The sequence below is a fragment of the Sceloporus undulatus genome, chromosome 3 (genome assembly GCF_019175285.1).
Source record: "Sceloporus undulatus isolate JIND9_A2432 ecotype Alabama chromosome 3, SceUnd_v1.1, whole genome shotgun sequence".
Taxonomy (NCBI): domain Eukaryota; kingdom Metazoa; phylum Chordata; class Lepidosauria; order Squamata; family Phrynosomatidae; genus Sceloporus; species Sceloporus undulatus.
In genome coordinates, this window is record NC_056524.1 from 144,827,470 (window position 1) to 144,899,558 (window position 72,089).

The 72,089-nt window shown below is 41.9% G+C and overlaps 1 protein-coding gene across 1 annotated transcript; it reads right to left on the minus strand.

Annotated features, from left to right (window-relative positions):
* Positions 1-4,440: 4,440 nt before the first annotated feature.
* On the minus strand, positions 4,441-42,359 carry RBP3 (retinol binding protein 3). Its single transcript, XM_042461156.1, has 4 exons — positions 39,315-42,359; positions 18,170-18,360; positions 6,257-6,399; positions 4,441-5,341 (listed from the first exon to the last, which is right to left on the minus strand). Exons 1-4 carry the CDS (start codon positions 42,357-42,359, stop codon positions 5,007-5,009), a joined length of 3,714 nt encoding a protein of 1,237 aa, XP_042317090.1. The 3' UTR covers positions 4,441-5,006.
* Positions 42,360-72,089: the final 29,730 nt, after the last annotated feature.

Genomic DNA, 72,089 nt, shown 5'->3' on the forward strand with positions numbered 1-72,089 from the left:
CTCTATGATTCTATGATTTTTCAGGAATTCAAAAAATGGGCCTCCTTGATGGTTGCTTGCAAACTCTGAACTAGACCTTTCTATTAACCCTGCAGCCAAAGACACTTAGGAAATTATCGCACTACCCTTTTCTCCTGTGCAGGATGTAAACTTCAATAGGTGTATTTTATCACACACCTCCATGTCCAGGAAGGAGGCATCCTGTACCCAATCTGAGCAACCCTGTACTTGATCCAGACTTCTCCCGCACTTTGCAAAGAACTGGATTTTCCCATTCATTGCAAGGGGCAGAAGATGCCCAGATTAACTGAATCAGGTACAGTGGTGCCTCGGGTTACGAAATTAATTCGTTCCGCCGCGGCGTTCGTAACCCGATTTTTTTCGTAACCCGAAAAAGCCATAGGCGCTAGCGCTGGAAAGCCGCGTTTCGTGCGAAAAAGCGCCGAAAAGCACCAAAAAAAATTTTCGTAAGCCGAAAAAAAAAAACGTAACCCGGAACAGTTTTTTCCTATGGGATTTTTTCGTATCCCGGAAATTTCGTAAGGCGGTGCTTTCGTATCCCGGGGTACCACTGTATAGTGTGCTTCCTGCTGGGGCATGGAAGTGTGTGATAAAATACACCTATTAAAGTTTGCATCCTTAAAGTAAATGAAGCACATAGATACTTAAATTACAACTAAAGATGTCTGGAAAATTACAAATATTGAGAAGCTATTTTTTAGTTATATAAGAAAGAATGTTTGATATAAATGGAGAATTATGCTGCTGATGATATGGGTCATCTGGATAAGTTATATTGTTGTATGTTTTTTGATGTATGTTTTTGTTGTATGTTTTGTTGTGTGTTATTGTTGCATTTGTTGTATGTTTTTAAAGGAACTTGTAATAAAATGTTTTTTAAAAGTTTATATCCCATGTTTACATCCTACCTCTAGTTTACATCCTGCCTCTAACGCAGGAAGAAAGGGTGGTGTGATAACCTCCTCAGAAACATAGAGTTGGAAGAGACCTCAAGGTCCATCCAGTCCAAACTCCTGCCATGCAGGAACACATAAAGCCCTCCTGGCAGATGGCCATCCAGACTCTGTTTAAAGGCCTCCAAAGAAGGAGACTCCACCACACTCCAAGGGAGTGTGTTCCACTGTTGAACAGTCCTTACTGTCAGGAAGTTCCTCCTAATGTTAAGGTGGAATCTCTTTTCCTGTAGTTTACATCCATTGCTCCATGTCTGTTTTTCAGACAATACTTTAGCTTTATAAAGTAATTTGTTAATGATATCATAAATAAGTTGCAGCTGGGGTAATTGATGGTTGTTTGAGCAAGTTTTTTTTAAATTTTTTATTAAGGTTTTTTCTTAAAAAAAAAACACATAAGACAAAACATAAACACACATCCATACCAAATATTCCACATCAATTCAAAAAACAATCAAAATTAAGGATAAAAGCATCTGACACTCTTGGACCAAGTGCATTTCCTAAAATAAGGTTAGAAAAGTAAAAGACTTCCTAGATGGAGTTAATACTTCTTTAACTTACACTTCATGGGTTTCTTATTTGTTAGTATTATTCCGCAAAAAGACACACACAAAAAAGGATCAAATATTAATAAACTTTCCACAGCCTATAAATATTTTTTTTCTGTATCAATTCTTTTACAAAGACAGAGAGTAGCTATAACAACTATATCTCTTTTTAAATTGTTGATACATTATAGTATATTTTCTCCTGGAGAGAAAAACATGCACTTTCTTTCTCTATAATCTTTAACACATTTCCAGTCCTTTTCTATTGATTCTATTTTTTTCAACACAGTTTATTTTCATACGGGCTGAGCAAGGTTGTGTTTTTTTTTATTTTGCTGATAAAGTTTTACTTGTTGAATTTTTATGTTTTTAATTATTTTCAATTTACATTGCATTTTGTTGCTTTTAACCTCCTTGACTGTCGTATAGACAGAATACAAATTAAGCAAATAAAATTAATCCTGGAAGCTTCTTCTGAGACAGATATCCTTGTTAGCACTGTGTGTGTTTATGTGCCCTCAAGTTACCTCTTGATTTATAGCAAGCCCATGAATTTTATAGGTTTTTCTTAAGCAAGAGGTGGTTTCACCAGTCTGAAATACAGCCTATAGCATGAAAATATTTATTTGAATTAATGACCTTGTTGGATATTTTTTGCATTTTCTTTGCAGTTTGATGCTGGAAAAAGATATAAAGGGGAGGGTTAACTTTTCTCTGTTGCTAACCTGTTGCACAGTTCTAATTTCTGCTGAAGAGGGTGATGCTTTCAGTGTTTGCTTCAGGCACTGTATACCCTTTCAGATTCCATCTTCCATTTGCTTCTGCACCCTGACCTAGGTATCCCATATTAATCCAATTATTTCATTGTTCGCTGGAGGAATAAGTCTGATAGAATTTGTTTGAGGGCTCAATTCTGCCTTTGGCTCCAGTGGTGCTGAACCGCATTGACAAAAAGGTTGGAATAGTTCTCTGCTTTGTAGCATCTGTGGCATTACTCACTATCATTAAAGCTTATGCTAGACCAGTAACATGTGCCAGTTACTGGCAATGAAAGAACCCAAAAGAGGCCTAATACTACACCCAGTTCCAAATCAAGTTGATTCCTTTAGGCAAATCTTTCACTATGTTCATTTTCATCCTCACCTCACATCCTCAAGACCTCTATTACAGTTTGGGGCTTAAACACATAGGCCTATTCTGTGGATAGTTGCAAAAAAGAAACCCAAATGTAACCTGAATTTCAGTAATTGACTCATATGCTGCTGAAGGATTTCTCTTTCATTGTTCCCCAAGAGGAATTGGCTTCCTCTTAGGAGCTGATTGTACACCTATCTGAGATCTTCTGATTTAAGGTGAATTAGAAGTATTTAATAAATTGTTGTTGTTGTTGCTCTTGCCTTCCTTTAAACCATTTCCGACTTGCGTTAATCCTAAAATAAACCTATGATGGGGTTTTCAGGAGGAGGCAAGTTTTGTTCAGAAGAGATTTGCCACTGCCTTCCCCTAAGGCTGAGAGGATATGACTTGCCCAAGATCACTCAGTGGGTTTCATGGCCAAACGGGACTCTCAGTTTAATAAATACAAAGAAATAATTGTACATTTTTTAAAAAGTGTGGGCTAGAATCCTGTTTATCCATTAATTACACCAACCTAGGCAGTGATGGCAAGAGGAAAAATGCTATGTGTGCAGCAGCCATAAAAATCTTGGAAAATTAGCTGATATATTTATCTGCCTTCCCTTGCTATTACTGGTCAACCCTAGGAAAAGTACAATCACCAGTATAGTGCACCAACTGAATTCCAGCCTGTTTATTAAATTATGTTTCTTATTTCAACATGATATTTACTTTTGCTGTTTTCCAGTCTTTTGTCTTTTTATTTCTATGCCTTGTTGTTGCTGTTGTTGTTGTATTGTTATTATTATTATATTTTATTTATAAAGCACGGTAAAATCTTGAATTAAATTTGATAGAGGTAGTAAAATTCAAATTCCAAATCATGGCTTTACTCCTATGGTTTATTTTTCTGTATTCAGTAAAGCCAGCCTCGGGTTACATAGGTCTTTAAATATTGTATTGCAGTCTCTGAAGGAATGTCATGTAGAAGATTAAGTGAGCTTGTTTACTACTGCTCTAGAGACTAAAACACAAACCATTGTACTGTATCCAAATTATGAGAAAAGAGATTCCACCTAAACATCAGAAAGAACTTATTGATGGTAAGAATCTGATGGGAAGAATTCAGTTGTGGAAGGGAGTGCCTGAAAGGGTGATAGACTCTCCTTTAAAGATCTTTAAACAGATATTGGAGATCTATCTCTCAGAACTGTTTTAGTTGGTGTATTACAGCATGGCAGGATGTTGGACTGGACGGCCCTTGTGTTTCATTATAACTAGCGGTATCACTAGAGGTGTGTGAGAGGTGCAGCTCACACTGATGATAGAAGAGGAGTGACACCAAGTGGACCCTCCTGCTGTACACCTCCCAGCTTCATGGTGGTGAAAAAGTGGCCCAAGTGCACCTCTCTCAGCTTTGCTGCAGCAGTGGAGGCCTCCTCATGAGGACATCTCCACTGCCACAGTGAAGAAGAGGGTCTAGTGTGCCTCTCCTGGCTTTGCCACAGCATGCCATGCTGCCATGGTGGAGAGAGCCAAGGGCACCCCTCCCAGCTTTGCGGACCTGAGCACCCCCTTTTGGCCATTGCCCCCCAGCAGCCCACCCACCAGGTGACAATAGGGGTGGAGGGCCATTGATACCAACTATGATCCTCTGATTTTATATAATACTGGAAATGGACAGCTTGACGTTCCTTCTCTGCATAATACTATATTAATTTATAGGTTGGAATATTTACAAAGATGTCTATAGATGTTCTGAGTCACATATATGGTACAATAAACTTCCCAAGTTTCTTAGACAAGACTGTTTATTACCACAAGTGTGTGCATGTGTGGATGGGGTGGTAGACTTGACTCTGACAAATTTCCAACTAGTTTGTACAGAACTTAATGGGCTGCAAATAGACACTATTTTAGTTACATACATAGGGATCATTCATCATACATGAATCAGGAAAGAATAAAGGGCACAAGCTAGCAAAACAAGATATATGTTGCTATATGCTACGTGTAAAAGTAAATATATACATAGAAAATTATATAAACAACCTGAAGCCTTCACTCTAACTGCCTGCATGAAATTAAACAGAGCTATCTCTAATTATACATCCTAGCTATGCATATGTGTAGGCAGTCAGACTCTGGGACTGTGAAGGAGAAAATGAAATCTGAGGAGTGGATCCTGAACTTTTTTCTTCTCTTTGTTTTCTACCTTTAGAGTTCTGCATCAAATTTGTTGGTGCTATAGAGGTCTCAGATTTTCAGAAACAAAACTCCTAATGAAACAAATGGATACTTATCTGACATCTTTTTTTCTTAATTATTTCTTGCTCAGTACTTCAATTGAGATTTTTTTCCTTTCTTACCCTAAACTACTGTGACCATGGAGATGCATCAGGAGCATTTCTTTCGCTTTGATGAGCGCCATCTCAGTGGGAGCTGCCATGTGTGGACTCACACCCACACCCTCCCAACTGTCATCAACAGAAAATACAGATCTAGATGTTGGGATAGTGATATAGAGGTTAGTGTCATCCACATGATATGTCTGAGGTGGGTAACAACCCCCACTGGTCTTCTGTCCAATTATGAAGGCTCTACCCAGTTTCTTCATGATATATACAAATTGCTCAGCAGCACCAGCAGTCACAGGGCTGGTGAGAATGATTAAGCCTTTATTGAAGCCATATCGTGTACCTTCAAGAGAAAAAAATAAAATGCAGCAAGTGAGATTTGTTTCATCCTGGAGTCAGTTTACATTCAGAGAGTAAGACTGAGATTTAGTCATACATGTGAGTAGATCTGCTGAATTCATCCCAGGGTGACACATAATACAACCAATTTAAAACATCTCCAGATTAAAACCATAAATAATTTTAACCAGATAGAAACATATTAAGAATAGTAACAGTTAAAACCACTTTAAAAACTATAACAATTTAAAACCATGTATATGTATACTTGAAATACACTGGTGCCCAAAATTTTTAATGAAAAGACAGAACTCAACATTTGTGCTAGTTGGACCTACAAAGGGATGGCATTCAACAATCAAGGTGCTCTCCTATATGTCCTCCCACTTCATACTGCCCCTGCTTTTGCAACACACTGATGAAGTATACAGTGCACCCGTGTTATACGCGGGTGTGCTATATGCGGACTTGAGCATATGTGCTCAAGCCGCGGAGAGCATGCGTGTTGGCGCATCCCATTCAAATGAATGGGTGTGCACCCATGGCGCCACATGCACAAGCCTCATTCACATGAACGGGGCTCAAGCATACATGGAATTAGCCTTATGCGGGGGGGTCCGGAAAGGATACCCACATAAGGCAAGGGTCCACTGTATACAGGAAGAGGGGCTCCTTCAAGTATTGAGGGCTCAATCCATTTAGTACTTTAAATGATATCATGAGCACATTGAATTCAAACTGAAAGTGAACTGGCAAATTCGTAACTCAGGTTGGATAAGATCATGTGCTTGAACATTGTGGTTATCATATGATTCTTGGTATAGTTGGCATTCTCTCTACCAAATGATGGGCTAATGCGTTATTGTAGCTATAGAAAAATATACTTATGGCCATAACCACACAATATAATTATTATTACCTGTAAGCTCTGAATGGGTCCAAATGTCACTGGTGGTATCATTTGGTCGGTTGTATACTTTGTCCAGAAGAACATGATGTCCTTCATCAAAGAAGTAGGAGCATAGAGCTGCTACAGAGGATGTAGGGCCTCCTATATTGTATCTATTCATAAGAAGGAGGGAATACACAGATCACATTATATTCAAACCAGGGGAAAGTCAAACATATTTTCTAAAATGTCCTGAGGATGCATTGGTCAACTGATTAGTTAGTAGGTTCATGTCCGGGAATGCTGCCAGCAGACACTTGACAGTAGCTGATAACAGAGCCTTAGCACAGTGGAAGTGAAAGTAAAGCAGACCTTGCAAGGAATCAGTCTGAGAGCAGTCCGAGTGTCAGAGTTAGCACCCAGAATCCCAGACAATCAACCAGTCAGCTTGATTGATATAATCAACAGCACTTTATTGATAGATCCAGAATCAGACATGTGCCTTACTCAGCTTCTTAGCTGAGACTAACCACACCCTCCCCAAGACAAAGTAACAGAATTCCCAAAAGCCAAAACCCCTCCCAAGCAGAAACCCGCCAAGCGAAGCCCCTCCTGATTCCCACAGAAGTGAAAGCACATTCCCAAGCTCTGAGCGCTCGGAGAGCCAGGCCTTCAAGGCCACTAGATAAGACACCTGGCCCTGCTATGCACTACTATCACTATCTACACTTCTACTGCAGCCAAAGCCCCATCATCCCCAACTACTATACTACACTACAAACACTATCTGGTAGAATACTAACAGGATTCTAACACCGAGAAAACAAGCCGAGTTCAGAATTCCAGAAGTCCAAACGTTCCGAGAGTCAAGCTGAAGTCAGGATACCGAGCAACAACGTTGGTCAAACAGTCCAAGGTCAAAACAGCCAAGAGATAACAAAGTCCGGTCCAAGGTCAAGGTAACAAAGAATCCAGATACTAAGAGCTAGTGCTAGCAGCAATCACGCCGAGAGATCATGCAATAAACTCTAGCAACCAGCATTAGTCTCTCTCCCACTTAAGTAAGGGAAACTCTCCCTCGTGCCACCTGAGGCTGGTTGGCTAATTGCCTCTCGGCAATTCTCTGTGATCTGCGCCTGCAAGCACTCTCAGCTCTTCTCTCTTTGAAAGAAGGCACCTGCATGCAAGCTTCGTCCCCAGAGTCCCCACTAGGCAGTGGTACCATAGAAGGTCTCTCTTCGGCACTAGGACCTGGTTGAACCTCCTCCTCTGGGGTTGGAGGATCACAGCTGGGACCTGGCAGGGCAGGAACAGCACCTGGTGTTGCCTCAATCAGCCCTTGCTCTGGAGGAGGCTCATCCTCCTCCTCATCCTCCGAGAGCTGATCTTGGCTGGCCATGACAGTTCAGTGAAAAAGACAAAGCTTAGTGAGAGAGGTGCCTTGGAAACATAGACGGGAAATACAGACTTTGAGAACCAGAATTGGTAGAGCGATTGGGAGTAAGAATAATGAATCTGATACAACTTTCTACAGGCTCACAGATTCTTTTATTCTATTAGTGTATGTGGAAAAGTGTATTCTCTGCCCTACAGTATACAGCTACAGCATTCCTGAAACCTCTGTTAAAGATCTCCAAAGAAGAAGCATTCACCATCTCCTGAGGCAATCTATTCCTATGATGAATATTTATTTCAATAAAGAAGTTCTTAATGTTTTGTTGGAATCCCTTTTCTTCTAATTTGAATCTATTGGTTCATGCTCTAATCTCTGGAAAAGCAGAAAACAAGCTCACTCCACCCACTACAGGACATCCCTTCAGCTATTTAAAGACAGGTATCATGTCATATCTCAGGTTTTTTCTTCTCCAGTTAAACATACCCAACTCCCTAACTGATTCACTGTAAGATTTGATTTCCAGAACTTTTAACATCTTGATTGCCTTTCTATGAAAATGTTCCAACAGCTGTTTTGCACACTCACCCACTTTCACACAATACAGTGAAATGGCAGGAGCATGGCAGTGTCCTGAAGATTATCAGTACCCTCACAGTAACAGCTTTACAGTTGTGAACCTATAGCACTGGGATGGGGAATGTCTAGCCTTACAGATGTTTAACAATAACTCTCATCACATCTAGCCTGTCTAGCCAATGGTAAGGGATGGTTTCCAGAGCCTTCTGGAAACATGGGCATTGAGGAGGAGGAGGAAATGACCAATATACCTACCTACAGCCAGAGGAGATCTGAAAAGGTGTGCCTCTTGTGGTCTCAGAGGCTTTATATGAAACGCTGAGCAATTAAATAACATCTGCACTCATGAGAGCCGATGATAAAAACCTGGGAAGGACACCAGAGCCTTTGTCAGAGGTGAACTGATTTCCCTGGTGAAAGCACCTTGTTCCTGGACTGTCTTCTTGATTTCTTGGCTTGGATCTTTGAATTTCAGATTGACCCTTCTGTTTTCCTGGAACCCTTGACCTTCTTGGACTGCTCAACTACGCTGTTTGTTTGATCCTTTCGGCTTGCACCCAGACTGACTATGGAACTTGCTTTTGCAGTTTTGCCTTTTGCTTTGTAAATCTACCATCCAAGACTTGCCTTAAATCCACAAACTCTGTGCGGTGTTCGTTTGTTTGTTTTGCAAATACATAGAATCATAGAATAATAGAGTTGGAAGAGACCGCAAGGGCCATCCAGTCCAACCCCTGCCACGCAGGAAATCCAAACCAAAGCATCCCCGACAGATGGCCATCCAGTCTCTGCTTAAAGACCTCCAAGGAGGGAGATTCCACTACAATCCAAGGGAGTGTGTTCCACTGTTGGACAACCCTTACTGTCAGGAGGTTCTTCCCAATGTTCAGGTGGAATCTCTTCCTGTAGCTTGCATCCATTGTTCTGCATCCTAGTCTCTACAGCAGAAGAAAACAAGCTAGCTCCCTCCTCAATATGACATCCCTTCAAATAAACAGGGCTATCATATCACCTCTTAACCCCCTCTTCTCCAGGCTAAACATCCCTAGCTCCCTAAGCTGTTCCTCAGAGGGCATGGTTTCCAGAAGCTTCACCATTTTAATCACCCCATCCTTTTTGAGTTGTGTTGTTCAGAACTGGACACAGTATTCTAGATGGGGCCTGACCAAAGCAGAATACAGTGGCACTATTACTTCCCTTGATCTAGACCAGGGGTAGGCAACCTGCGGCCCTGCAAGGCCTTGGGACCGGCCCCAGCCCGGTCCTGCCGCCGATTGCCACTGGGGCCTTTGGGGGGCAATTGTCTATAGAAGCCTCAGAAACATGCATTTATATTAACATTTTTTGAAAAAATCAACAAATTTTTTCACGTGTCCTCATTTTTTTAAAAAAAAGTGTCTTCCATTTGAAAATTTTGTCCTGGTTTATTTATATATTTAAATTTTTTTTAAAAAAAATTATTTAATTATTTATTTCTTGGCTTTGGCCCCCCAGTTGTCTGAGGGACAGCAACCCGGACCCTGGCTCAAAAAGATTGCCTACCCCTGATCTAGACACTATACTTCTATTGATACTTTAGCCAAATGTCCTTCATCCTATATCTGTGCATTTCATGTTTCCACCCTAAGTGTAGTACCCTACATTTCTGTTTAAATATTTGAAGGGTTGTCATATTGAGGAGGGAGCAAGTTTGTGGTCTCTTTGTGGTTGGACCTTGTGGTCTCTTCCACCTTTGTGATTCTATTATTCAATGAAATCATAAAATGAAAGAGATTAGAATGGAGAGAAAATAGGAGTTAAAATAAGAACTGAAAGATGTTAAGCAAACAGTGAAACCTGTAACAACACACCTGGAACAACTTAAGTCAAAAATTGGTAATGGGGGGGGGAGTGGAATGGAAAGCTGGAAGAAAACCTGAAAATGACAATGGAGAAAGTAGAAGGACTAGATGAAAGAACAACATGGAAGAAAAAGATGACAGAAAGAAGTCTAAAGACTAGAGGCCTACAAGAAAAAAAGGAGAAAATTTATATGAATACCTAAAACCAATTATACAAGGTTTTGTAGGAAGATTCAGATAAATTTTTAATTTTGAAATTGATGAAATGTACAGAATCAAATTGTGGATGGCCAGACAAAAGAACCTTCCTAGAGATATTGTGGGTTATTTTGTATGAACCCAAAGGGAAATTTTAATCATACAACAACATTTGCTACAAAATTGATTGTTAATGATACAGAATTATATAGATATAGATCCTTAAGATCCTGAAAAGAATATTGAAAAAGAAAAGAAAAGAATACAAATTCCTGACAGCATAACTAAGACAATATGGAATAATTTATTGATGAGAAAATTCAGAAGGAATACATTTCGATTTAGACAAAAAAATAATTAAAATAAATTCAATACAAATGCCTAAAAAATGGTCCTTAGGGAGGTAACCAACTTTAACCCATAGGACATAGTTTCTGAGAGAGACCTGAGAGACCAGTATGAGATCTAGTTGATAAGTGCAAGAGGAGAAAAAAATATGCTCAGTCATCATATCCAGCAAATAACATAGCAATCGCAATAGTAAGTACATTTCTATACCACATATCAATGTACTAAGTGGTTCCCAAGTGTAAGCTAATTGCCCTCAACAGGCTGGGTACTCATTTTAGTGACCTATAAGGATGCCTGGCTTGTGGTTTGTGTATATGCATTTAACCACTGTGCCATCAGAGTTCCACATCATCTCAGCATTCCACATGCATCTTGTTGCAAAAAAGGTCATGCTACAGATTGCAGTTCATAAGATCAGCCAAAGGCTCTGGAGCTCCCTGAAGGCTCTCACTTAGTGAGGCCATGAGAGATGATATATTTGCTATCAATATCACCAATGTAGACTAGCTCCCATATGCAAAAGATATTTCGTAGCCTTTCAAACTCCCTCTATCCCATTGATGTTATTTAAAATGAAAGACTTTCTTGCCTGTCTACAAATAATACAGTTAGGGTCTTTCATGATCTGGTGATATAGCCTCTTATTTCATGCAATAACGTGGGCCTTAACTTCACCACCTTTACAAAATTTTAGTCCTGCACTTTCCCCAGCTGATAGCATCTATCACTTAACATCTTTGGTAGGGGGAAAAGAAAGTAGCCATATTAACCATGTGAGATCCATATCAATGGGAAAAGAGGATCTTGCTGAAATGAAAGGATGCCTGAGAAATGTTTCCCAACAGTTAAATCTGGTGCAAACAGACATAAACAACAAGCTAAAAACTTTGAAAATTCTGGGTCAGTTTGCTGAGATCATTGCCAGATCACTATGTGATTTGTGCCAAACTTCAGGGGCTGTTAACTGCAGAAAGATCCTATATCTCTATCTACAGTTTATAACAGTGGAATGGATGGCAAGCATGAAAATCAACATGAGAATGAGATTTAAAAAGGTCTCTTCTGATAGACTTGGAGTCAAAGTGCAAGTTGGAATTATCTTCTTGCTCTGATGCCATCAATGACGAGCAACTGACCAACATGGCACTACTGATGGCGGATCTTAATCAATCTCTTTTGGTTCAGTTGACACCCCCTGTGACCCTACTGGAGTCCTCACCAGCTCATACATTTTCTAAGTATGAAAAGGAAGGTCACACACTATTCGTATATAATCAGTTAGGAAATTTGCCAATACAATGAGAGCAATTTAGCCATTTAGACCCAATAGAACATTAATTGAATGCACAAAACACAAGAACAGGAGATAAAGTGGCAAACACCCCTTCTTCTTTTACTATATGACATGAATCATCCCAGCATGACTCTCAGCTTGCCATACTTTGCTGAAATATTGCTGGATGGAGAGAAAAAACTTTTATAAACTTTATAACTAAGGTGAACATTCTTTTTCAGGAGACTTGGCTCACTGAGAATCTATGGTTAAAGGACTTTATTTCACGTTCAGTAAATGCTATACCCAGTAAGAAGTGTAGAGCACATGGTGGTCTAGCAATTGTAATAACCACGAATTTACAGACTAAAATTGTGAATTTACCCTCTTTATCACCACTGGCAATGGCAGTTTTAGTAAACTTTATGGGGATTTCCCTACTGGGGTTGGATTGGATGGCCCTTGAGGTCTCTTCCAACTCTTTTATTCTATGATTCTATGAACAAAATCAGAAGTATAGCAGGACTGGGTAAGATTAGAGGAATACATAGACCAGCTGATATTGCAGTAGCCTAAAGCAGACTTCCTGATGGGAGGTGATTTCAACACTGTTGGGACCAAATGACAAGGTTCTGTTCTCTCATATGTACAAATCATCTTCCCCCATTGCTGTACCTTATCTCATGTTTTCCAGGTGTTTTACAGACAAGGAGATTGATTATGCAGGAACCTTGTGTGGGGTAATTTAAGTTTTCTAAGGCTTCAGCCATTCCTAAGGAAACAAAAATGTTTATATATCAAAAATACCCAAGCCAAACCTGTTGGGGTCTAGCTTCAAAACAGCAGAGATATGCTCTTGTTTAACTATGAACCTGTACATACAGGCCTTTTAGACACCCTTGTCATGTGCTAGGGCGGAGCGCCCACACCCCACAACCTTTGCACGTGCTGAGGGCGTAACAATGGTGGTACCCTGCACTTGTTACACCATGGCTTCAAAAGAACCCGCTGAGGCTGAGGGTTCCCTCTGGCGGAAATCAGGCGTTGGCAGGCCGCCCTTTTTGGGCAGTCTGTTCCGCGCCTACGCTTTCCTAAAAACTGAGACTGACTCCAAATAACAAACATATAGTTTTTAGTTTAAAAGAAAAGTTTACTAAAGGCTTTAATCTTTATTTACCATATTTTCCGGCGTACAAGACGACTTCTTAGCCCAGGAAAATCTTCCCCAAAGTCGGGGGTCATCTTGTGCGCCGGAAAAAATAAGCCAAGCCTGCCGGTGGGTCCTAAAGAGAGCCCTTAGCGGCAAACCTTCTCCTGAAGGCAAAGGAGCCGCATGGTGTGTCCTCCTCCATTCCTTCCCTTCCTCCCCTTTCTTCTTTCATCTCCTTCTTTCTTTCCTTCATCCTTTCCTTTCCTTCCTTCCTACCTTTCCTTTCCTCCCTTCTTCCTTCCCTTCCCTTCCTAGGTTTCTCTCTCTTTCTCCACCACTTCCTTCCTTCCCTCCCTTTCTTTTTCCCCTCCTTCCTTGTCTCCCTCCCTCCCTCCTTCCTTCCTTCCCTTTTTCCTCCTTTTCTTCTCTTCCTTCCTTCCTTGCTCCCTCCCCTCCCTCCCCCTCCTGTCCTCCTTTTCCCGGGCGGTGGCATTCCTCTCTGGGGAGGGGTGGCAGGAGGTCTTTCTACCTTCCGTCCTGAGGCTTGGTCCTTCCCAAGAGAAGGAGCAGAGGGTTTCCCGACCTCTGCCTCTGCCTCTCCTTCTCCTCTTCCCTTCCTTTGCGTAGGATGGAGCTTTGTTGGGGGAAAGAGAAAGCCACTTGAACTGCCACAGCTCCATCCATACAGAATCCCTGGGATTTGTAGTTTGGAGCAGCCCCCCCCCCCCGCATTCTTTGGGCAGAGAAGGCAAAAGACCTTATAAAACTACAAATCCTAGGATTCCAATAGGATGGAGCAGCGGCTCTTAAAGTGGCGTCAAACTGCATTAATTCTACATTGTAGATACACCAAGAGGAAGGGCAGGAGGAATTGTTAAGGCGGGTGAAATAATGTTGTGTATGCTGTTATTTCAAAAGTGGAACACACTCCTTCCTCAGAGTGAAGTGGAGTCTCCTTCTTTGGAGGTCTTTAAACAGAGGCTGGATGGCCATCTGTCGGGGATGCTTTGATTGTGATTTCCTGCATGGCAGAATGGGGCTGGACTGGATGGCCCTTGGGGTCTCTTCCAACTCTAGGGACATTATCAGAAGGCCAAACCAGCCGGTTGGGTCCTAAAGAGAGCTTGCGGTGGCAAGGCCTTCTCCGAAGCAGAGGACATGCCTCACGGCTCCCCTGCCTCGGGAGAAGGCAGCCAGCTAGCTGGGCCCTTCCTCTTTCTCCTCCTCTTCCCCTCTTCTTTTTCTTCTTCTCCTCCTCCCCTTCTTTTTCTTCCCCTCTTCCTCTTCTTCTTTCTCCTCCTCTTCTTCCCATCTTCTTTTTCTCCTCCTCCTCCTCTACTTTTTCTTCCCCTCTTACTCTTATTCTTTCTCCACCTCCTCCTCTTATCCAAAAGATTTAAAAAATGTCTGATGGAACTGATTGGGGAACAGCAATAATAATAATAATAATAATAATAATAATAATAACAACAATAATAAATATTTATTTATATCCTGCCTCTTCTGCTTTAAGGATCGAGGAGGGTAACAACAAAGTAAATACAATATACAACAATAAAAACAACAAGATCCACAAGACCCCGACCCAACCTCCCCACCCAACTATAAAATTAAACAGTAAAAGATGGTTAAAAAGTGCATAACAATACATCAAAATTAAAACACACACACACACACACAAAACCAAACCAAAAAAACAAAAAACAAAAAACAAAGGGGATTTCTGCCAAATAGGCATATAAGAGACAAGATAAGGATGATATTGGACACTAGAATTTTACGAGAAGCATAATGAGAAAAACGTGGTTTAATTTTCTTAGATTTTGAAAAGGCATTTGATGCGGTTAATTGGACTACCTTATTGGAGTTTTCGGGAAAAACTGACATAGGTAAAAAATTTCTAAATTGGATGTCTAAAATTTATAGTAATCAAAAAGCACAGATCCAAATCAATGGGGGCAATTCAAATTTTATACAAATTCAGAGAGGAACACACTGGGGTGTCCATTACCCCCCTTTTGTTTTTATTAATCATCAAGCTATTAATTGAAGGGATATGATTAGATACTGAAATTCAAGGGATCAAAATAAGAAGAACTAACATCAAGATTAGAGCATTCACTGATGATGTTGTCATAATAGCAGAGGACCCATTATTATATATTTGGTGAGGTAATGGGCTGCAAAATTAATAAGAAGAAATCAAATATTTTGACGAAAAATTTAAAAAAGGAGGAAGAGATAACGTTGGGAGGGAAAGGAGGTATAAATATTACAAACAAAGTCAAGTACTTAGGAATCCAAATTACAAAAAAGTCAATAGAATTATTTGAGGACAATTATAAGAAAATTTGGAAGGAAGTTAAAAAAAGACTTAATTTATTGGAATAAATTAAATTTATCACTTTTAGGCAGAATATCAACAATTAAAATGTCCTACCAAGACTGTTATTCTTTTTCCAAACAATCCCCATTATATCTACAGATAAGATATTTAAAGACTGGAATTTCATATGGAGGGGGAGAAAACCAAGGATCAAAATAAAAAGATTACAAGATTCAAGAGAGAGAGGAGGACTTGATTTGCTAGACTTAAAACTATATTTTGAGGTGTGTTCGTATTTGGTTTATGAGAAAACTAACCAAAATAATACCTTTATGAACCAAGGAATTAGGAAACCCCTATTCAGAGTATGGAATAAATACAAAAGACATGTCCTTCCAAAAATAAGTGGATGGGTTTCCCCCCATGAAGCCTTTCATAGGAAAGAAATAAGTGGGGAAATCAATTGGCTTAGATATGAAGATCTTTGGGAATTAATAGATGGCAAGGTTGTAATAAAAACAAGAGAGAAATTAAATGGTGAGGGGTGGAATATAAACTGGTTCACATACAGACAGATTTTTGAAAGATATAAAATGGATGCAAAAATATATGGATTTGATTTGGGGGGAAAACAACTCTGACCTAGGTAAAATTATGACTAAAAAAGAAAAGAAAAATTAATTGGTAAATTCTATGCAGTACTCTTGAGATTGTAAATGAAGGATGAGATTATTAAGGAGCAGATGATTAAATGGGCTAGATATTTTGGTCACCCCATACAATTAGTACATCGGGTAAAAGTATGGAAAGATGTTAGAAGATGGACGACTCCCAAAACACAAGAGAAATTTTTTATAAGATGTTTTATTTTTGGTATCTTTCCCCATACAAAATGGCAAAAATTTATAAAACTAGAAAAAAGACCTGTGGGAAGTGTAAAAATGAAAAGGGTACCTTTTTTCACTGCTGGTGGGTGTGTAATAGAGCCAAAAAAAAAATGGAATATGGTAAATGATATAATTAACAGAATATTGGGTTCAAAATTAACTCAAAGCTGGAGCTTTATTTATTAGGTTTAATGGGAAATGAGGTTTCCACCTGAACATTAGGAGGAACTTCCTGACAGTAAGGGCTGTTCGACAGTGGAATGCACTCCCTTGGAGGGTGATAGAGTCTCCTTCCTTGGAGGTCTTTAAACAGAGGCTGGATGGCCATCTGTCAGGGATGCTTTGATTTGGATTTCCTGCATGGCAGAGGGTTGGACTGGATGGCCCTAGTGGTCTCTTCCAACTCTACGATTCTATGATTCTATGATTCTATGAAATAGAGATGAAGAAAAATTGTTTTCTATATAATATCACTAGCACGGATCTGCTTTGACCAGAATTGGAAGAATAAACAAATTCCATCAAAGGAAGGCTGGCTATTGAAACTGTATGAGAGTATGGGTATGGACATTTTAACGCACACTCTAAGAAACTATTTTGATACCAAAGTCATGGACAAGTTGTGAAAAGTCATAAACTTCTTTGAATCGGAATGGGGAAAAGCTTCTGTAATTAATCTTAAAATGATGTAAATCCTAAGTCTTTCTTATACAGGGTCTCAGGACAAAGGGAATTTAAGGGATAAGTAGAACGAATTTAACAGGTTAGCTGAGTAAGATAGTAAATAAGATAGCCAAGTATTGACAACTCTTTGTGTGTAAAGTTGGTAGGTAGGAAGTCAGTATGTATGGTAGAGTCAGAGAAAGCAAGAATGGTCGAAGATGGAAGAGAAAGATAATGGAAGATGATATATTAGAGATAGTCATTGGATGTGTGAGAAGTACGGGAGTATAGATATGTGCTTTATATGTTTGGGTTATTGTCAATAATGTTTGTTGTTGTTTTTCTGAGGTGATTTGTAATATTTTGTCTTGTTTTTGTATTTTAAAAATAAAATTTATTAAGAGTCTCCTCCCTCCATAACTGCCATCCTCTGGCCTGAGAGGGAGTTGACCAGGAAGGCCCAGCTCCATCAGGGCCAGCCTGAAGAAAAAGGCTCCTCCCTCCATAACTGTCATCTTCCGACCTGCGAGGGAGTGAACAGGCAGGCCCAGCTCCATCAGGGCTAGCCTGAAGAAGAAGGGCCCTCCCTCCAGTCCATCTGCCTTGGTCCAGGCATCAGAGGGAGAGAATAACCACTGGACCTCATCCCCTTTCCCACCACCATTCCCTTTTCCTTTTGTGTTGTGTCTTTTAGATTGTAAGCCTGAGGGCAGGGAACAATCTAATTAAAAATAATAATTGTAAGCCACTCTGATAGCCATTAGGGCAGGAAGGCAGGGTATAAATACCATAAATAAATAAATAAATAAATAAATAAATATTATTTAAAAACTAAAGTTTTGGCCAAGTTACACTACAAAGACTGGTGTCTACTTCATTCTTTGCACCAACATTAGCTGAAATGAAAACATTATGTATTATTCAAGTTCGAAATCAAAGGAGCATAAGTACCAGAGAAGAAGAACTTTAAAAGTTCTCTTGTTCCAAAGCTGTTTTTTTTATTTAAAAAAATAGTCATAAAATATCTATTCCAGAGCAGGAAATACTGTGGTTTTAGAAGCCACCCTTAAAATGCAATATTATTACTTTTTCTATCATTTCTAATTTAAAAGGAATGCATCCAGCCTTAGGCTCAGTGTTACATACTTACATAGGTAATGCCATATCTAAATGTAGCCTTTAAAATAACCTCTAATTACATAAAATCCATTTTGAAAATACCATTGCTTGTACACTGTCCCTGATAAATTTCTTTAAATCCCATTTTTGGTCCAGTACTCACCTCATATCTATAATTAATGCATCTGTGTCAGCAATTTTCTTCCAAACATGTTCCACTAGTAATTCAGAGACTTGGGACAAAAGCTCACAGTATCCAAACATATCAAATCGCAGGTAGCCAATGTTGTTTTCAAACACATTGGTATGGAAAGAAAACTTAATGAGGTCTTCAAACATTTCTGGTGAAGGGATCTGAAACAGTTTGAAAAAACAACAATAAACTTCTAAAGGCCACATGGCATAGGAGAGAATAATATCTTGGGGAGTACAATCAAGAGTGTGTTTTGATTACTGATCTTATTGAAACAAAGCTGTCATGGTAACAATAGTGTTGTACCATTAACTAGGGTGGACTTGGATTTACATCCATTTATCTGTTAATCTTGTTGGGTGAACTTGGACCTTGGAACTTCCCCAACTAGCTTACAGGTTTGTTGGGGTAATGATTCAACATCTTTATCAATGACTTGGATAACAGAATTGGGGGCACACTTATCAAATTTGCAGATGACATCAAATTAGGAGGAACGAGCAGCCGCCCGCCTCACCAGGCAGGCTGCTTTGCCGCCGGGAGCCACACAGCAAGGTTCTCAGGCTCACCCCAGCATGCCTTGCTGGGACAAGCTGCGCTGTTATTGGACGGCTGGTATGGGGAGGAGAGGTCCTCCACGTCAGTGAGCTGCTCTGGGAGGCAGGAGGACCTCTCTATGGTGTGCCCTGGTCCTCCAGGGCAGCCCATTGGCTGGGCTGCCTTGGGGGAGGGGCCACCATGCCTGCTATGCATGCTGGGGCCTGGCCTATATAGGGCTATGTGCTCTGGCCCCAGAGCCATTTGCTGCTTGGCTCTAGCCACCTGCAGCTTGGCCATTTGGATCTCAGGTTTGCCTTTGAGTTAGAGCAGGGGTAGGTAATCTACGGCCCGCGGGCCGGATGCGGCCCGGCAAGGTCCTGCCGCTGATTGCTGCTGGAGCCTTTGGCCTCTCGCGTGAGGGCGTGGGGCCTTTGGCCTATCAGGAGGAGGCGGGCAAGGGGGGGCAAGCAGCGGGCAAGGGGGGCAATTGTCTATAGAAGCCTACGAAACATGCATTTATATTAACGTTTTTTTAAAAATCAGCAAATTTTTTCGCGTGTCCTCCACTTTTAAAAAAAGTGTCCTCCATTTGAAAATTTTGTACTATATTTGTCCCGGTTTATTTATTTATTTAATTTATACAAAAAATTATTTATTTATTTTATTTTTTGGCTTCGGCCCCCCAGTTGTCTGAGGGACAGCAACCCAGCCCCTGGCTCAAAAAGGATGCCTACCCCTGAGTTAGAGTTTGTTGTGGGGCCCAGACCTCTAGGCTTGACTCTTTTCCTGGCTTTAGCCTATGGAATTCTGGGAATAGGAGGTTGTGGTGGGGCCCAGACCTCTAGGCTTGACTCTTTTCCTGGCTTTAGGCTATGGAATTCTGGGAGTTGGAGGTTGTGGTGGGGCCCAGACCTCTAGGCTTGACTCTTTTCCTGGCTTTAGGCTATGGAACTCTGGGAGTTGGAGGTAGTGGTGAGGCCCAGACTTCTAGGTTTGACTCTTTTCCTGGCTTTGGCTATGGAATTCTGGGAGTTGGAGATTGTGGTGGGGCCCAGGCCTCTAGGCTTGACTCTTTTCCTGGCTTTAGGCTGTGGAATTCTGGGAGTTGGAGGTTACTATGGGGCCCAGAGCTCTAGGATTGACTCTTTTCCTGGCTTTAGGCTATGGAATTCTAGGAGTTGGAGTTTACTGTGAGGCTCAGAGCTCTAGGATTGACTCTTTTACTGGCTAGGCCATAGAATTCTGTGAGTGGGAGGTTGTGAGGCGGTTGTCTCCATGGCCTTCCCAGAGCATGCCTGGCACCTGTCAGCCATATGCTCAATGTCTTTCGGGTCTAGTACTTTTCAGGTGAGGCTGCGGCCATCGCCAATGACACAGCACGCCTCTCAAAGTTCTAGAGAACCATGGGACCTGCTCCACTATGAAATTTGGCTGCTGGTTGTGGGCACCAACCAAGTTTTAGCTTCCACATCCTGACGTCTTCCAACCTTATATCCCACCTTTGGGGTGTGGCTCCTATAAGCCCCGGGCGAATTCCATCTCTTTCATCACCTTTCCCACCCTCCTGGGGCCTCCTGGGAATGATGCCTTCCCCGCCAGCCTTGCCCTGTTCGATATGCTTCCTCGATCATGCAATACGCCTGGTGAGGTCTTGTGGGAAAGGTGCCCTTATGGCCAAATGGGATATTCAGTCCACTTTTCGCTTGCTGCCTGTTCTTCCTGTTGATTTCCCCTTGGTTTTTAGTTTGTAAGACAATGGTACTTTGACTAAGTCAGTGGTTCCCAACCTGTGGGTCGGGACCCATTTGGGGGTCGAATGACCCTTTCATGGGGGTCGCCTAAGACCATTGGAAAACACCTATTTAATTACAGTTATGAAGTAGCAATGAAAATAATTTCATGGGTTTGGGTCACAACATGAGGAACTGTATTAAAGGGTCGCAGCATCAGGAAGGTTGGGAACCACTGGACTAGGTCATGCTTATGGATTGTTGCTCTGTCAGCTGTGCAGCCTTTGAGACTTTCAGCTCCTTGCTTGAGTGGGAGGCCATGCATTTGGCTGCTCCCCCTTCACCTGGGTTTCCCACTACCCAGATGTTTTTTTGTTTGTTTGTTTGTTCTATTTCTAGACAGAGCTCACACCACTGCTTGTCCCAGACTTCTCGCCACCTTTTCTGCCCTGGCTAACATGACTGGTGTGCCTTGGCTGTGATAAAAACCAAGGAGCCTACCACCTCCATTACCTACCTTGGTATTAGATCAGATCCTGTTGTAGGTCTGTTCTGCTTGCCTCATGATAAGTTGGCTGCCCCTCAGTCATTGCTCTGTGATACCATGCAGGCTCAAAAAGCCACTTTGCGACAGATATAGTCGCTCCTAGGACATTTTAATTTCGTCTGCAAAGTAGTATCCCTTAGCCGGGCCGTCTGCCCCAGTTGGCCAAGTCCATGCCCAGCCTTCGATTGCTTCACCATCATGTCCGTCTTTAACGGGCCATTAGGAGGACCTCCGTGCTTGGCTTCAATTCCTTAGGGATCTCTTTGGGATTGCTATTTGGTAAACCTTGGAGCTAGGAGATGTCTGTAGGTTCATTCAGATGCAGCATACAGTATTGGTTTTGGTATTTATTTTCAGGGTCACTAGTGTGTCCTGCACTGGCCTGCCAGTTGGGCCCTGGGTGACATTCTGCATGACCTTACCTTTTTGGAGCTGTTCCCAATCTTTGCTGCAGTTCACACTGGGCGTCTTCAATTTGCTATATAAAAGTCTGTTTTTGGTGACAACCAATCAGTTGTCAACATCATAAATCACCAGTCCTCTAAATCCAGCAGGGTCATGTTTTTGGTACAGCGATTTGTGCTCTGCTGCTTAAATAACAATGTTTATTTTACAGCCCGTTTTGTGCCTGGATTACAAAATTATGTTGCACATGCGCTTTCTCGTTTTCAGGAGTCCAGGTTCTGCCAGTGGTGCCCGAAGTCGACTCAGCGCCCACCCCTTTTCCTGAAGCCCTGTGTGAGGTTGGCTGTCAGAAGTGATGCAAGGAGTCATAGCGTCTCTTGCTACTTCTATATTTAAGACTTATAAGCGTTCATTTTATATGCTTTGGGAATACTTTGGGACCTCTGGCCTCCAACCCTGCTGGCTGATTGACTCGGATATTGTTCTCCAATTCTTGGTTAGGCTTAACATGCTGGTATTGCCCCCCAAACCATGTCTATTCACTCAGCTGACATTTCTTTCTTGTCCAAAGCTGAGAAGTTTAATGATCCATGCTCGTTCTTCCTTGGTAGGAAGGCGCTTGAAGGATGGAAAAGATTTTATATAGTTTCTGTAGATGCTAAACGTCCTCTTTGTTTTCAGCTGTTGTCAAATCTATGTGACCAACTCTCAGTTTTTCCTGCTTTCATTATTGCCTTTTCTGGAGCTTTCAGGTTGGGAGAATGGATCTCTTCTTCTAAAAGCAATGTGTCTCTTAGGGCACTACAAGCAGGTGATTTGTCTTTTGTTAAACATGCTGTTTCATTCGTCAATCCACAGGTCCACGTGCGATCAGCTTGGTTGTGCAAAAGCATTGTGCTCAGGTGGCTGAGGGGTTCACAGATATGCCCAGTCCGGGCCCTTCGCAGATTCTGGGATCAGCGACCTGTGGTTGATGGCTACCTGTTTGTCCATCTTGATGGAGCCCCCTTGACACATTACCAATTTGTGTCGGTGCTACGAATGGCTGTCTGTCGTTTGCAACTGCCTCCCTCAGACTTTAGTGATCATTCATTTCAGATCAGGGCAGCTACAGCAGCGTCTCAGGCCGGTATTACGGCAGATTCCATCAAGAGACTTGGTAGGTGGAAGTAAAGGCCTTTTCCAGATATGTGCAGCCGCACTTGGACTCTTGCGCTGGATATTAGTTTGCTTGGCTAGGGTTGGCGGAAGGCATTCCAGGGGGAACTTCCTTTTGTGGCAGCAGCATAGGTCATGTATCTGGTTGGTGTGGTTACCAGGGCTACGGAGCATTGGTATGGGAGTCATTAGGTACCCGGGGGCGATAAGGGCATATGTTGTGGCCACTGCAGGGGCCACAATGCGTTAGCGCCTCCGGTGACTAGGGGCTTAGAGAACATGTGAGCAGCTGGTGGCATGGCTGTGAGATGGTGTTCCTTAGTCCCTAGGTCATCCCATTGCCTGGCAGTTATCAGGCATGGGGTTTATCAAACAACCAGGGGGTTGTTCGATAGTACAGATCGTGACCTCATGCTTTGGGCCAACCCTACCAATTTTGTTGCTTGCTGAATAAAGTTGTGGCCTTTCCTCCAGCTTTGGCTCATGTGTTTACTTGCGGCGGCCTCCTAGGCAATAGGTAACATGCCAGAGGACAAGATCAAAATGACCCAAATAGACTAGAAAACTGGGCCAAAGCTAACAAAATGAACTTCAACAGGGAGAAATGTAAATGAAATGCACAGATATAGGATGGAGGACACCTGGCTGAATGAAACTACATGTGAAAGGGGATCTAGGAGTCCAAGTAGACCACAAGTTGAACATGAGTCAACAGTGCAAGGCGGCAACTAAAAAGGCCAAAGCGATTTTAGGCTGCATCAATACAATTATAGTGTCTAGATCAAGGGAAGTAATAGTGCCACTCTATTCTGCTTTGGTCAGACCCCACTGGGATTATTGTGTCCATTTCTGGGCACCACAATTCAAAAAGGACATTGAGAAACTGGAGCGTGTCCAGAGGAGGGCGACTAAAATGGTGAACGGTCTGGAAACCTTGCCCTATGAGGAACGACTCAGGGAGCTGGGGATGTTTAGCCTGGAGAAGAGAAGGTTAAGAGGTGATATGATAGCCCTGTTTAAATATTTGAAAGGATGTCACATTGAGGAGGGAGAAAGCTTGTTTTCTGCTGCTCCAGAGAACAGGACCCGGAACAATGGATGCAAACTACAGGAAAAGAGATTCCACCTCAACATTAGGAAGAACTTCCTGACAGTAAGGGCTGTTCGACAGTGGAACAAACTCCCTCGGAGTGTAGTGGAGTCTCATTCCTTGGAAGTGTTTAAACAGAGGCTGGATGGCCATCTGTTGGGTATACTTTGATTGTGAGTTCCTGCATAGCAGGGAGTTGGACTGGACGGCCCTTCTTGGGGTCTCTTCCAACTCTATAATTATATGATTCTATGATTTTATGATTCTATGATATGGGAACAGGCAGATCAATTAAAACCTGTGATAGGTTTGCCTCCATAAGTTGGAAACAACTTGAAGACATGCAGCAACAACAACAGATCAATAAATGAAAACAAGTATACAGTGGTACCTCGGGATACGAAATACCCAGGTTACGAAATTTTCGGGATACGAAAAAATCCCATAGGAAAACATTGTTTCGGGTTACGAATGTTTTTTCGGGTTACGAAAAAACTTTTGGTGCTTTTTTCGGCTTTTTCGCACGGAATCGCGGCTTTTCCCCATTAGCGCCTATGGCAATTCGGCTTACGAAGGCTTTTCGGGTTACGAACGGTGCCACGGAACGAATTAATTTCGTAACCCGAGGCACCACTGTACTCAATTTTCTCTGTGCCAATTGCATTCTGCATCTATCAGAAATTATTACCAATTGATCAGACAGGGCAAATCGATGGCTTAATCTAAAGTATTGTGTTCATTTCTGGGCATCTCATTTTAGGAAGGACCAGTTAGCCTAAGTTCACAGAAAGACAACCAGGTGTGGAGAACAAAACATATGAGGAAATGTTCAGGGAGTTCCAACTCTATAATTCTATGATTCTATGCGGAGATTTTTAATTTAAAAAGTGGATTTTAAAATTTTAAATTGGAACTGTAACTTTTGCCCAGTACATACTCCCTGCAAAAGGCAGGCTGGGGCCTACCTCTCTTTGCTACGCAACCAAATGGTGCTGTACCACTGCACAGCAAAAAAGGAGCACTTAGAAGCAGCTCCTGTTTGTTGTGCAGCTGCAATGCAGCAAAGCATCATAGAACAGCATGGTGGCATCACAGCTGCACAGTGCCATTTGTACGCTACACAGCTGCAACATCACTGACGTGTGCAACATGTGGGCAGAGCTGCACAATCATGGCGGCCCCCAAGTGTACTAGGGTTAGGTAGCATGCAGTTGTTGGAGCATGGCACATTTAAGCAGTCTGTATCGCACTTATGTAACCATTTCCTTCACAATAAGCATAGTGTCTAAAACACACACACAGCCTGACTGGAAAGAAAATCTGAATTTAATATAAATATGTTAAAGCCTGAGCAATTAAACTGATATGCACCCATTTGTCAAATACTGTACATTATCGTTCACACATTTACTTGGTAATTAATGCCATAGAACTCCATGGAACCTGTTTTTGAGCAGACATGATTGGGGTTTCACTAATTTCTGTGCAGAAGAATGAATTACAGTATGCCATAAATCAGGATAATAATGGAGGACGTATGCATTTGTGGAGGAATGTTTTACTACTGCTGATCTGAGGACAAGTAAGGCATGACATTAAATGATTTATATCTCACAACAGGTGAATGGAAGGATCCTTTATTCCATGGATTCATGGAATCCATTTATTAATGTGAGCCACTGTTTTGTAGAGGACTGATTCAGGATCATACAACTGTTCCCTCTTTTGATCCAAGTCTGTGGGGTCACATCCATACCCAGCGACAATAGAGCATGATAGCAGAGTTGATGTGACTGTTTGTGTTCATGGAGATATCCTTCAGATGTTTTGCTGAAGACATGTGGAAGCACAATCCTCCAGCACATCAACAATACATAGTAAGAATTTGTAAGGACAGGTGTTATTTTGTTAGACAACACTGCTGAAGGGGTGAGAGCTATCAGTCAAAATTTTTATGTTCCCTTTTCTTGCAGCTTGCAATAAACTTAGTAATTGTAGTATTAAAGGTATGTCGGATGCAGAACCAAATATTTTGGATAGTGTTCCTAGGCAGCAGAAAGGTGGTTGTTGCAGTTTTGATTTTCAAAGAAGTATGCTTTGTTATAGCAGCCACTGAGCATGATGAATGCTTATTTGGGAAATAATTTATTTTATAATATATTTTAAAACTGTAAACTTGATTAAGCCAATTATTTAAAATGATGTACTCTTCTTAATAAGATAAATAATAATTTTAATAAATCCATCCTACTATTGGGGGAGGAGGAGGAAGGAACATCTCTTAGCCACATTCCCAGTATAGCATAATCATCCACAAGACAAGCAGGTTTTTTGCAGTTTCCAGACAGTTTTGCAAACTGTATGATAGGCTAAGTAAAAGCCAGTTTAGAAGGAGAAATGTATGTCTGTATGTGTGTAAAATACTAAGAAATACATTACTGAGAGGGCTCATGATCCTCACATGCAGGGAGGACCACAAATGGGAGACTGAAAAGAGAAAACAGCTGGCAGCTGATTAGGAATAGCAGAAAATAGATTACAGGCGTTATTTTTTATGGCTATAATCATGTTAGTTAAAAGGGTCAAGCTGTTAGAGCAACAGATAATGTATTCACACTGCACAATTATAACTATACCATTTTATCAGTCATACAGTGGATCCTTGTTATACGCTGGGGTTTGGTTCCAAGATCCCCCGTGTATAACAAAATCCATGTATGCTCAAGTCCCATTAAGTATAATGACATAGCAAAATGGTGTCCCTAATAAAAAATGGAACATCAAGGTAAATTTATACTTTTTTGGAACATTTTCAAATCGTGTATGCTTAAATCTGTGTATAAAAAATCCGTGTATAAGAAGGGCCGACTGTACTATGGAACCATGGGATTTATACTGAGGCACTTAGAATACAGTGGCTCAGAAGTTAAGATGCTGGCTCTGATAATTGCAAGATCAGCAGGTCAGCAATTCAAGGCCCAAATGCCATGTGATTGAGTGAGCTCCCGTCACTAGTCCCAGTTTCTGACTACCTAGCAGTTTAAATGCATGTAAAAGTGCAAGTAGATAAATAGGTACCATTTCAGTGGGAACGTAACAGCGTTCTGTGCAGTCATGCTGGCCACATGATCACATTTTTGACAATGCTGGCTCTTTGCCTTACTAACGGACGCAATTTGACAACCTTGTCAAAGAGGAAACCTTTACAACCTATTTACAGACACCACCCACTCCAATTTACAGTGCCCTCCCCCCGATACAGTGTAGGGTAGGCAAAAAAGAAGAAGAAAAAAATTCCTACCTGGCCCCAAAGTGACCAGCATAGTTCACACTGTAAATTACTTAGAATTTACCACCAATGTGGTCTGATGCAGTACCATAATTTAAGGGAGTGCACTAATTCAAAAAGTCTCCATGGTTTTGCATCTGGAACATTTTGGTGGTGTAGAGGTAAAACATACAAATTCAGTCTAAATTTAAAAAGAAAAAAAATTGTTTTACCTTGGTTGGAGGTCCCAGTTCACAAACTACTCTTCATGGTTCCCCTGTTGCAGCTACAATGCAGTTCCTGATCAATATCAATGTTCCTGTTGCAAAACCATGGAGACTTCTTGATCACTGATGGATTTGTGTTTGGATTTGATAAAAGTCTCCTGCCACACAGGAACTCTCAATGAAATTAACCCTAACAGATGGCCATCCAGCCTCTGTTTAAAAACCTCCAAAGAAGGAGATTCCATCATACTCTGAGGGAGTGTGTTCCACTGTCAAATAGCTCTTAATGTTCCTCCCCATGTTGAGGTAGAATCTCTTTTCCTGTAGTTTGAATCCATTGCTTCGAGTCCTATTCTCTGAAGCAGCAGAAAACAAGCTTGCTCTAGCCTCAATATGACACCCCTTCAAATATTTAAACAGGGCTATTATATCAACTCTTAACCTTCTCTTCTCCAGGCCAAACATCCCCAGCTCCCTAAGTCGTTCCTCATAGGACATGGTTTTCCAGACCCTTCACCATTTTAGTTGCCCTCCTTTGGACATGCTCCAGTTTCTCAATGTCCTTTTTGAACTGTGGTGCCCAGAGCTAGACACAATATTCCAGGTGAGGACTGACCAAAGCAGAATACAGTGGAACTATTACTTCTCTTGATCTAGACACTATACTTTTATACTGATGCAGCCTAAAAAGGAACATTGGGTCTTACCTGTGATATGCTCATTTTCAGCGATGTAGGTGGGAATATCCTATATTAAATTTCATATCTTGCTCCGAAATAGGCAGGAATTGTTAAGCGTTAAAAGCTAACAAGAAATGTTTAGATGTGTGGTGACCATGAGCAATCAGCAGCCAGGGGACGAAGCTGATGAGCTTCAGCTGCTGAGCACAGCAACACAGAGTGTACAAGGTCATTCTACTGCCTGCATGCAGGAATCCTGTAAGATGAACATGTGTCTGTTTAGACAAGGGAACAGTTTTCTGGGTGGCACAGGAAACTGATAACAGCCATGAACAGAAGAGGCTGGGTTTTAGGACCGCATGGCATTGTGTCTATATAAACTCAGAGGCTTCCGGTAATTGGTGTTGGGTTTTGTGAGAGGAGTGGATTGTTAGTTCTGTATACAGTGGTGCCTCGGGATACGAAATGATCGGGTTACGAAATTTCCGAGATACGAAAAAGTTGGATTGGCAAAAACTGTTTCGGGTTACGAAATATTTTTCGGGTTACGAAATTCATTTCGGCGCGAAATTCAAATGCTGCAAAGTGCAGCTATAGGCTTTCCAGTGCTAACGGAAAAGTGTTTCGGGTTACGAAATTTTCGGGTTACGAAAGGAATGGCGGAACGAATTAATTTCGTAACCCGAGGCACCACTGTAGTAAAAATCACGTTGGATAATTGGTTTGCACTTGTAAATAAAGATAAGCACTTTCGGGAGTTTGGCTTGTCTGTTGTTAATCATCAGAAGCCTGGTGATAAGCTGGACAGTTCCCGGTGACCTACATTCCATCATTTCTGGAAGACAACTATCCGCTGTTACCTTTGCTGAGGGCTGAAGACACGCTTCCAGATACGTCAGATACTCTGCTATATCCTGACAGGAAAAACAGACTTGAAAGAGTCACCACCAGAGGGAGCTACCCCCACCATCCCTCAGTCAATATTATAGCCGAGGATAGAAAACAAACTCAGAGAGCTATCAATGCAAATATAAGTATGATAAATTGAAACTATCATAAAGTCAAACTAAAAATAACTAACAACCACCCTTGCAGAGCCAAGGGAAACAGTCTCATCAGTTCTGGGTGGGGAGGATATTCCCAGCTACATCACTGAAAATGAACATATCGCAGATAAGACCCAGTGTTCCTTTTTCCAGCGATGGAGGTGAAAACAGCCTATAACATGGGGCTTACCAAAGCTCCCCAACCAATGGGTGGGTGAACCGAGGTATATCACGTATGTGACAACCACAAGATGTGTCTTTCAAAGGAAGCCTCTTTTGATTCAAGGCAACCCAACAGTGGTGGCATGTAAATGTGGAAGATGAAGGCCATGCCATGTTCTACATTCATGTTAGATGGATGTGATTATTGTTAATGCAGAGGAAGTAGCTGCACTGTAAATGGAGTGATCAACAACTGATCACAACACAGATACAGGTATCTTAATTTTATTGTAGAATGTTAAAATGCATCCAAGATAAGCCACAATTTAATCAACACCTTTTTTGATTGTGACAAAAAGATGCTGAAATCATTTATTAGAAATGTTGGTTTTGTCATCAGTGATCTGAATTGGGTCAGTCCTTTGGTTCACATGAACCTTTAATGTTAACTTGTCAACTTGAATCAGAATTAAGCTGTTAGTAGTTGTAGTGGAAAACAAACACTATTGGATGTAGCTCAAGCCAGTTTATATTGTGGGTTAGAGATTGTTGATCTTATTTTATTATTATGTATTTTGTTTATTGGGAGTAACAAATGATTACCTTAGCCCTAAATTGGCCTCAACCATTACTTCGAAGTCCAGCAGGGCCCAAATCAAACAATCATTCTCAATTGGTGGCAAGAACCAAGGGGGTTTGAACTTATTTGTTATATGTCAGAACAGGTGATTTATTTGTGCCATCTATCTTTGAAATAGCTAGAGAAACCACTCTATGCTCCTCGTATTTATTGCAAACTATTAAGTGAAGCAGATCAGGCACTGTAGGTGTGCCAGTAACACTAGGTCAGATAACTGGGAACAACCTACCTACTTGAAGGTGTTCTTCATGGGTCTTACCCTTTGTTTGGTCAGGTAGACTCTCTTCAGCAACGTGTCTACAACCACTCCAAAGTGTTGTACGTTCTGAAATGGAACTAGGTTGTTCTTTTCATGAGTTAGCAGAAAACCATGTCTGAATAGGAAGTAAAGCACAACTCGACATCTATTATATCCTATGAAAGAGAATCAGATCTGATCAGGACATTGTGAAGTTATGGGTCTAAATGAAGGTCTCACTATTTTCAATGTGTCCCTATCAGTGTAGTGTCACTGAAGAAAACAACAGACAACAGATCGTAGAGCCTTGTATGGAAAAGCTTACCCTGGTAAGTAATGTAAAGATAATTGTGATGAGGTAGGTGGATTGGGATGCAGAAGCAACTACAACTGAGAACAGGGACACACAAAATCATAGAGCTGAAGTGCCTCCAGGATTTTCTGGAAAATCTCCAGTCTGAACCTGTTTTTTATAAACCAATTGACCCATTTTAGCTCTAGCGCCACACTCTAAATTTTGTTTTTGTTTGTTTTAAATGTAGAATTAAAGAAGACTGGAACAAGCCTCTTTTGTTTTTATAAAAATAGTATAGTTTTTTATGGCCCCAATATTGTTTTTTTTTTTTTTAAGTTTTGTGGCTTTTAGTATCAGTCAACTATTCTTTGCCTTTATCTTGAGGAAGCAATGAAATAGTGATGAGAATGGTATAGAAGTATATCCAAGCAATTTTTTAGAGTTCAGAGGACCCATAGGTCTGTTGAATTTCTTATCAAAGATGAAAGAAAGACTGCAGTCTTCCTCCCACCCTTTAGCACCAATCAGCCAGGACTGAGGCTATTTCTCTCATTGTTTGACAAGATAGGTATTGTCTCTGACACTGTTGTTGTAGGTTCAGATGAAGCAGTGCCTGGGACTACTAGTAAGGTTGGTAACTAAGCTAAGACCACTGTCTGCCAAACCTGTTATTTCTTGTAGAACAAGCACCATAACTGTATCTACAGGGAGAAAAGGAGGATTGTCCCTGATGAAGGGACCTCTTTTTTATTTTTATGTGAAAAAGCAAATGATTTTCCCTTATCATTAATTTCTATCAATATTGGATCCAGTGATTGTTGAAAGAGTTTATCACCAATCAAATTATCAAATTTTGTTTAGAACAGGCATCTACATGCCAGCGTTTTGTTTATTTGCTTGTTTTTATTTAAAATCTGCCTCTTGACCAACATAGAGGCTGCCTGTGGCCTTTTGTCACATTGTATTACATCTGGCCTGGCATCAGCTGAGAAAGCAGCCACTTTGAGTAGTCTGTAGGTTGTCTTGACATAATTTTATGTTAACCTGATTATGAGGGATCTCATAAAATCTTTAGCCCACTTAAGGTTGGCCCTTGATAAAATGATATAGTTGAAGCAGCCCTAATTGCCAAAGAGGATGATGTTTGTGACCTTTTAAGCACCACATCTGTTCTTTCATCAGTGTATGTATATGTATGTGTGTAAAAGAGAGAGGGAATGTGTGTCTTGTCAAGCTTGAGTATAAATGGGAGAAACCCAGGGCTTATACTGAGTCATCCATCAGTTAGATTTGCAGTTTTGCCATTACCTGTCAAGGTAAATGATAAAGCTTATTAACAGACACAGGATTTAGGTGTAATGTGGCAGGTTTAACCCACTCTTACCTGATACCTTTGTGAAGACAGCTCTGAGGAGTGTCTCTAGGATTGAAGGCCCTGGTCTAAGAAAAGTCACCTTTGCCTTGTGGCAAATCAAGACCGTTTCTTGTAGACTAATTGGAGTGGAGGGGTGGCCTCGAAAATACAATCTTAACCACATTGTGTAGTAACACTGCATAATGCTCAGTCAGAAGAAGCCTGTCAGAAGATGGAGTCCCTGCATCAGAGCCATCTTCATCTCTAAAGGCTACCCATTGTCATATTTAGACAAGAGAGGAAAGTCGGGGCCCTGTTCTCATTCTTCATTTGAGGAATGTTTTATAGGAAATAACCTTTTTTTAAATAAAAGATGGTAAGGTTTTGTTTTTATCCTTAGTCTCAGCCAAGAGGCTTTATTTTAAACAATTTGTCTCCAGTAACAGGTGTACAGTAAATGTCAGATTTTGTTTGTAATGGGCATCTATGTGTCAATTCTTTAGTCAAATCTGCCCTTGTACTGGATCTAAACCAGTTGTGGCCTTGGATTGTATCGAATCACATTTAGGCTAGTGTCTCCTGAAGTAGCCACTACCTTTAATCATTTGTTAATGTTGTGGCAAAACTTCATCTGACATCAAGTGTTTTTTGTTTGTTTTTAACAAGCGCTGTAGGCCACACTCTGGCAACCACAAGTGGGATCTGTTGATTCCCATGACAAATTGAGGTGAGCTGTAACTATACACACACAACACACTCAGAGCTATTGGATTTCATCTCACAATAACAAGCTATGGAGGCTTTATGACCTTCATAAAATCTGCATGAAAATGGAGTATTTGGTGTTGAAGGCCCAGACTTGGAGAGGGGAGGAAAATCCTTCCCTTGAGGAAGATCAGGATCCTCCAGCTTTAGTTGGTCAGAGTTCTCATGAAACTCCAGTATATTAATTGTCTTATACAATAATACCATAAAAACAAATACAATAATAATAAAAGATCATCAGACCCCAAAAGTCTAAGAGATTTCAGGAGCTTTCAGGAACTACTGAAAGGCCCCCATTTTTAGTTGTGTTTTTTTTTCTTTTTCCAGATCACATTCCTCTTCTGATGAATGAACTCTAGTTAATATTTTCTTTTGTTTTAACAGAGACAGACTGGATCAGAGGCAGCAGGCCTTTGTTCATTTGATTTGCTGTCCTTAATCAAAATGGCTGCCACACCTTAAGGGAAGCACAACAAATAAATTGTTTAGACAAATTCTCCCAAAGAGGATGATGGGACAGACGGGCAAGACTCTCTATAACCCTCTCTGATCCCTTCCGTCCGAGTGGATCATGGAGGATGGAGAGGAAGAGGCAGCTGGTTTTGGAGGGAAACTCTCCACTCGCACTTCTGTGCAACTGAGGTCTCTTGCAAACTGGAAATGCAAGCCAGAAACAAACTCTCCACTCGCACTTCTGAGGTCACTGAAATCTCATTGAAAACTGGCAATGCAAGGCAGGAACAAACTTCTGGGGTAAATCTTAACCCACAAACATAGGATTAGAAGTAGGATAATCACTCACCTCTTGAAATCTGCCTCATATCTCTCTCTCACTGTCCAAACCACTTGCCAGGTTTGATGTCTGCAGTGGGCACGATCTGGCCAAGGACAGGTGATATCTCTCCTCCGGCCATGCCAAGGTCTTCTCAGGTGTCCATCTCACCAGCCAAACCCCATCTGGGGTTGGTGACTGTGGTGTGGCATCATTTGGTTAAGGACAGGGAATATCCCTCCTCCACCAAGCCAATTCCTTTCAGGATGTCCATCTCATTGCGCAGACCCCTTGCCAGGGTGGAGATTGAAGAGGAGCGCATCTAGTCAAGGACAGAGGGATCTCCCTCCTCTGGCTGCACCTGGGCTCTCTGGCCTTTAGTCCCTTCAGCCAGACATGGCTGGGCTATCTTCTTGTTCTTTAATGCTGGAGTTTGGCCTAGTTGGCTTACAACACAGTAGCTTCTGAACTGTCTCTCACTGTCTGTATTTGTTTCAGCCGTTAGAAAGTCAAAAGAATAGAGCAAGACTAAAGAAAACATTGCTGGTTTTGCAGGTACAGTAGTTGTAAAGAAGAGAGAACAGACCATGAATATAAGAAGAACAGGAGAAATATTAGAAGAAATATTAAAGTCTTTACGACAAAGGAGGAGGAGAAAAGGAAAAACACAGCCTACTCGGAGCGAGGTAGGAAAAAGACTGAGGGATGGTGGGGGCTGCTCCCTCTGGTGGCGACTCCTTCAAGTCTGGTTTTCCTGCCTATTTCGGAGCAAGAGATTCAATTGACCCATGTTATAGGATGTTTCCACCTCCATCGCTGGAAAATTGCATTGGCCTTTTTAGCAGTCACATCACAATGTTGACTCATGTTCACCTTGTGGTCTAGATCCCTTTCACATGTAGTCTTGTTAATCTAGGTGTCCCCCATCTATGCATTTCATTTTTATACCCTAAGTGCAGTACCTTACATTACTCCCTAGAATCATAGAATCATAGAGTTGGAAGAGACCACTAGGGCCATCCAGTCCAACCCCCTGCCATGCAGGAAATCCAAATCAAAGCATCCCTGACAGATGGCCATCCAGCCTCTGTTTAAAGACCTCCAAGGAAGGAGACTCTATCACCCTCCGAGGGAGTGCATTCCATTGTCGAACAGCCCTTACTGTCAGGAAGTTCCTCCTAATGTTCAGGTGGAATCTCTTTTCCTGCAGCTTGCATCCATTGTTCCGGGTCATGTTCTCTGGAGCAGCAGAAAACAAGCTTGCTCCCTCTTCAATATGACATCCCTTCAAATATTTAAACAGGGCGATCATATCACCTCTTAACCTTCTTTTCTCCAGGCTAAACATCCCCAGCTCCCTAAGTCGTTCCTCATAGGGCATGGTTTCCAGACCTTTCACCATTTTTGTCGCCCTCCTTTGGACACGCTCCAGTTTCTCAATGTCCTTTCTGAATTGTGGCGCCCAGAACTGGACACAATATTCTAGGTGGGGCCTGACCAGAGCAGAATAGTGTGGCACTATTACTTCTCTTGATCTAGACACTATACTTCTGTTGATGCAGCCTAAAATAGCATTGGCCTTTTTAGCTGCCGCATCACACTGTTCACTCATGTTCAACTTGTGGTCTACTTGGACTCCTAGATCCCTTTCACACGTTGTTTCATTCAGCCAGGTGTCACCCATCCTATATCTGTGCATTTTATTTTTCCGCCCTAAGTGCAATATCTTACATTTCTCTGTGTTGAATTTCATTTTGTTAGCTTTGGCCCAGCTTTCTAGTCTATTCAGGTCATTTTGAATCTTGATCCTGTCCTCTGGGGTATTAGCTATTCCCCCTAATTTGGTATCATCTGCAAATTTGATAAGTATGCTTCCAATTCTGTCATCCAGGTCATTGATAAAGATGTTGAATAGCACTGGGCCCAGGACAGAGCCCTGTGGGACCCCACTGGTCACTTTTCTCCAGGATGAAAAGGAGCCATTGTTGAGCACCCTTTGGGTTCGGCCGGTCAACCAATTACAGATCCATTTAACAGTTCCTTTGTCTAGCCCACATTTTACAAGCTTGTTTGCAAGAATGTCATGGGGAACTTTGTCAAAGGCCTTACTGAAATCAAGATATACTATATCCACAGCATTCCCTTCATCTACCAAGCTGGTAATTTTATCAAAGAAAGAGATCAGGTTTGTCTGGCATGACTTGTTTCTCTGAAACCCATGTTGACTTTTTGTGATTATGGCATTGCCTTCTAGATGTTCACAGACTCTCTGTTTAATGATCTGCTCCAGAATCTTTCCTGGTATTGATGTCAGACTAACTGGACGATAATTGTTGGGATCCTCTTTTTTCCCCTTTTTGAAGATGGGGACAACGTTTGCCCTCCGCCAGTCTGCTGGGATCTCTCCTGTTTTCCAGGAGTTTTCAAAGATTATTGCCAATGGCTCCGATATTACATTTGCCAGTTCTTTTAATACCCTTGGATGGAGTTCATCTGGTCCCAGAGACTTAAATTCATTTAGATTAATAAGGTGTTCCTCTACTATCTCTTTACTTATTCTGTACTGAAATGCCCCTATCCTGTCCTCTGCTCCATTATCCTCAGGTTGAGCACCCTTTGCCTTTTCTGAGAAGACTGAGGCAAAGAAGGTGTTGAGTAATTCTGCCTTTTCTCTGTCTTCTGTTAGCATTTTGCCATCTTCTCCACGCAGTGGCCCTACCGTTTCCTTCTTCTTCCTTTTGCTGCGGACATATCCAAAAAAGCCCTTTTTATTGTTCTTAACCTCTCTAGCAAGCCTGAGTTCATTCTGTGCTTTAGCTTTTCTGACTTTACCCCTACACATGCCTGCTATTTCTTTGAATTCCTTTTTTGTGATTTCCCCCTTTTTCCATTTCTTATACATATTCCGTTTCAAACTTAGCTCGGTTGAAAGTTCCTTAGTCATCCATCCTGGTTTCTTGAGACACCTCCCGTTTTTCTTTCTCACTGGAACTGTTTGAAATTGTGCCTTCAGTATCTCCCTTTTGAGAAAGTCCCATCCGTCCTGAACTCCTTTATCTTTTAGTATTTCTGACCATGGAATTGCCCTCAATACTTCTCTAAGTTTACTGAAATCCGCTCTCCTAAAGTCTAGGATGCGTGTCTGACTATGCCTGGCTTCTCCTTTCCACTGTATTACAAACTCCAGGAGAAGATGGTCACTTCCACCTAATGATCCCACCACTTGCACCCCATTAACCAAGTCATCCTTGTTGGTTAGGATCAGATCAGATCTGTTGAAATTCATTTTGTTAGTTTTGGTTCTGCTTTCTAATCTATTAAAGTCATTCTGAATTCTGATCCTCTCCTCTGGGGAGCTACTGCTCCTAATTTGGTGTTATGTGCAAATCTGATAACCATGTCCCCTATTCTTTCATCCAAGTCATTGAATAACACTGGGCCGAGGATCCTATGGCACCCAACTGTTCACTTCTCTCCAAGCTGAAGAGGAGCCATTGCTGAACACACTGTGGGTGTAAGATGCCATAAGATGAATTCCAAAATCCATATTTCAGTAATACCTTTATTGAGACAACCAAAAAATTACAAAAATGTGCAAGCAATCAAAATGCATCCAGTCTCCTTAATAAATAATGTTACAAAAAGCAGTCAGTGGAAAGCTGTGAGATCAAGGGAATGAGTTAACTGCAAGGACATTAATCTGCTTCTTGTACTGAAATATTGCAAGTGCTAGACACTACAGACTTTCAAACAAGTCTATTCTACAGGAATTAGATTTCATTCTGAATGGGTCCTGGGTTTGCTGAGAACAAAAAAAGCAGTGAAAAAAAGCATTAAACTTGGATTCATTACTTGGAAGACACAAATCTTAAAAACTAAAATCTGTTTGGAACTGTTCAGAATTTCTCACTCATGTGTAGACCCTTGTGGCAGTATGGAATGAGGACATGCCAAGTGTCTTTCTCAATATCATTTTTTTCAGCTGGACTTTCAGACACTACACTCTATGAGAACCTGGAACCTACATAGGTTTAGGATACATAGATACTGTAGTGGTGGAATAATCAGTTAGGACAGTTATGGTTTTGGTTACAGAGAGCTGAGCAGTGGAAGCAACATGAGACAAAGATTCCTAATGAGGCAGTGAGCAGAATAGCAATTTCATATTGCCTAACAGCCATGGTAGGAAAACTACTTTCAATCCAAGGTTCTAAATTCGACTTCTCATGAAGCCACATTCTTGTGTTCGTTGGTTCCAAATGGATGGGGCCAAAAATATCAGGATATTTTAGCTTAACAGTAACTGAGCACTGTAAGAAGCATTTCAACCTTTTAAAGTTTTTAGAGGGAGGAAAATCCATACAAAAGCAGGGACACCACAAAAGAATGGCATCAATGAGGAAAGGAGGTGTTCATCTGGAAGCCCAGGGGTTGGCTTTAGCCTCAGGGCCTGAGATTCTCCAGCCCCACTTTATATTTAGGCTAACCAAGGGGAGGGGAGCTTCATTAATATTCAGCAAACCTGAACAGTACAACTATACAAACCTGAACAGTTACAACTGTGCACATGATTTAAATATCACATTTGCCCCAATTAATTTTTCCTACAACAAAGCATTTGTGTTGTAATTTGGAAATGGGAATAATCTGTCAATAGCTGCCGTGCCCGTTTCTGTTTTTAAAAGGCAGTCATCCCTTTTATTTTATTTTGAGTGTGTGTGATGTAGCTCCCTTCCTTCTCTGTTAGCACTATAGCAAAAAAAAAATCTAAAACCCAAATGGACATGCACAATCTCTTATGAGCTCCTTAAAGAATCCTTTAGTTTATGGCATGGGGCAGGGGGGAGGGAGGCAAATGGAGATTGGGGAACATGACACAGGGCCCTTATCTTGAGGGAGAGCACTGTCTGAATCAAGACCCTATATAATTGTTATTCTTTCAAAATAGAAATAACTGTCTTAAATACTTTTAAATATTGTGCTCCATCTGATGTATAATTTGTCTCTAGGCTTAAATCCTCTTGTTAGTTTGACTACAATAGATCAAATAAATAAATGAGGCTTAAGTACTGATCTACCAAGTCCTAGTTGATTCAGTGGGATTAACTATTCAATTTAGACTCTGAGAGCTACAAAGAAGAAATAAGGAAGAACCTAATTTCACTGACTGAGCTGATGCTCTTCATCTCTGTGGCAGGATATAACCTTTTCTGTCTTGTCCTGTAGAGCATCCACAAGATGATAGCCAGTTTCCCAGAAGGCTGTCCTTTTTAGAGGTTTTAACACATGTATGGCATGCAGAAAATTTAACACAAGCTGTGTTTTCTGACATAAGAGATAATACAGAAATATGATGAGAACTCTGCCAGCTACACTTTCTGACTTTTCAAGAAAGAGATATCAATCTTCCCTTTTTTAAAATTTTTGTGGCAATTTTTATCAGAGCTCCCCATAGCCCCCAAATCTTATAGAAGCTGACTTATATCACATTGAATTGTCTAGCTCAGTGTCATTCACCGTACTAACAGTGGCTTTCAAGGTTTCTGATGTGGGAGTCTTTCCCAGCTACACTTAAAGATGTCACGATTGAACCTGGGCTGGAAACATTTCCAGAAGACCAAATTAGACAGGAAGACTGTACATGTTAAAAAGTAAATAGTAACTCCACAGGGATGGGGAGTGGGAATTTAATTTTTTTTTTCCTATTGTGGATTCACTGAAACTCACCATTATTTTCCGTTCAGAGCAGGATATACAGTTAAAGTATAAATAGTAACTTCACAGAGATAAAGTTTGTCAGGAACATGGAGGTGGAAAGGTTTACATTTTCCTGCTATGGTTTTTCTGTTGCTTGGTCCCACTGCAACTGCTTTTTACCTTTAAAAAATCCACACATGTTACAGGTAGCAAAGGCAAACCCCCTCTAAATGAATATTCCTAAGAAAACCCAGTGGTAGGTTTGCTTCAGGGTCATCATAAGTAATAAATCCCTTGAAGACACACAACAACATTAACAGCAAATTTTGACTGGACAAATCCTGTTTCTACTAGTACTGTAGGACCTGAGACTGTGCATACTTGACTTTTATTGTCTGATATGAAATTATGATCAAGTGAGGAAAAATCCACCTAAGTTCTCTATTCCTATTTCACAAGGCTTCCTAACAATAGCTAGTAAGTCAATTAGTAGGAACTTACCTGCATTGGCACAATCCCTGGGATTTGGTCCCTTAAATGTTCAGGAATATGGGTTAACATCAGGTGTCTATCTCCAGAAAGAGCTTTTAGGTCTGCTGCTATTTTTTCAGCAAGTTCCAGTTCACTGTTGATCTTTCTGTAAGTTTCTTTGTTGGCATGGTCAGCAAGTTTGGCTGCCACTGTAGCTCCAATATCAGCAAAGGCATAGTTGTCAGCCACTAGTTTGCCCACTGTCTGCAGAACACTGAGCAGTTTGGTGCGCAAGACAAAAATGTTCTGGGCTGAGACCAAGGCTTCAATAGCCTGGGTAGTAACATGTGGCTGTATCCCAGACAAGCTCCACACTTTGCCAGAGATAGGGCTGAGCACAATCTGGCTGGGGATGGAAGCATATAGTGGACTACTGTCCACATGGTAAATACCTGCAGAGAGTGAGCCACCAACAGTGGGCTCCCCAATTACTGTGGCACGATGGAGGTCTTTCAAAGAGCGAGTAAAAGCTTCAGCAGCTGACCCACTCACATGGCTAATTAGGATATAAACATCCTTAGTTGAGCCATAACGTTTGCCTGAAACTTGTGTTGAAGTCCACACTTCAGTACTGTGAGAGCTGCTACGGTCAAAGATTGTGTAGAGGTGCTGCTGGGGCTCAGCATCAAAGAAGTAGGAACAAAAGATGGGCACTGCAGTAGAGTAACTGCCAGTATTGTAGCGCATATCAACTATCATAGCATCTGTTTCTACTAGTTTGTCCCAAACCATGTGAAGTAATTGTGTCCCAATGGTCTTCACTGTCTCTGCCTCAGCCATCATGTCAAAGCGCAGATATCCCACATTGCCTGGCAACACATCCACCTTGAAGAGAGCTTCAATTATAAAGCTCAGCTCCTCAGGGGTGAGAGTTTTGTTTGGAAGTTGCTCCTCTGGGGAAGGCTCAACATAACTGTGAAATATGTGCAGCTGGTGATCTCCAGAGGTTTCCTGAAGGTCACTGGTCAGCTGAGAGGCAAGTGTATCAAAATCCACTGCTGTACGATACCCACCTTGGGCCAACTTGGAATTTAACATGCCACTGACTCGTCTAGCCATTTCAGGTATGGCATAGTGAGCCTCAAGCAAGTGTCTAATTCTTTCAATAAGTGCTCCCATGCCCTTATGGAATTTCATCACTTCTCCTGCCTTCTCCAGAGCCTCATCAGCTAGTACAATGGAATCTGGTACCACCCCACCTCCAAGCCAACATTCTCCATGATTGTCAATGAAAGTGATGACAGGTATGTTAATAAGAAGCCTACAACCCACTCCTTCTAACTCTAGGATGCAAAAAGTGTGTGTGTGAGACAAGCTGCCGGCAGTAATCTCACCAACCAGGGTGGCACGGCCAAGGGACTGCATAAGGTATGCAAATTCTTCAGCTGCTGTAGCTGTGTGGTGGCTAGTGAGTAAATAGATGTTACGCTGTGCCCCGTAGGGCTTGCCTAACATCTCAGCTCTGCTGTTAAAAACCTTGGTCTGGTTTGTGCGTCTGTCATAGATGGTAAAAAAGTGTGCAGGGCCAGCAGAGGGATCTTGGAAGTAAGAGAGCAAGACTGGCACAGCACTTGATGATGGGCCACCAGGGTTGTAGCGCAAGTCTATGATCAAATTATCAGTTGCTTGTAGTGGCTCCCAGACTTGCTGGAGAAGGTATGGCCCTAGCTTTACCAGTACTGTAGCATCAGCAAACTCATCAAAACGCATGTAACCCACTTTGCCCGGTAATATAGACACCTTGAATACGGTAGCTACTAGGGCTTTCATGAACTGTTCATTGTAAGGCAAGTCAGATCCCATGGCAATCTGCACATTGGTTTGTGCAGTTACAACTTCACCTGAGGCAGGAACCCATAAGAAGAGGCGTGGGTCTTCAGATATGGTCTGTAGTTCAGTATTGAGTTTGGAGGCCAGGTCTTTTGCTGATAAGATAGAAGAATAGTCAAAAGTGGAGAGGTGCTGCAGCAGTATGGGGACTCGTTCTAACATGGAGTAGTTGTTCTTTACAACATCCATCAAATAGCTCATACTACTGGGAATAGTCTTGCGTAGTAAAAGAATGGCCAAGGCTTTATCCAGAGCTTGCTCCGCTGAGATGGCTACACATGGCATCACCCCATTGACTTCCCAGCTTTGTCCACTGCCACTTAATGGGCTCATAGAACGTGATACAGGAACTGTCATATAGAATTGGGAATTGCCAATCTGCAATTTCTGGATGTCCAAGGAGCCTCCTGCTGATCTCTCTCCCACTATTATGACCCTATGCATTTGTTTGAGGATGTAGGCCACATCTTCAGCCACACCTGTGGTGTGTTGGCTTATCAGCAAAATTACATCCTTGTCTTTGCTGTACCTCACACCCAAGACCTTTGGCAAGGTCAAGATTTCCACAGTGGTATTAGAAGGCCTATTGTACACAGTATCTACATGCAGCAGTTTGTCTTCATTGTATAAATAAGAAATAATGAATGGAATGCCTGAAACTTGCCCTCCAGTAGCATAGCGCAGATCTAATACCAGAGCTGATGTCCCCATCAAGGTCTTCCATACTGTTTCTACCAGGAAAAAAGCAATCTGCTGCACAATTTCCTGGCCAATTATGTAGTCAATCCTTAGGTAGCCCACATTGTTATCCAGCACTTCATACTTCACTGTATGTTGGATAAGACTTAAATGCTGCTCTGGTGTTAAAGAAGCCTCCATTACTTGCTTGGGAGCAGCAGTAGCTGTGGGCTCATAAGAGATCACAAGGCGTCGGTCATTCAAGGCTCCTTGCACTCCAGCTGTCAGAACAGTTGCTAAAAGGTTTGAATCTGAGATGTCCAGGATCTCTCCATTCTTGATGGCTTGTTCAATGCCTTCTTGCATTCCAACCAGATTTTCAGGAAAGCAGTAATTATCCAGTAGAAGCTTGGCCATATCCAGCACCAGTGTAGACTGCAATACACCCTCAGTATGGATGTTGCAACACACCAGGGCTATTGATAGCAGTAAACATTTTCTCATCATTTTTAGCTAAGAAAGTGCAGTCAGAAATGCACCATGAAAGAAATCTGAAGCACTTGCAGACTGAGAGGAGCTTAACTTCCTGCTGACCTCACTGGTCTGTCTGTGCATTAAATTTGAAAACAGAATATCCCTTTTATCTAACACTAACCCTTAATCTTGCTTTAAATCTTTAATCTCATTAAACAGGAGGGCATCATCAAGTATCCAAATAAAGTGCAGCTTCATTCTGATTGCAACAACCATCTTACAAAACCTAGTAATGCACAGGCCATTTTGTCTCGCTCACAAGATTATAGGTCACCACTTTCTGAGTATGATGATGCCATTAGAAACTGGATAAGATTTTGCTTCACACTAAATGGATGAGATAAATAATTTGGAACTAGCACAGGTTGTCTTAAACCAACTATTTTTATTCACTTTATTTATTTAGTTAGTTGTCTATTTAAATTGCATCCCACCTTTCTTCTTATATAGGATCTGTGTGGTGTTTTAGTATGCAGAGTGTATTTTTAGTGTTTTTTTATTTTAATGTTAAAAATGTTAAAAATATTTTAATGTTTAAAATACATTATGCATACTAAAACAGCACACAGAGGGTGCATCAGCACTGTGGAAATAATGCGGTTTGACAGTGGTTAACTGCAATGGCTCACTGCTATGGAATTCTGAGATTTGTAGTTTTGTAAAGTCTTTAGGGCTTCTGCCTAAGCATGTTGGTGCCTCACAAAATATAAAATCTCAGGATTTTGTAGGATGGAACCATGGCAGTTAAAGTGGTGTCAAACAGTACACCCTGCAACCTGCTTCTTTTCCACGAAGCAGGGAAGCAGAGTTGTCGTCAGAACCTTCTGTGGCTAAGTTTTTGAGTTATTTGTTGGAAGAGGTTTTGACACTTGGAGCCTTGATTTCCCCAGCACAGGTCTCAAGCTCTGCCTGGGCCTTGCTTCCTCCTCCTTCCAGCCCTTGCCTTGAGCTCTCCCTGGGCCTTGTTTCCTCCTTCAGTCCTTCCAGCCCCTGCCTTGAGTTCTCCCTGGGCCTTGCCTTTTCCCTGGGCTTTGTTTCCTCCTCCTTCCAGCCCTTGCCTTGAGTTCTCCCTGGGTCTTGCTTCTTCCTCCTACTGGCTCTTGCTTTGCCTTCCCCCCCGACCTTGTTTTCCCTCCTCCCAGTTCTTGCCTTGAGTTTTCCCCAGGTCTTACCTTCTTCTCTTCCTCCTCCTCCCAGCCCAGGCCTTGAGTTTCTCCACATTGGCTCTTCCTTCCCCCAGCATGGCTCAGGCTCGCTCTTTGGCCTGCTTCCTTCTTGCTCTCGGCGGGACATGATTTTGTCCTGTTTTGGCTCTCTAGCCGCATGAATTGTAGCGGGAGGCTCAGGAGGCATGTGCCGGGCAGCTGTGTTCGTGCCCAGTCTTAGGCTGTGTGTTGCTGGTGCTATGTGCCTGGGTTGCACGTGGCCCTGTGTTTTGGGGCCTGTGATGTTCTTGGGGCTGAACTGAGCCCAGTGTTTTGGGCCCACCAGGTGCTGGGCCTCACAGGGCCTAGCGTCTTTGGTCTCGGCCTGTTAGTGGTTCTCAGTGGCCATTTTGGTTAATTTGCTGCCATTTTTCTGCTGCCTGGTGCCAGCTTGTTCACGGCAGCCATTTTGTTAATCAGACTCTCTGGCTGCCATTTTGTGTGGCACTCTCTCAGCTTCAAGTCAAATCACATCAGCAGTTCCACACATTTGTTCTATGCAAGCATGGATGGCTATTTTGTTCCACAAGCTTTGTCAGCCATTTTAGGAACACTCTCTCAGCCTCAAGTTCAATCATACCTTTTATAAGTATATATATGTTTGTGTGTGTATAGGTGTGTGTGTGTATGTGCTTATATATATATACACATACATACACATAAGCATATTAGTTACGGGATAGTTATATAATTTAGCACTTAGAATAAATAAAGTGACTTGAGTTACATCACCATACCCAAAGCAAATCATATTTATCACAGTACATTAGATTCATTTATGAATAAAGTGACTTGAGTTACATCACCATACACAAAACAAATCATATTTTAAACTTTTTTTTTCTGTGCAATGTCTTAATTAAATTATTATAACAATGTTGTGTATGCATGCACCATTCTCCTTCCCGCATGGCTGGATAGAGTTTAGACCAGGGGTAGGCAACCTTTTTGAGCCAGGGGCCGGGTTGCTGTCCCTCAGACAACTGGGGGGCCGAAGCCGGGGGCGGAGCTTCCACCCTCTGGGGCGGAGCCACACGCCGGGGCAGAGCTTCCACCCTCCAGGGGTGGAGCCGTATGCCGGGGGCGGAGCTTCCACCGAAGCCCCGCAATGAGAAGGCAGCGTGTGCCTGGCCTCTCCTCCTCAGTCCCTTCCTTCGGCTGAAGCCCGAAAATAAATAATTAAATAATTTTTTAAAAAATTAAATAAATAAAAAATAAGAAATAATTCCTACATACACTGCAAACATTATATTTTGAAGTAAAAAACAAAATGGGAACATATACAATATTTAAAATGAAGAACAAGAACAAGTAAAGTTAATGCCCATGCAGAGGGATTTTGCAAAGAGAATACCAAGGGATAAGCATAATAATAACAATATTTGCAAACATGGAAACTACCAGAAGACAAGGCCACAGAACAGGGAAAATGCATGCACACTGTGTCTCAACCCAGAAAGGAGCAAGCAAACCCATGTGGAGGGATTTTGCAAAGAGAATACCAAGGGATAAGCATAATAATAACAATATTTGCAAGCATGGAAACTACTGTTGAAGCTATCAGGACCAAAGTCGAGAATTGGCAGATGAAGAGGTGGTTGCTCAGGCAACGGCAGAGTCAGCTCCCTCAGCATCCTCTGGCCAGGAGGTTGCATCTAGTTTAGGTACTCATCTTGTCTATTTGGTGCCACAAATTGATGTTGTAGATTGGTTACAGATGTGGCCATTGGGCGGTTGGAATACATCTGCCTATAGGATACCACCTAACACACAGTTACTGACGCATCAAATGTATCACAATTCACACAAGGAGCATTACAACCTCAATATGTTCCATCTGGAGGACTGACATATCATACCCCATTGTTAGCTTTTATTTATGTTGACATACCAGCTTCATACATGACCCAACAAGTTTTGCCAGGCAATCAGTCTTTGCCGCAGGTTAGTTACACTGCCACACCTGCTGGTGAATTAGATTCTGTGCTAGGAGAGCATTTAATTCAGGCCACGGTCGAGACCTTATTATTCAAGGAATTTACAGTCAGTTTTGAGTTTAGAATATGTTTTTAAAGTTAAGATTCAGAAGAAAGTTGATGAAGGGCGAGTTGTTGACCCTTCTCTTGACCTTCGGTTCCTAATCTTAAGGTGTCTCCTTTGGGCATTGTCCCCAAGACGGCACCAGGTGAATATAGGTTAATTCACCATTTGTCATTTCCAAAGGGTGATTTAATTAACAATTCTATCCCACAAGAGCTCTGCTCTGTGCGATATACCTCTTTTGATTCGGCTCTGGCCACTGTACGTAGTAAAGGTTTCACTGTTGAACTTGGAAAGTGTGATATTAAGTCTGCATTCAGATTGTTGCCAGTACACCCACAGGATTTTGAATTATTGGGTTCTATAATCTGCTCAGCATTTGAAGCCTAGTATGTTTTTGGAATGGGCAATATGTACACAATCTGGATTACAGGGAGTGGTTCACTATTTAGACAATTTTCTCTTTGTAGGGACGGCACAATCTGGTCAATGCCAATTCTTAATGCAACAATTTGCACTTCTTGCTGATAAACTAGGAGTCCCACTTGCCCACGAGAAAACTGAGGGTGCTTCTACCTGTCTAATGTTTCTGGGCATTGAAATTGACACTATTAATTAGTATTCTAAGTTTTCTCAAGACAAAATAACCAACATTAGGATGAGAATTCATAGGTTTCTGCATATGCGTAAAGCTATTCTTCAAGAGTTCCAGGAATTGATTGGCTACTTGAAATTTGCCTGTAGGATAATTGCACCAGGCCGGGCCTTAGACGTTTGAGCAATTGGTGTTTCTCAACTGTATCATAGGATACGGGTGACTATTGAGACCAAACAAGATTTGCAAGTTTGGCTCTCATTCCTGGAATCCTTCAATGGTGTGTCTTTCTGGAGAGACATTTTAAACAAACAAGCAAACAAGCTTCATTTATATACCACTTCATACTGCCTAAGCAGTGTATAAGCAGTTTACAACTGTAAGCTAATTTGTTCTGGGGAGCCTTGCAAGTCTCTTGAGAATGCAGCAGGTTCGACTGGCTTTGGGGTGTATTTTAACAATTACTGGTGCGCACAGGTATGGCCTCATGATTGGATAGATGGCCTTTCCTCAGATCTCACCTTTTTGGAATTCTTTCCAATAGTGGTTGCAGTGCATATTTGGGCAGTCGCTGAAGTGTTTGATGTATAACATCCTGTTCATGGCCTTTCATGTCTTAGGGGACTGATAACAAAATTTCTGACAGCCTTCACCGTTGACAGATGTGTCATTTCAGACAGTTGGCTCCAGAGGCAGATCTCCACCTGGCAGTTCTGCTGGAAGAGCTTTGGACGATTGGAAGGGTGAGGTGGCAAAGGTGATATGTGCTTTGCTTTCTGACAACACACGGTCCAGTTATGGGAAGGCTTGCAAGGCCTTTGACAAGTTTCATATTGTGCATAGTTTAAGCCACGAGTGGCCTGTACTTGTAGAACACTGTTTGCAATTCTGTGTTCATTTACACGACAAGGGTCTAACACCACAGGAACAAATTATCATCCTTAGCCTTTGCCACCAAAGCCCAGGAGTTATTCAATCATACATCAGATTTTAGAATTCTCAAGACCTTAGAAGGGTGGGCTAGGATTCAGGGCGTTAGTAATAATAATAATAATAATAATAATAATAGGATTTATTTATATGCCACCCAATCACTGGGAATCCGGGCGGCTTACAACAGAGGGGATAATAGACAGTTCCCTGCCCTCAGGCTTACAATCTAAAAAGACATGACAGAAAAGGAGAATGGTGGGGGGGAGGGGATCAGGTCCAACATTCTTCTCTCCCTCTGAGGCCTGGATCAAGGCAGATGGACTGGAGGGAGGGCTCTTTCAAGGCCGGGCCCGATGGTGTTGGGCCTGTCCTTTCTCTCCCTCTAAGGCCAGATGTCAGTTGGAAGGAGGGAGGGGAGGGCTCTCCCTCTTCAGGCCCAATGGTGTTGGGCCTGTCCTTTCACTCCCTCCCAGGCCAGAAGATGAAGAACCAGGGCATGATCAGCTGTGGAACAATTATTTCTAAATCCAGCCTGCTCATCTTTGATGATACCTTCTTCTATAAACCAGGTTTGAAGCTTTTCTAAGAGATGTAATGCGTAAAGCTTGCTAATGACATTTAGGAGACTAATGGGTCTGTAGTTTCCAGGATCATGCTGATCACCTTTCTTAAAAATAGGCACAATAATGGCAAGGCCCCAGTCCTCTGGAATACAGGTTGTTCGATCTATGGTGGTGAAAGCCTCTGAAATCAATTAAAAACAGCTAGGCTGCTGACTCCACCCCAGTGTCTCACAAAAGCCCACCACTCAGGAGCAAAAAAACTCCAAGTTTGAAAAGAACTCACCCAGTGAAAATGGCTTTCTCAGCCACTGTTGTTGTTTTCTCTCTTCCTGCACTGGAAAATCTGATAGTCCTGATAGTACATGATATTATGTACCAGCATGGTTGTGCTGAACAGATACAATACAAACCAATATTTTTCTCATATGATTGCAAACCACCTTGCATGCTAGTTTGGGAGTAAGAGCCCTAGATTGCACCCCGAACAGGAAAGCAAAAAATGTAGCAAGTAATGAGGATTTTTGGCAAATCCTGTTATGTACACACATGTAAGATTTTGAAGTGAGTTTTACAGAGCAATTCCTCATTTTAAGCCACCACCACCCTGCATTTTTTGTGTGTGTGTCTGCATTTTGGCCTCTGTAGAAAGTGGCAAGAATTTATTGGTTAGCGTGTTATCTGGAGTCAGTCCTGTGCTCAAAAAATAAAACTCAGTTGAAGCAAAAGAAGCTTTATTGATGAATCCAAGCAGAAACATCCATTAACACATTTTTGCAAACCTGAAACACAAAGGAATCCCCCCTCCTTTTTAACCCTCTTAAACCTGGCCCCAAGCCAGCCCCAATTCCCAAGCTAAACTAACACAATGGACAGTTGCCATAGATAACATGATTGTTTACACTTCACCTTCCTTTCTCCCTGACAGTATAACCTTGAGGAACTCATTTCCCAAGCTCCACTCTCCCCCAACATAGCAAACCTTTGAAGCAATACTGATATCATTTCACAGCTGCAATCCCATCCCCCTCTCCACACACACTACTTATTCTGAAAGCCATTCAATCTGCCTTTCCAAAATTCCCCATAATTCTCTATTATATAACCTCATTCTACACTACACTACATATTATGAACTTTTTTTTACACTTCTTCTGACAGTCCTAATCACAGCAGACTCATTAAATCCCATTAAATGCTGATCTCTCCAGAAAACAGAGAGAGTCTAAGTAGGAGGGAAGGAAATTATGTTTCTCCAGATTCTGTCCTGACAGTAGCCTCTTGTTGTAAGTATAGATTTCTCATCAGGACTATCAGATGTGTTGGCAGTCCCATGTTTTAAGGGTGTTCCATAGCTTTTCATTATGTATGCAGTCAAAGGCTTTGCTGTAGTTTATAAAACACATGCAGATTTTCTTTTGGAATTCCTTTATGTGCTCCAGTATCTTAGGTTTGCAATGTGGTTCCAAGGGTCTCTTCCTTTCCTGAACCCTGCTTGGACCTCTGGAATTTCTCTTTCCATGTAGGGTTGGAGTCTGTGTTGCAGAATTTTGAGCATAATTTTGCTTGCATGGAAGATTAGCACTATGGTCCTATTGTTGTTGCAGTCTTTTGCATCTCCTGTTTTTGTGGATGGGATGTATATTGATCTATTCCAGTCTGTTGTCCACTGTTTTGTTTTCCATATTTGTTGATGTATAATGGTTAGCTCTAGAGTTGATTTTATCAGCGTGCTAAAACAAATAGCAGTGAAGAAAGGAGACATCCTTGTTTAGTTCCTCTTTGCAGCTTTTCTGCATCTATTGAATCTGCGAAGTCTTGTCTGGCAGAGCTTTTCAAGGTAGTTAGGAAGTTAACTCAAACTTCTTCCACCTTGAATCCGTTATTACAACCTATGGAAGCCTGCTGTGATATTTTCAACGACAAGTAGACCACAAGTTGAACATGGGTGAACAGTGTGATGCGGCAGCTAAAAAAGGCCAATGCTATTTTAGGCTGCATCGATAGAAGTATAGTGTCTAGATCAAGAGAAGTAATAGTGCCACTGTATTCTGCTTTGGTCAGGCCCCACCTAGAATATTGTGTCCAGTTCTGGGCGCCACAATTCAGAAAGGACATTGAGAAACTGGAGCGTGTCCAAAGGAGGGCGACAAAAATTGTGAAGGGTCTGGAAACCATGCCCTATGAGGAACGACTTAGGGAGCTGGGGATGTTTAGCCTGGAGAAAAGAAGGTTAAGAGGTGATATGATAGCCCTGTTTAAATACTTGAAAGGATGTCATATTGAAGAGGGAACAAGCTTGTTTTCTGCTGCTCCAGAAAACAGGACCCGGAACAATGGATGCAAACTACAGGAAAAAAGATTCCACCTGAACATTAGGAGGAACTTCCTGACAGTAAGGGCTGTTCGACAGTGGAATGCACTCCCTCGGAGGGTGATAGAGTCTCCTTCCTTGGAGGTCTTTAAACAGAGGCTGGATGGCCATCTGTCAGGGATGCTTTGATTTGGATTTCCTGCATGGCAGGGGGTTGGACTGGATGGCCCTAGTGGTCTCTTCCAACTCTACGATTCTATGATTCTATGATTCTATGATACTTTGCAGATAAATCTTGGATAGGGGCTGATTTAGACTCCAGCCTTAACACAGAAACGTCTAGAGAGGTGCCCAGCAACTCTGTTAATGAGATTAATTTGGATCAGTTTCAGTCTTTCAGTACTGATGACGTAGACAATCTGCTTGCTAAGGTCAAAAATACCACCTTCTGTCTTGACCCCTGCCCTTCATTTCTGGGCATCCCGAGAGGGGAGGCAACTATGAATTTGTTAAGATCTATAATGAATGCCTCCCTCAGGGAAGGCAGTTTTCCAGCCAGTTTAAAGCTGGCTGTGGTTAAATCTATTCTTTAAAAGCCTTCCCTTGATCACCTGGAGAAATCTAACTGTCAGCCGGTATCTCTTCTTCTGATTTTGGGCAAGGTGATTGAGAGGGCAATTGCCAACCAATTCCAAGCAGTCTTGGATGACACCGATTATCTTGATCCATTTCAAACTGGCTTCAGGTCGAGATATGGAGTCGAGACTGCCATGGTCGCCTTGGTTGATGATCTCCGTCTGTGTATCAACAGGGGAAGTGTGGCCCTGTTGGTGCTCTTGGACCTCTCAGTGGCCTGCAATACCATCGACCATGGTATCCTTCTGGAACGCCTGAGAGGTTTAGGAACTGGGGGCGCTGCTTTGCAGTGGTTCCAGTCCTATCTTTCAGGTAGGTTCCAGATGGTGTCGCTTGCGGACAGTTGTTTGGCCAAGAGGAAGCTGAAATTGAGTGTCCCTCAAGGCGCGATACTGTCTCCAATGCTATTCAACAGTTACTGAAGCCGCTGGTGAGACCATCCGGAGACATGGGGCGTACACTGATAACACCCATATTTGCTTCTCCATGTCTCAGACTGCTTCGATGACCAAGGATGGCATCTCCCCTCTGAATGACTGTCTGAGGTCAGTGATGGATTGGATGAGGGAAAATAGACTTAAACTGAATCCAAATAAAACGGAAGTACTTGCTATAGGCAATCCTAATCCGGGAATGGTGATAAGCTCTCCAGTTCTGGACAGGGTCACACTTTCCATAAAAGACTGTGTTCATAGCTTGGGGGTACTCCTGGACTTGTCGCTTCAGGTGTCATCTCAGGTGGATGTGATGGCCAGGAGTGCCTGTTATCAGCTTTGGCTGATATGCCAGCTACAACCCTTTATGGAACGGGAAAACCTAGAAACAGTTGTACATTCACTGGTAACCTCTTGTCACGATTTCTGCAATGCGCTCTAATGGGACAACCCTCATGCCTCATTCGGAAGCTGCAACTGGTCCAAAATATGACAGCCAGATTGGTTACAGGGAGTTCGAAATCTGAACCTATTACACCTATCTTAAAATCTCTACATTGGCTGCCTATTAGATCCAGGCACAGTATAAGGTGTTGGTCATTACCTATACAGTCCTACATGGCCTGGGTCCAGCTTACCTAAGGGAACACCTCCTCCCATACAATCCTTCCTGCACCCTCAGGTCCTCTGGGAAGAATGTCTTGCAGTCCAAGAAAACCAGACTGGTATTGACTTCCCAGAGGACGTTTTCTGTTGCCACTCCAAAAGTCTGGAATGACCTGCTGGAAGAAATTCACCATATAACATCTTTGGAGGCCTTTAAGAAGGCAATAAAAATGGATCCCTTCCGGCAGGCATTCCCAAATTGACCTCCTCGGAATGTTCACTCTCTGTTTGTTTTTAATGCTATTTTAAGGTGGGAGGGAGATAGGGAATTGGATTTTATATGCTTTGCTATGTTTTTACTTGTGATTTGTTGTGTTCTATTTTCATTGTTCTTAAGTTTGTTGTTATCTGCCTCAATCCAATACAGGGAGAGGTGGGATACAAATAAATATTGTTGTTGTTATTATTATTATTAGATGAATTTATTCAACTGACTGTCACTATAGCTTCAGAGTTTATGTATAAATTTTCTAGTGTCTAAATGAATTTGTTTCCTAGATTCATCGTTTTCAGTATGCCAAATAAATATTGCCAGTTCATGGTTGGAATTTTAGATAGTGAAGAGTGGTGTATTACATTTAAAACATGTCTGAGGACATCAGGGAGTTTTGTGTTTGGCATAAAACCAGTTTGGTCTAATGAGATGTATTTAGGGGTAAAGCTGTTGAGTCTGTTTGCTCAGTCTGAGGTTAGTAATTTCATGTCTTGATTTGTTAACACTATCAGTCTAAATGCAGAGGTGTGAGGGTGACAGTCATCTGTCTTGGGGACAGGGACAATTCTAGATGTAAGCCAACATTGAGGGCATAACCTTTGTGACATTACCTCATTAAATAGATCTTGCAGATGTGGGGCAATTTTATCATAGCATATCTTATAAAATATCCTGTAAACCCAGGAGACTTCCCAGGTTTGAGTTTCTCAACAGCCTGTTTGATTTCGTGCAATGAGGCTAGTTGGTTAAGTAAAGTGGTTTGGGTCTTGTAATTTTTGAGAGAATCAAGGAAGGGGTTAATTTTTTCTAGGGGTGCCGATTCTTCAGCATATTGTTCAGAGTAGAAATCTCAGAATTCATCTACTATGCCAGTGTAAGAGATTTTAATGATACTATGTATGGAAGTAGCCCTTCATCGGTAACTATCTGGGCCAAAGTTGTTGGTCCGAATAGTTTAGGTTTTGATCTGTCTAAGTAGGAGTTCAGAACTTCATTAGAATCACCTCCTAATACTATAGATACTTCTTTAAGATGCTTTAGAAAAATTGACATGAATTGGTGCTGCCCTGTATTAGGTGCATAAAAGGTGTCAAGAGTACAGGGGCAACCAAAGAGTACTCCTGTTAATATTAGGTAACGCGCTGCAGAGTCTTGGAATTCCTTATCAACTATGAAAGGGTAAGATTTATCCAAGAGAATAGCTACTCTTTTGGCTTTTCTCATGCCTCCAACCACATATTGGTTTCCAAATAATTTTTCTTTGGAAACATGGGTTTAGATCCCTCGCAATGTGTTTCTTGAAGAAATAAGATATTTGGGTGTAGTTGCTTGATCTGTTTTAACATTTCCCCCCTTTTATTTGTTGAGCATAACCCCCCTAACATTATAGGATATAATTCTCAAGATTGTCATGTAGCACTATATTGTAATATATAAAGAAATTGGGGCATCTTTTCCTGTTTTTTCATATTATTCCCCATTTCTCAGATTAACACTTGAGGATCTAACATAGTCCATTTTACCACATCTAAATGCTCTGCGACATGTTCCATTAAGCTGTTGAATATAGTCATGAGATTAAAATAAGCAATTAATAGCATAATTAGCATTACAGGCTTATGTTTGTTCAAACATTAACAAACTAAGAACAATGTCATTACCAAGAGGAATGGGGATCAGGCACCACCTGTTCTCCTGACTGGATTTAAACACACTGATCTCCTGCAGAGCAGGATAATTGTAGCAGGATATTATCTCTTCTGTTATTAGCCTGTCTCATGATTAATAGTTTTCTAAAGTTGCATTGAAAAGCAATAAATGCAAAGACATAGAGTTTAGAAGTAAAATATGACTCCATAAATGGAGTTACAATTTTCCATGTCCACAGTATTATAATAATAATCATAATAAAAACATTATTATGGCTCAATTTAGATCTAACTCAGGCTACTGATTGTCATCTACAACAGATTAGTAATTATTAATCCATTGTAGATGACAATTAGTAGTTTTTTTAGGATAAAATTCTTGCTTTTATTTAGAGTTAATCACTAGGATCTTGTATGTCCTCTGTGCTTCATGGTTATTCATGCTCCCCCCGCCCCCAAAACCAGGAAACAAAATTTAAATGTAAAAGGATGCTCCTGTTAAGATTAAAATTGCCTCCAGCTTTTGAAACTACAACAGAAAGAGGCAACTTGGACTTTTTTTGTTTTGTTAATGGAACTTAAATTTTATTTCCCTCCATAACGTGCATGAAATGAGAACAGCTACATTTTGACAAAATGCAGGTCTGTGACTAACATTGTCATATTTTCCCCCTCCTGAATGGGTTTAAACACCTTTGTCAGTTTAAATCCATACATGAGTGAGGAAATACTAAAAACTTAATACTGAGTTTAGGTTTTGTCTTCCAAGAAGCAAAACAGAGGTCTGCAATGTGAATGAACATTGCCAGGAGAAGAGGACATGGCTGGTTAGCAGAAAATAGATTGGAACTCTATGCTCTTTATCATATCATATGCTTCATGGACTGCCCTGGGCCTGACTTAGAGACACGATCAGAGGACTCAGACTCTGAAGAAATGGAGGAGGCTGAGACAGAGGCAGATCTGGGGCTGCCTGGATGAGCAGTCCCAGAGCAGGCTCAGGAAGCTGCAGAGGGGGAAACAGACTCTATGGACTCTAGGCTGCAGGTGCTAGGACCTGTGGAGAGAAGGCAGGTCAAGGAGTTCTTGAGGAGGTCTTCCAGGCTAGAAGTTTTGCAGCCTTGTTGTTCCTGTATTCCTTGCTCTTGGATTCAAGTTATCTGACCTCTGGACTTGTCTTGTAACTACACTCTTGCCTCTGATGTGACTGACTGGTATTGTGTGACCCTTGGAGTGGACTCTGGACTACTCCTTTGCCTATTCTCATGCTGTGTTGCCCTCAGTAGAGGTAAGCAGGACACATACAGCTTGTAGATAAGCTCCTCCTTCTTCTCCAGTGCAGGTTTGAAAACTTGCAATATGTATTTTGTGCTACTTGGTTGATCATGGTCTCTTGGTGGATTTACTCTAAGACCTAGGGTTTGCAAGATCAGTTTTAAATTGGTTTAAATCCTACCTGTCAAACAGATCTTTTGTGGTGGCTACAGGAGGTCAGGTTTCTGCCCCAATGTCATTAGCTGTTAGAATCCTTTAGGGTTCTGTCTTGGGTTCTTTAGTTTTCTCCCTTTATAACCTGTCTCTGGGAAATCTTATTAGCTCCTACGGCTTTCAATATCACCTGTACAGCAACAACACCCAGCTGTACTTCTCTACCACTGAGATTTCACTGGGTGTTGAGCAGCAGTTATCATCATGTCTGCTGTTTTTGCATGGATGATTCATCAGTGCCTGAAGCTCAACTTGGCCAAAACTGAGCTACCTGTCTTCTCACGCAGCCATCTTTGCAATGTTCTTTGTCAATTACTGTGAATGACACTTCTATTCAATATGTCAATGAGGCTTGTAGTCTTGGCTTCCTATCTGACTCTTCATTATCATTCACTCCACAGGTCCAGGCTACAGCCAAGTGATGCAGATTCTTTCTTTATAATCTCATCAGAATTCAACCATTTCTTTCTGTTCAGACGGTGAAGACTTTGGTGCATGCACTGCTGATATCACGCCCAGATTATTGCAATTTATTGCTAGTGGGTCTTCCTATTTCCTATTTTGGCCCCTTAATCTCTGTGCAACACTCAGCGGCCAGGATAATCTTCTCTGCCCGTCACTTTGACCATGTTATTGCCTTGTTGTTATCCCTCCATTGGCTACTCATTCCTTTCAGAAGCCTATATAAAATCCTTCTCCTGACCTTTAAAACCCTTCATGGCTTGGCTCCCTCTTATTTGTCAGCATTCATCTCTCCTTACCACCTCCACGCGCATTGAAATCTTATGACACCAGTCTTCTGACCCAGCTAAGGGTCTCCTCCTCCCCTGCTTGAATCCGCCCTTTCTCCTGTGCTGCTCCTAATATTTGGAATCGCCTCCCCACAAAATTAAGAACTATTACTTCCTTTGCTAATTTTAAGGCCAAATTGAAGACACTCTTATTTAGTGAGGCAATCCAGATTACTGGTTATTAATCTTCTGCTTACTTTGTTTTTATTGTATACTAATTAGTATTATTTTAGAGAGATTTTAATAATGTAATATTGTTGTTTTAGATTATACACCGCTTGGCAGGTTTTTATTCTTTTTCTTTTTTCTTTACCCTTACTATAATGATGATGATGATAATAATAACAAATTATTTATTTATAGCCTGCCCAATCACAAGGAATAGGGGTGGGTTACAGCAATACAAATACAGAATACAATAAAAATTCAAAATTAGCCCCTTCCCAATCCCCAATTCCCCTCTCTCCCTCCAGGCTGGAAGATGGCAGTTGTTGCCATGGAGGGAGAGCGTTGTCTCTCTATGTAAAGCTCTGTGTAAACTTGAAAGCGCTCTATAAATAAATGTTAATAATAATAATAATAATAACAATAATGATAACAATACACTGGTGCCTCGGGTTACGAAATTAATTCGTTCCGCCATTCCTTTCGTAACCCGAAAATTTCGTAACCCGAAATAGCACTGGAAAGCCTATAGCTGCACTTTGCAGCATTTGAATTTCGCGCCGAAATGAATTTCGTAACCCGAAAAATATTTCGTAACCCGAAACAGTTTTTGCCAATCCAACTTTTTCGTATCCCGGAAATTTCGTAACCCGATCATTTCGTATCCCGAGGCACCAGTGTATGGTTGGCCCAATATCATTGTTTTGTGGTTTTTGGATGTCATTGCACTCTTGTTGTAAGACAATATAGAATTCAGACTGCCTTCACTATTTTTTCCCCATTTTTAACATTTGAATTTTAAGTAACAGCTCGGAGGCCTAAAGGTAAGCAATGGATTTTTCATGGTGCTGTGACTGTCATTACATTATCACTTTAATCTCCCATCCATCATCATTAGAGTGATTTATCTAGAATTTATATCCAGGGGTTGCCATATTCACCATATCCAGAACCCACAAAACAGTGATACTTAACAGAAATGTTTATTTTTCTTGCATCACAAAAATTTCAGAACTCACACTCATGGCAAGGTGTTATTATTCACTAAAGGTGAGGTATTAATTTGCATTTTCTTTTTTTCAGCACCCTACGTATCAGCCCATGTCCATCAACTATGCGAGATTATTTAATTCTACTTCTTTCATTCCTTCAACTTAAAAATATAAAAAATGTCAGTGCCTACTAAGGCGTAAATAGCAAATTCTTCTACCGATGAAAACAGAAATGTGGAGGCAATAGCAGTCCATTCCATAGATGAAAAACTGTATCCTCTGGACTTTCGGTTGGTTATGACGCCTTGTAGAGACGCACTCTGAGGAGGCTCCTGGAGGTGTTCTCATTCAATGTGGCGGTTTGGACAAGTCCAGAAAATACCCTCTAGACATAGCAGGTTCAGAGGGGGCTCGGCAGAGGCCCAGGAATTGCACCCCAAGGCTGTCTCAGCAGAAGTAGATTCAATCTGGAGAGGCTCAAAGGGACCAAACTGAAATTGTAAGGTGCAGCGGGGCTGAAGAGCATTCCACAGCCACGCTGTAAAAACCAGAGACGTTTTTGCACAAGGGTGCCACCAATTTAAATTTTTAATGGGTTTAAAGGTGGAATATAAGATGAGAGAGCTGTTCTAGATGAATGGACATAACAACTAGATATTAAATCTCAAGAGGAAGAGAGTCAGAACTGTTTTAAAGTGGATTTTGTAAGGATACAGTTTGGAAAATAACAACTAGGATCGTTACAAAAGAATAGTAAAGGATGATTATTGCTTCTTTTGATTTTTTTATTTTTCTCCCAGTCGGAGATTGTATTTAAAGGTGATGGTCTTTGAGTTATTAAACTGAGCAGCAACTGAAAAGGACAATATAACCGGTGGAATTTCCCCATAATATTAAGACTATTGCAGTACAAGAGAGGATAGCAAGAGTTAATATAATTTGTTTAACTTGGCGAATACACATCCATGGCTGGCGACCTTGAGCGTGTCTGGGAGGGCTGGACTCAGCGGGGAGAGTTGGTGAGGTGAAGCCCGGCTGGACGAGGAGAGAGAGAGAAAGAGGAGGGGTCGTCGACAGAGTGGTGGAGAGCGGAAGAGGAAATAGAAGGAGATATAGAGTGGAGCCAAAAAGGATAGACTGGAACTGGAAAGAGAAGTAAAGAGATCATAGAGCTGGACTGAAGAAGGACTGGGACCATAGAGGTGGTGGAGAATTGCAGAGTGGATTCAGAAGTGGATGAGGAACTAGTCACAACATAGAAGGGAATATAGAGAGACTAATTAAATAGATTATACAGTGGAATGTTGTAAAGAATCATTGCAGACTGACATTTAAAGAGATAATCTTAGAGGCAACCCTAATGCAGGGTTGAGAGACATTGACCTGTGGGATTTGAGCTCCGGAAAAAAGTGGGTAATATCAATTGTGTTAATGTTCCATCTGACCTGTAAGTAAAATATTGAACTCATGAAGAAAGGAGCTGGTTTGGGAGAGAGTAGGAAGGGAGGTGGAGTAAAAGTAAAGTGTTTCCTGAGGGGGGGAAAGAAGAAAGGGATAGAATCGCGATCCTGTTTGCTTTATTTACTGTGACGTGTTGGGAAATACAGGAGAGGGAATACCTTCCTTTCTTTTTTTGTCCTCTGTCTATCATCTTTTTTCTTTTCTTCTCTGAACCATTTGTTATAAAATGTTCTTGCTTTCTCTACTGAGTCTATTTTGTCCTGCTTTTGTCTCTAGCTGAACGAAATGCCCTCTAATGGTTCCCATCTATACCTTACATTTCTTAATTGGAGCATTTTGGTCAATGTCGCATATTCTCTCTTCCTTCTTAATACCTCCGTTGGCACATCTTTGTAAATAATCACCTCCTTCCTAGCAATCATTAATTTATTTTCATAGCTTGCTTGTATGATTTTATCTTTTATTCTCTCTCTCATGAAGTAGAATACAATGTCTCTTGGAAGACTCCTATTACGGGCAGCAGAAAAGTTAAATCCTAAAAATTTTGTCTATATCCATATCCAGATACTCGGGAGAGCATTCTAACAAGTTTGCCAAAGCTGGGACGAAGCATTCATAAAGATCCTTGTTAAATTGTTCTTTTATTCCCTTATCTTGATACATTTCTTCCTGTCTTTGATTTCTCTAATTTTATTAGCTTCTTTCTCTTGCTTCTCTTCTAATGTGAGGTTTTTAGTTACTTTTTCTAATTCTGTTGTTTTTTCTTCCAAAGCTCCAATTCTCTTTTTCACGTCTTTAACATGTTCTGTTATATCTTTCATAGCTTCTTTCAATTCCTCCATATCTTCCTTGAAATCTTGTCATAGTTCATTCCGTGAATCTTTAATTTCCTGACGAATGTTAATTTCAATTCTTTGAATTGCTTCCAGAACTTTAAAGTTTGAGTCTGTCAGTTTAAGTTCTTAAAGATGGTCTTCTGACCAAACCTTGTCTCAAGTCAGATATTTGTAGTATTTTCCTTTCTTTTTCTCTATTTGCCATTTCTCTCGTTGTCATTGTAGTGGAGTATGACATCTTATTTATTTTGGTTATGCTATCTTAGTTTCCTAATTCTTATTTGTCTGTTTTCACAAGTTTAGTTTTTATCCAATCAATTTAAATGCCAAAGCCTTAGCTGCTTAACACTTAAATTCTCAATTTGGTACTTACTTTAATGAACTCAACTATGCAATTCTATTTAAACCAGCCCTTTCAAAAATAAATATTTCAATTTGCATTTAAATAATAAAGATAGAAAATGTAGTTTAGTTCTCCCGCGTCTAGATATCACTGTCTTTTCCACTCTTCTTCTTAGTCTCAGGCTCCTTCTTATTTCTGTATCTGTGTCTATCTTTGTAACTGACATCAATTTCCTTCCTCTATGTCACTTCCCTGTTTCCATGTACTCCGCAACCTTGAATACGGCCAGTGTTTTACTTCCATACCATATCTAATTCCCTCTAGGAACACTTCAAACCTTTATCTCTCTTTTTTTTTTTTTCCTATCTGCTCTATCTATTCCGCTGCTTGAAACCTCTCCTCCATCTCTCCAGCTCTTCCCTCGTCTGCTTCTCATCCTGGTCTAATGCCTCCGATACTTCCGACTCCCTCCCCATCTGCTTCTTGTCTTGGTCCAATTCCTCCAACTCCTTCTCCATTTACTTCTCGTCCTGGTCTGCTGGCTCCAACTCCTTCTCCGTCTGCTTCTCGTCCTGGTCTGCTATCTCCAGCTCCTTCTCCATCTGCTTCTCATCTTGGTCTGGCATTCTCCACTTCACTATTTCCTTTTTCTCTTTTCTGTGTCTGCTTCTCAAACTTTAATTTACTCTCTCTGTCATCTTCTCAGTTCACCGCTGCTTCCTCCTACTTTTTGCTTTCTTCCTTCACATTACCTCTCCTCATCACATTCTTTCCATCTTGGCCATCTCAATCCTTTTTTCAACACTGTTTACCTTCTGATGAGGTGAGTGTAGTATTTCCTTACCTTCAAGTCTTCTTTTCCAAGCTTTTTGGGGCAAGAGGGGAATAAAAGATAATACTGGCAGAGCTATGCTGTGTTCCAGCCCTAGTTTATGGTTGCAGCTGCCCTCATTCTCTCAGGCTCTCAACTCTGACCACTTCTGCATCAGGTTAATCCGCTCTGTGAGAACCCCCGCGGGTCCTGTCCGAATCCCCTTTATCAGGTGAATTCTTAGCCAAATTTCTGTTAGGAAATTATTGGTTTTAGCTGGCTACTTGGCTCACGAATGGTGCCGCTTGCTATCCACTGCTCTGGTTAGCGACTTACTGCTCCACCATCATACCGAAGGTCTAATTGTTTGATTTTGTAACTACTTGCAAGGCAAGGAGAGGCAAATGGCAGAGGGTTGACATTTTGATAGATCCACCATTTCCCCTCTTGTAGCGGTGCCTGTGTACTTGTGGGGTTTTTTTAAAAATTAAATTGATAGAATATATGATTGATAGAATATGTGATTGTTTGATTTTGTAACTACTTGCAAGGCAAGTAGTTGCAAAATCAATCAAATGAAAATTCTATATTTTATATTTTAAAAAAATACATTGTTCTCCCCTTCATCCTCCTCCTCCACCCCCACCCCCTGGGTTCCTGCCTTCTTTCCTTCTCTGCTTTCCTTCCCCGCTTGCCTCCCCAGTGTCTTCCTTCCTTCCCCAGCTGGCTTCCCTCACTTGGCTTCCCCAGTGCCTGCTCGCTGTCCTCGGCCTTGGCCCTCTCTTCCCACCTGCTTGTGCTTCATCGCCGGTGCAAATGGAGAAAAAAAAAAAGAAAACCAATTCAAGTAGCATAAAAAAGATCCCCTTTTACAGTGAGAACAAGGCATCTTTTGAAATCAGTTACAGAAATGGAGCAGATCTGAATCACAATCCATGTTATTCTGCCAGTGGAAATGAGCCCTCTGACTGCATAAAGAAAAGAGTAGGCACTTAGATACTGGTAATATATGCATTATGTGGTAATATATGAATTATATGATAATATATGAATGAGGAATCTTCTCCTAGAAACTAGTTTTGTGCTTGGCAAACAAAAGTTGTTGGAGTTTATGGTGCAAGAATTCCTGAAATAACTAGATGCAAGGTGCTAGAGAAATAATTAATTCATTTACTTTAATTCAGTTTACTTTAATCCAAAGTGGAGGGGGAAAGGCAGAGAGATAAATCTGAATGAATTTTATTTTGCTTTTCAATCCAGTTTGTGTTGGAAGAACTGGGGTGCAACTGACAAAATAGATTTTAGATTTAGTATGAAAAATTGATTCACCATAACTCTAAAATGTCTGGGCAACTGTAATATGACTGAGGATCAGTTTTCTACCATGGACCTAGAAGTCCACTTCTGGATTTGAAGATTTTTTTTTTTTTTAAAGGTTAAACAGTGCAGGGCAGTGTTTACAACGTACTAGAAAGATTAACTGTTGCTCCTGGAGAATTACAGAGAATTATCCTCTTTTCCCCCAGACCACACATAGGGAAATCTTGGGATTCTGGAAGGGTGACAGCCTCAAAAACAGACTTGGTGCAGCATGTGATGGCAGTACTGCATTGGGCCCATCTATGTTCTATTTCTTCATTTTCACTGAAACTGTGTACTTATACAATAAAATTAGTTGGTAATTTTGAACTGGATAGAGATGATGGCACTGTCAGAAGTAATCTCTTAAGAGAACAATAAAATCTTAGAGACATAAAATACAGACTAAATGAAATACGTACGTGTGTGTGTGTGTGCATGCACATGCACACATTCTATTTCAGTCTGTGAGACTAATTTCTCTTTCCTGGAAACAGTGACCATATGTTCTGTAGTGGTATTACAAGTAAATCCTAATTGACTGCAAATTATTAAGATTAAAGTCACCTTGGATTTAGTCAGTAGATATAGGTGTGTCAGTCTGATGCAAACAATGATGAAGCACAGCTCTAAACAGTATTGATGTTCTTACCATTGAGCAAAAATATTTAGTGCTGACAAAATCCAAACCTCCTCATGCAAATTGACTGCAAGTTCACCAAAAATAGGAAGGACAAAAGTATTAATGGAAAAGGCAGTGCTCTCTCATAAAAAGATAGCTTGAATTGTATGGCCTCTCCAGTGCCTAGAAAACTGGATCTGTTGGTTCACCCAACCTCTTGATTTTTGGCATTGATATCTTCAGTATTTTCCCTTTTTATCTATGAATACAAGTACTGAAAGGGTCATTACAAAGTGTGTACCAAAGAGATTACTTGAAGATAATTTGAATTTGAGGTTTTGTAGCAATTCTTTGTGGCATTTGGTATAACTGTTTGCACAGAGCAGCTGTCACTTAATGGACCATTCCCCCCTCTGACTTTTAAAGTCCCCCCCCCACTGTTGGGCTCTTGTGCTGTTTGTGTTGTTCTCTGTATAATATTTGGGCTATTGTGTCCAGCGTCTTATGAACTCCTGCCCTCAACAATACTATCTCCCTCCTTGGCATTACTCAGTTTAATGTCATCTTGATCAGATCTTTCAAACTCTTAGCAAAAAAATTCCTCCCAACTGTTGTGATGTGCAACCCATCCCTTGCTAAAAGTCCACCTCCATGAAACTGCACACCATGGCCCCAGAAACCAAATCATTCCTGGTGGCACCATCTGTGGAGCCAGTTATTCATCTCCACTATTTTTCTCTCCCTTCCTGGGTCATATTCTTCCACTGGAAGAACAAATACAATAATAAATAAAAAGTATATTAAGAATACAAAGTGATCAGTCAATTCTCACCTTCCAGTCACACTGCCAACCCACGGAACTAGGAGAGTGTGCCAGCCCACCCACAAAACCTCAGCATGCTCTTATGTAATGCTAGGTCAGTTCAAAATAAATCATATATCTATGACTTTCTCAAGGCATACTTTATGATCTGGCACTTTACAGAGACTTGATTGGGAGATGACAGTGGTCCAACATGGGCACAGGTTCTCTCAGCTGGAAACTGTGTTGTTGGCTCTCTTCTATGTTCTGCAGGCATGCAGCAACAAAAAACACAAACTAGCCCCACTAGATAAGCCAGTTATCAGCACTGTCTGAAGTGCTTGACCTCAACAGCAGCTATTTACACAGCAGAGTGCAGAAACACAAATTCAGTTAGTAGCGTCGAAGGCTTTCATGACTGGCATCCATAGTATTTTGTGGGTTTTTCGGGCTATGTGGCCATGTTTCAGAAAAGTTTCTTCCTGACGTTTCACCAGCATCTGTGGCTGGCATCTTTGAAGAAAGAAACTTTTCTGAAACATGGCCACATAGCCCGAAAAACCCACAAAAAACTCAGTAGCATTTGGCAATATTGCACTTACTAACCTTGTATGATGTACAGACACAGTTGGATTCATTTAAAAATCCTTGGAAGCTTTTATCACTTGTTTCAATATGTACAAGTTATATACAAACTCTCCTGTAACGCTCTCCAACATTCACTGTCTGATATGCAATAAATTCACTCTCTACAAGCAACATAAAAACTCCTCTCCAATTCACTAACTTCAAGCCACCAAGTCCTCTCCAACCCACACCTGCCCTGGGTTTTAGAGCACTTATATACAATGGTAATGACTAAGGTTGGAACCTGGTGTCATTTATAGCCATACAAACTATTTTACATTGTCTTAAAGGGACATTGTTCCCAATTGTACTTACTGATTTGGTCCTAACTAGCCGGACGGCTATACTGCAGATTAGAAGGTCTAAGATTAATCAAAAAGGCAAAGGGACCTCTATTACATTAAATTCTTGTATTATGGCCGATCTTTGTACAGGCACTGACAGAATATGTGGTACAGTCGGCCCTCCTTATACGCGGATTTGCCATGCGCAGATTTGCATGGCAAATCCGGAAGTTGTCCCCAATAGCTGCCATTGAGGCCTCCAGGACAGCACCTACCTTTCCCCCGCAGCGGTGGTGGCGAAGAGGAGGCCTATGGGCGGGTCCCCAGCGCCAGTGGCTCCTCTCCTGCCGCTACATCCAGGGGAAAGGCCGGGTGCTGCTCCTGGAGGCCTCCAGGAGCAGCACCCGCCGCCTTCCTCCGGCAGCGGTGGCGGTGGAGAGGAGGCCTCTGGTGCTGGCTCCAGTGCCAGTGGCCTCCCCTCCGCTGCTACATCCGGGAGAAGGCTGGGTGTGGGTCCTGGAGGCCTCCGGAGCAGCATCCGGCCTTTCCCCCGGCAATGGCGGTGGAGAGGAGGAGGAGGACGAGTGCCTGAGCCTCTTCGGCCTCCTCTCCGACACCGGCGCCAGCACCTCGATGCAGGGGCCGAGTGGTGGACTGGAGGCCAAGAGGCCTGCAGCCCACCACCCGGCCCTTGCACAGAGGTGCGGCGGCAGCGGTGGCGCGCAGAGGAGGCCGAAGAGGCCTCTGCCACTGGTCCTCCACTGCCGCCGCCGCTGCGCAGAAGGGCCGGGTGGCAGGCTGGAGGCTTCTTTGCCTCCAAAACTTCCCCCTGCTACGGCCGAGGTGGCGGCGGTGGCAGCAGCGCGCGGCACCGGGGAGGAAAAGGTAAGTAAGGAGGGAGGGAGAGGGAGGAAAGAGTTGAGGGGGAGGAGAGGGAGGGAAGTTGTCCCCATGGCGCGCGCATGCACCGCACCGCATTGGGGACAACGGGACTTGAGTATACACGGATGTGTATACTCGGGGGGGTCCGGAACGGATCCCCCGCGTATACCAAGGACCGACTGTACTTCGTAGCCGAACTCCGGGCCCTTTGTTCTACATATAGACCACTCAACCCTAACTAAATTTCAATTTTGGACTGTGGCGGATAAGGCTTTGGCTTATCTTGGACAAAGAGGGTTAAATTTGGTGCGCATTCTTTCTGAATCAGAACAGCCTCCACATCCACAGCTATGGGATTTGAGAGCACAGATATCAAACATATTGCTAGATGGCAATCTTCAGCTTTCATTTGTTCAAAGAAAGCATCACCAGTCCTCAGTTTGGCTTGGAGGTCTGAAGTAACCTACTACCCACACATTCTTGTTATTTCTCTTCCCTTAATTTTTTACCCAGATGCTCCAACTTGACTTCCAGGATTGAAGTCATTGATCTGTTCACAGGTGTACACATCCTTAATGTAATGCCTCCCTCCCTTCCTGTTTCATCTCTTTCTCTGAAATAGGTTATAAGCTTCTGCACTACATTCAATCATGAAACTCATCCCACCAGATTTCAGCGATACTATATTACAATCATATTTGCTTTGCTGTGCTCTGTACTCTGAGAAACTATTTCCAGTCTAGTCCTGGCCAGTTGGAGCAAACATTTTCCAGAGGGCCTGAGTGGTACATAAGAAGACAATCTAAACCTAAACCATGTAGGGCTTTAATGGTAATAAAACCAACACTTTGTACTTTGCCTGGAGGCTAATTGGCAGTGAGGTGCTTTAAGATTGGTATAATGTGATCACTCCGGGATGTACCCATAATCAATTAGCTGTCATTTCTGAACTTTTGGAGTGTCCAGATTTTGGTACAAAGGTAGCCCAATGTCAATGCATTGCAGAAGTCTAGCATTGAAGTTACGGATGTGTATACCATCTTTAGGTCTCCGATTCTAGGAATGGGTGCAGTTGGTATATTAGCTAAAGCTGATAACAAGTACTTCCGACCATTGCATCTATCTGAGCTGACATTTGGAGGGAGAAATCAAGGAGCACTCACAAACTGCAAACACAGTCTTTCAGGGGGAATGCGATCACATCCAGAACCTGGCTGACAAACCTCCAGCCCCACATTAAAACCCTCCCCACCGAACCCAACACCAGCAGAGGCGCCAGCTCAGGAACTCAGAAGTTGTGGGAGAATCGACCTCCCTCTTTCTTTTTTCCTTTTTTCTCTCTCTTTTTTCTTTCCTGCAATAAGAGGACATTTAGAGGACTACTTGTACTAGCTTGGGAAGATATTTAAAATGAGTTTTATAATTGGATAATACCTATATAGATAAAGGTATTTATATTGAAAGCTTGGAATTACATTGGACTCATTATGTTAAGGTAACAGTGAGGTTTAAGAAAAAGGAAAAAGGTTATCAAGGTAACTAAAGGAAATCAACAGGGGAACTGAGAACCATCACACGATTTGCCCAAACCATTGAGGTGATAGTACATTGACCATTCCCAATATTACTCACAACCAAACAATTTGGGTCAAGGGTGCAGGATCCCACTATGAGGGGGAGGGGGATCACTAGAGGGTTTTGCAGAGCTCTTTAACTAGAAGAAGAACAAGAGAATGGGGGAGGAGCTCTAGAGCAGCTAGGTAGATTTAGGGCACTCCTATTTTAGGATACTTTGGTTTGGGATTGAAAGTAACGAGTTAGGTGCATAGAATCTAGAATTTCCAATTTTTTGTATCAGTTCAAGAAACAAGCTAGAATTAGAATGCCCTCAAGAAAAAAAGAATACAGCAAAATTACAAACAATGGATAGTTCCCAGAGAGAGAAGGTAGGCCAGTCCCATCAGTTCTCCCCAAAGGAACTGAGCCCTTCCCAGAAGGCATCTGGCTCCATCCTGGCTTCTGAGGGGCAGAGGGGTGGGCCAATCCACCAGGCCTCCCCAAAGGAACTGAGCCCTTCCCAGAAGGCATCTGGCTCCATCCTGGCTTCTGAGGGAGAGAGGGGTGGGCCAATCCCATCAGGCCTCCCCAAGGAACTGAGCCATTCTCAGAAGGCATCTGGCTCCATCCTGGCTTCTGAGGGAGAGAGGGGGTGGGCCAATCCCATCAGGCCTCCCCAAAGGAACTGAGCCCTTCCAAGAAGGCATCTGGCTCCATTCTCCACTCCCTTCCCCTTTTGTGTCATGTCTCTTAGATTGTAAGCCGGAGGGCAGGGAACCGTCTAAATAAAAGATTGTATATACAGTGCTGTGTAAATTTACAGCGCTATATCAGAAAACCTTAGTAATAATAATAATAGCAGTAGAAATGCAAGAATCTCCTAACAAACATTGGAGATTAATACAATAATTTTACAGGAGCTAAGAGATTTAAGAAATCTTTCAAAAACGAGATAAGAAAAGAACTTAAGGAAAATAGAAGTGAGAGCCAACAGGATATGCATAAAGAAATCGAATTGCTAGCAGGGAAAATTGAAAAAATCAATAAAGAAGTAGACAAGGTTAAGATAGAGATAACGGGAATGACATCCAAGACAAGTACTTTTGAAGCTAAAATAGAACAACTTGAAATGAAGTTAAAGCAGTGTGAACAAACAATTTTGTCACAAGAAAATAGATATGAGAAAAAAAGCATCAAATTAAAAGGGGGTCGCTGAAGAAACTCTAGAAAGCTAGACAAAGAAAATCCAAGGGACATTTTGATTAGTTTCACAACACCAGAATAAAAGACGAATTGCTACAACAAACTTTAAAAAAAGTTTGTAAGGAGGATAATTCAATTGAAATCTACAAAGATTTACCTTTACAAACCTTTAAAAAAGACAAAGTGTAGTTTTTTTGACAAATATACTTCAAGAAAAGTATATTAATTACAAGTGGGAAAAGTGGAAGGCATTATAGTATTTTCTAAACTGAGGAGTACACATAAATACGTAAGAAAGGCTTTAGACTTTTATAAAAAAATAAACCAAGAGGAGAAAACAGAAGAAGGAAGATCATCTCAGAACTGAATTAAATAGTCAAGACAAGAACATAAGGACCCTAAATAAACATCAGGGGACAATAAGAGAGATGAAGACCAGAGAAAACCCTCTTGGAAAGAGAGAGGGAAAAGGGGGCAAAAAGACCGTCAGAGGAGTAGTAGACAGAAATATAGTAATTAAACAGGTGCAATTAGTACACAAAGAAATACAGAGAGGAAATTCTCTAGATAATGTCAATTAAATTGGGTCCTGGAACATTAAAGGGCTAAACTTAACTAGGAAAAGAAACAAATACTACATGTTAAAGAAAACAATTTCAACATAGTATGCCTTCAAGAGACTAAACAAGAGAGGAAATTCAAAATCTAAAAATTGAATATAAGAAATATGTTTGGGTCATGTATAAGGAAAAGAAGAAGAGGTGTGTAACATTTGTAACTAAGAATATGAAGCAAACAGATTTATAAAGACACTGAAGGAAGAATATTAATAATCGAAGTAATAATTCAGGGGGGAAAATAATAATTGTTAACATCTACGCATCACAGAGAAAAAGGGTCCTTTTTTTCAACTGCTGAAACAAGAAGCTATTGGATTACAGCAAGAATAAGGTCATAATAGCTGGAGATTTCAATGGGGTGAAAGGTCCGATAGAGATAGGAAATCTCATAAAATTATAAAATGAAATCAGGGAAAACTCCCTACAAGGCAAAGTCAATGATAAAAGAACATGACCTCATAGATGTGTGGACTAAACTATATGGGGATAAAATGGGTTTACCTTTTTTCAGATTGTCACCAATCTTATTCCAGAATTGATTTATTTTTGGTATCTAGGGAAATTATAACAAGAGTTAACAAAATGGAAATTGAGGCAAGAATTGTTTCAGTCAATCTAATTTGATAGAACTGTATTTCAAAAAAACAAAATTCAGGAACTTTGAATGGAAATTAAATGAGAATTTTAAATGACGAAACATTTGTTAACAAATGAAAGAAGAAAAGTTTTTTTTTACTAAAATGATACTGAAAATATGTTAATGAAAACAATATGGGATACGGGTGACCTTATACAGAGGGCAAGCAAATTGAAAAAATCTAGACAGATAAGCAGAAAATAATATTAGAAGACCTAAAAAGAATGAAGAGGAACTAAAACAACAACTGAGCAATAGAAAAATTAAAGAAAAAATTAATTTTTTAGAAAAACAACACCAAAAGAGATTACAGAAGAAATGCATTGGAACTAAAAGGGAAACAAAAAGTTTTGAAAACACTAACAAAATTGGGAAATGGCTAGCTATAAAAATAAAGCAAGCTAAGAAGGCAAAAACAACATAGAAATCAAAGATAAAGGAAATAATAAACAACAAGAGAGTATTAAAAGAATATTCAAAGAATACTACCAGAGTTATATAAAGAAGAAATCCATAATTTGATTTTACAAAAGAAATGAAGAAATCCTAGATAAAAGCAAATAGAGAAAATAAAAAAAGAACAAAGAGAGGAACTAAACACCCCATTTAATAAAGAAGAGGTTCTGCAGGCTATACAAAAATTAAAAGAGGGCAAAGCCCCAGGGACAGACGGCTATACTGCCAAATATTACAAGACATTTAAAATGGAATTGATGGAACCTCCTATGCAAAATGCTAAACTGAACAGTGACAGAGGGAAACCAACTCATGGACAAACTACAAACTGTATTAATACCAAAGGAAGGTAAAGACATAACATCAGTCAAAAATTATAGACCAATTTCCCTTTTGAATATAGATTAAAATATATACATGATATTAGCTAGATATTTAAAAAGAACTAAACACAATAATAAAAAGAGATCAAAGCGGTTTCTACCAAGAAGACAAACAAAAGATAATATTAGAACAATAATAAATATATGGATTACTACAAGAAGAATAAGGAGAAACAACTAGTTTGATGTTTATCGACGCAGAAAAGGCATTCGATAATGTAAAATGGAATTCATGATAGAGACTTTAGAAAGGATGGAACTAGGGGAAAGATTTATAAATAACATCAAACAAATTACAAACATTAATATGTCCAACTAAGAATTAATGAATACAAAACAGAAGAATTTCAAATTAACAAAGGCACAAGACAGGGATGCCCCTGTCGCCACTATTGGTGAGGAACAATGATAAAATAAAGGGTAACAGAATAAAAGAGAAAGAAAGGAAAATTACTAACCTTCGCCAGTCATATAGTGGCCATATAGAGAACGGCAAAAAATATTGGACACTAATGTCCCCGCCTCCGCCGCCCCCACAGGACTGTGTTGCTGCTGCTGGGGCTAATGCTGCGCCGCCGGACGGCCCTCTTCGGGTTGGAGGACCCTGCGCAACTGTGCACCCACGCGGAGAGCCGCCTAGGACTTTACATCTGCGGCCCCCCAGTGAGTAAGCACCCATCCCGGGGGCCAAAACACCTGGAGGAAGGCGGGGGAGGGGTGTGTCGGTGAGAGCGGCGCACTCAAAACACGCTTCTGGCCCTCCTCCTCCGTCCCGCCTCCGCCCGCCCCAAGGACTGTGTTGCTGCTGCTGGGGCTACTGCTGCGCCGCCGGACGGCCCTCCGTGTTGGAGGACCCGGCGCAACTGCGACCCCACGCGGAGGAGCCGCCCTAGGACTTACATCTGCGGCCCCCCGTGAGTAAGCGCCCATCCCGGGGGCCAGGAACACCTGGAGGAAGGCGGGGGAGGGGGTGTGGTCGGTGAGAGCGCGGCACTCAAAACCAGCGCGTCGGCCCCTCCTCCTCTGTCCCGCCTCCGCCCGCCCCCAAGGACTGTGTTGCTGCGGCTGGGGCTACTGCTGCGCCGCCGGACGGCCCTCGTGTGGAGGACCCTGCGCAACTGCGCACCCACGCGGAGGAGCCGCCCTAGGACTTTACATCTCTGGCCCCCCAGTGAGTAGCACCCATCCCGGGGCCAGGAACACCTGGAGGAAGGCGGGGGAGGGGGTGGTGGTTCGTGAGAGCGGCGCACTCAAAACCAGCGCGTCTGGCCCTCCTCCTCCGTCCGCCTCCGCCCGCCCCCAAGGACTGTGTTGCTGCTGCTGGGGCTACTGCTAGCTGCGCCGCCAGACGGCCCTCGCGTTGGAGGAGCCGCCCTAGGACTTTACATCTGTGGCGCTGCTTCGCAGCTGCGCAGCAGCACATTTACTTGGGTTAGGAAGGTTGGGTTCTAGCCCTTAGAGCAGAGGATGCCTGGCGTGGCTAACCTCTGCTCTATATGTCATGGTGGGGAGGGGGGAAGATATGGTTGTGGGAATGCTAGGGCTAGGGAGGAAGGGGTAATACGTTCGAGCGGAGCTCCTATGAGGTAGTGTGGGGCAGGGGGAGGTATGGCGGTGGGAGAAGGGGCTTGTGTTCCAGGGGGAGGGATCGATGCATCATTCTATCCCCCTTCCGGCCCCCCTCCCAACCAAAGGAACCTGAGGGTCGCTCCAACCGTGCCACAAACCCTGTCGCTGCTCGCTGTGCAATGCCAGGTCAGTTAACAACAAGACCCACATCCTCCACGATCTCGTGGAGGACTCAAACTGTGACCTGCTTGCATTACCGAGACCTGGCTAGGGCCTGAAGGGGACGCGTGTGTGGGCTCAGGCCCTGCCTGCCGGGTTCTCGGTGAAGGACCAGCGCAGGTTAGGTGGGCGGGGGGGGTGTGGCCTGATACATAGGAACACCGTGTCCCTCAAGGAACCACATCCGACAGACGTCTTATTTGAGTGTATCACCTGACCCTAAAGGCTAGGACAGTCTAGGGATTCTGTTAGTGTATCGGCACCCCGTGCATTAGCGGACTCCCTTAACAGCTGACACAGCTGGTTGCAGATCTGATGTTGGAGACGCCCAGGCTACTTGTCCTGGGCGA

What these genes read in the sequence shown, in the direction of transcription:
- RBP3 (XM_042461156.1), bottom strand. Translation starts at nt 42,359, where the DNA reads ATGATGAGAAAATGTTTACTGCTATCAATAGCCCTGGTGTGTTGCAAC. An exon ending in CAGGGATTGTGCCAATGCAG is followed by an intron (nt 18,361 to 39,314) that starts GTAAGTTCCTAC and finishes AAACTGTTTCAG; the next exon opens with ATCCCTTCACCAGAAATGTT. An exon ending in GACCCATTCAGAGCTTACAG is followed by an intron (nt 5,342 to 6,256) that starts GTAATAATAATT and finishes TTTCTCTTGAAG; the next exon opens with GTACACGATATGGCTTCAAT.